A 72,089-nucleotide genomic window follows, 5' to 3' on the forward strand; every position below is an offset into this window, starting at 1 on the left:
CAAAACTGAAATTTATCAAAACACAAGAGATCTTCCATGTCTCAGGAATGGGTCTCTGGCCCTGCTGTCATCAGAACAAACGCTTCAATTGGAGAGCAAATTTCTTTTGCAGAAATAGTTGAGGAATGTGCATCAAGAAGAGCCAGAAAGGGTACATTTTAGATTTTGTTGAAGTGTTTTGAAGTAATGTAAATATTGTAATATAATGTAAATAATGTAATTTTGAAAAGAGAGTTAACACACAACACTCAGTTTTGTATTTGTTTGCATTTGTAATGTATAACAGTTTTAATAAAATGAGATAGGACCGCTACTGACTGAGGATTACTTTCATACTGGAGTATGGCTCTGTGGCTAGAAACACCATATCCAAATCAACTCATCCGCACTCCCATGGCGTTATATATTGACATTGGGAAAGTTTCCTTATACTGACAAAAAGGTGGTCTTCAATGTCGTACGTTGGCACATTGGCAGCGTGACACATTAAAAAAAAAAAAAAAGGGCTATGGGATGGCACTCCATTCGCTCCATGTTTACTAAAGTGTCAGAGTGCTGTTTAAAAGCGAGTAAGTACCATCACTAAGAAGTCATGTCATGAGAGCTTCAACATCTCTCCCTGCTATGCACATTCCCACATGTGCTGCCCCTGCTGCTTTATAGAAATAAAATGTTGTCCACACACAATGCATGATCCACACCACCCTGCCTGAAAACCATTCTTTCAGTCCATTGAAACACCTATGCGTAGCAGGGCTGCCTTTTTCGTCAGTATAGAACACAAAAGTACTTTCCCAATGTCAATATACATTATATTACACCATGGGGTGAGAATGGGTTGATCCAAGCCCAACCCCTGCAACTTCTATTGAGACCCTCCACACTGTAAACCCTCCACGCTGATCACATACATTGGAGACAACAGTACTTCTATTTATCACCTAAAATGAATGAGGGCCTTTACTCCTGTTCACCATTATATCCACTAGGGGGTGCAGCCCACAGTCAAAGAACAAACATGGCAACTGTGGAAGACCGCATTGCAGGAGGTGATGGACAGTGGGGCTGTTAAATATAAATAATTTTCCTGAGGCTGATGACCGGCATCTCCACCCACAATGAAGTCCACATGGATGACGCATAACATTCCATACTGACCCGCTTATAACAACATTTATGCAACATCAAGGAAGGTAAACTGAGCATCAGTCTTGTTACACACTTCTGTACCCACTGACTCTGGCCACGATGACAAGGCTACAAAAAGTCAACCTGTCATTTCCCATCCATATTTTCCATCCCCCGTATTTTCATACAGTATCTGATAACGTACTGGAGCCCATTTACTGCCAAAATGATACTTTACCCTTCCATGTGAAATTAACTAAGCTGAAAATATTGCAACTCATTGCTAAAGATAATAAACACATGTTTCTCAGAACTCACAAACCAGCCCAACATCAAAAAGACACAAGAAAAACAGCATAACGTTCTCTTCAGACCAGGCATCCCCAGACAGCAATACATGATCACAGGCCTAGAGAGGAACAAGAGCTACAAGAAGACACCATGAAACCAAATGGATCAACACTCTTGCATCTGGGACACTATGGATAAGTAAACTGGCATAGGAGCGCCCTTCAGGCCCTTTAGGCCCATGGTAGAGACAACAACCTTGAACACTGATGCTACTCTGAATTATTGTGGTTTCTTTATGTCCAGAATCAAAATTGAACCAGGCAGTGTTTCTGATGTGTGCAATCCCTCGCTTTGAAACAAAGGATTGTGTTGAGTGCAAAATCACAACACATTTGAAGAGACGGAGGAGGACGGGACCCGTGTGGTGCATTTATGCTGCAGTAGTTTTGAGATGTGCAATATAGAACAATACATCCTCATTCTGCAAGCCAAGCGTTTCATCTAAAAAGTCATTGACGGAGATTTATTTCTCTTCCTGACACATTTATGTTCGGCAGTTGTTCTACATTCTGTTCTACATTTTGCAACTTTTTGAGACTGGACAACACCAGAGCATTGAACAGTATGAGCTCGTACAAGATATTCACCAGCCACAAACTGCTTCGCCACATGAGAGAAGAGACAGCATCTTAGTTGTTTTTGGGCAACAAATATTTGTATCGCGAGTGAACTGTTATACTGTCATAACTGTGATGATTTTCCTCTTTTCACAGAGAGCGATTAAATGATCATAGTCGTTGACGTTGGTGAGTGTGATCTGCAGGGCAGTAGAAGTAGTTTGAGGCATGCTGGACTGAAAACAGACACCAACCATGTAAAGCAGCGTTTTGACGCTCTTCCTTCTGTCTCTTTGCCAAAATTTCTCGCTTCTTCTGTTTTCCATTTCTTTTCTTTTCACATCTGGCGAGGGAACATAAAGGGTTTTCTGTTTGAAGGCCAGTGATACTGTAGGTTACTGGATGTTCCTCCACCTGCAGGTTGCTTCAATCACACACACAATAAAAGGTATCTGGTATGTTAAAAGCACATTCCTGACGCTGGAGCAGCAGCTCCAAGTTTCCAAAGGCGCTGTTTCTGAGAGACAGCAGGAAAGGTGTGAGCAGGAAAAAATATGTGGCCTTTGACCTCAGAGGAAGTGATTTATCCTGGATATAAAGCATGGCCTGGGGTGCCTTGTCGGGATGTGGGGGTGGTGGTGGAGTAGTGGTCAGAGCCAGTACTGCAGGGTAGAACTTCTTATTTAAAACCTTCAGAAGAGATGGATGAAAACTATTAAAGGAGAGGTCTGCGAAAAACATAAATCCCCTTTGTTTTTGTGCACCGAAATTTGAATTATCTGTCAATGGTTTTTAGGGCTGCCAGTGGTTGCTGATGTGATCAGTCTGTTCTGATGCTCCGGGAACTTATTTTAATAGGAGCATCTCAGTTAGAACCTCCTTTGCCACTGCACCTGAAAGTCATGACCACAGAGAGTTGACTGATCCACTAATACCCAAACATCCATAAGCGCTACGCAGCTGCTATGCTAGATCTGTGTTGTTCACAAGCATCTCTCATTAACACGGCAATGCATAGGATCCAGGAAGGCTGAAGCAGATGACAGGCCAACTGACCCAGAAAATTAGTCTTTATTTCAACTGCACGTTTCAGAATGAAGCAATAGGGAAAGTTTGGGTATTTTCTGAATTGATGACAATAAAACGCTATTTTTCAGTTATGAGACGTAAATCTGCGACTGTCTTCACCCGGTCCACATCTTCATATGTCCGGCCGGAATACGCGACTTGAGAAAAACCCTCACCTTCATCTCCACCTCCATGATGTGCCATCCGTCTCTTTAGATGTTTGCACTTGAAAATCTGTTTGATCGTGTGAGAGTTCATCTTTAAAACAATTATCGTCATTATTATTCTAAGAATAATAACAACAAAGGTGTTAAGGTGATAAACACAATAAAATTAGTTGCAGACACTGACTCACTTCAAAACCTTAAAATTGAAAGTTACTTGAAGTAAATAAATAATTAAGTCCTGATATATTTTCCCATATTGCCCACCCCTTCCTGGAGTATTTTAAACAAGTCCGTTTTGTGCACATTTTTTTTGAGGAAATTGAGGGTCAACACTTCATCCAGACATGCTCAACAAGCAGTGTGACCATGTCGTGACAACCCCTAATACTGAGGTCAATAGAAAGTCCTGTCAACATGATGCCAGATGCCACAGTTGTGAGGGAGCGTGCCGTTGACATGCTCGGTGCTGGAATACCGCTTCACACAGTTGCTTCTAGGTGTCCACTGTTCAACGATTAGTCGTGTACAGACTCGTTTGCATGTGTTGGGAAGCTCAGCCGAGCCTACTACATGCACATTGTCCACCTGTTACCGCCTGCACCTGTGTGATCATGTGCCACCCTCCCCTCACAGAGTATTTTTTGCATTTTTTTTCCTTTTCTATTGGTCAGAATTTTATCACTTTGTTGCTGTGAATTATGAAAGACAAAGAATTTATTAATAATAATAATAAAATTAAAAGAGAAAAGCACATTGGCTTTATAATTTTGTTCAATATATTAGGTGAGCAATAAATCTGCACATACTGTACTGGATCTACTTTGCTCTTCATTGACTGTATTTGCTAGTGTTCTTGTCAATACTGTCGTCTCTGACATCTTGGGAAAAGTAGCATCGTGGGTAAACTTGTAAACGCTATATTTGTGCTTTTCTTCTGGTCAAATGGCTGCCAGAAGCCGAACTCTGGGCTGTCTCAGCTGAATTTCCACCATTACATCATGATGTGGAAACGGCGCTCAAGCAGAGTGGAGTGGATTTGAATGGAGTGGACTTTGTTTAAATCACAGAAAGTAATACATTCCCAGAGTTCACTCACTATAAGGTTTTTGTTTGTTTGTTCATAGGGTTTTTGTTTGTCTTTTTAAACATGTTTTGAACAGATGTGGGTGGAAAAAGTTCCCCATAACAATCTGGTTCACATTGAAAAGCAGAAACACCAGCATTTGTGGAAGTTTAGCGATGTTTCTTTCAACAATATCACCCAAAGGTTCAGACAGTTTGTCTTCGTCTCTGGTTCTGTCTTCATATTTGTGCGTCCTGCCCTTGGAACAGAAAAGGACGGACTCAGACAGCCTGGGAACAGCGGACGCCGAGGATCCGAGCAACACGACATCAAAGAGCATTTGCACAGCAGCTTACACACCCACACATGCACAGACGCGGCTCACATATTTGCGCTCTCTCTGTGTGAGCAGCCGCTCCGCTGTTTGACAAACAACAAACTTCAGACTTAAACTTGGGAGTCTTTTCCATCTCAGACTCTTATTGACTTGAAAAGACACTCAGAACCGCAGTCTGCCATTAATTACTCAACTACAACATGTCGAGGCTGATTCTGTGAGCTCTCTTCGCTTTCTCATTTGCTACATCTTCCTCAACTGTCTCTAGTTGGATACAGGGAAATGAAAATTCAGAGGCCCTGTAAATAGGAATTGGTCTTTACTGGACTATACTGTAATAAAATATACAGGCGAGGGAGGGGATTTATAGGGGTAGTGTGAGAATAAATAATAATAATAATAAATAACTTCAAACATCAAGCAGGAAACAGAATGCTACAGGTAGCATTGAAGCATGCTCACAGGGGCAAACCCCACTCAACATGTGAATTAAAACACCTTAAACACCTTTTCACACAGCAATTTTTCAAGGAGTTGTGGGGTCAACACGATTATCTAGAGCTGCATTTCCAGCAAAAGACTGTATTTGGTTGTAGGTGGTATTAAATATTCCAATAGTTGTGATTCACTGTGTAAGAGAAAGACCTTATTATTTTGGAAGGTGTTCATGATGGAACTGCCAGCAGAGTGGGTCTGTCTCTGACGTCTCTCACTAAGCCTAGTATACATTCACACGAGAGGGACGCGACTCAGCAGTCAAACACTAAAGAAATCATCAACTTTTTAGAAGAAAAGGAATATTTTATTCATCACCTGTGCTACGAACTGAGGTCTGTATTGGTCCATGTGAACCATTTAAATATCTATGTACATCTGCTCATTGTGCTGGAACAATAACAATATAAACAATGTAAACATGACATCTAAAATGATGGCTTCAGTGTAGCTCCTAAAATGTGTTCTTATTTACTTCATCAAGAGAAAATATACAAATCCTTAAAAGCAGGAACTATTCAATCAAAAGGACAAAGCATCCAATTCAATGCACGTGCTTCTACTGAATTCCTAATGCATCAACATACGACACTGAAGGCTGCTGAGCGTCAGTTATTACGCCATGGGAGTGAGGATGTCACTGCAGGCTGTCTTCTGTCATCAACAATGAAAGGCAGTGATTGGCAAGATTTTCATCTTCCTTTTGTTGGCGAACTTCAAAGCCAATCAGATGTCTCTGTCCACTCTGTCCCTCATGGCCTGGAAGCCAGGAGAGGTCAGGCCGGTGCAAAGGGTCAGACACATCCACAGCCTCTCACGGATTTCGACATTTTAATTCAGTGTCTGCAGTGATGTTGCAGCTGATCTGCGTTATTCTGGACAGCTCACTGCATTGTGCATTGTTCAGTGCTACGGCCACCTGTGTCCATATGAAACACGCTTACAAACACATGCTTGTTTTATTATGGCTTCCCATTCCACTCAAGTCACAGATGGACTGAAGGAGTCTCAGGGATCGGAAGAGCAGAGGCAAATGACCCGAACTAAATATGAGAATATGAACTAGATATGGGTCTTTTGGACATTCTCCATCTGGTGACAACAGAGACTTTTGGAATTTAAAAAAGAAAGAGAGAAAGAAAAAAAGAAAGATAGGAGAAACAATTATCCAACATTTATTTTCGCCACCTTCTGTTTGCTTTTATCTGAGTGAGGATGGTTGTCTGTGAAATTTATTGACACACCACTGCTAACAACAATATGTCTGGCACTGTTAATGTAACTCCTTTCAAGTAAGTGCGACAAAATGGCATGAATGATGCATTGGAGCAGTAGAAATTAACTCCTATATCCACAATCCGGGTCACCTCATTCTTCAGTCACCCAACACACCTACTGTAATCCTGGAAGCAGCTAAAACTGTGACTGTGTGAGGACCAGAAATCTCACAAGCAGAGGTCGGACAACTTTGGATAGGGAGAGATTATCGTGTGAACAGAAGAGAAGCATAGCATGTGTGGGAGACAGTTAATGGATATAAGATGTGTGAAGATCCTGAGGCAGACTGAAAGGTATTGAGCAGTCATACCGAGTACCTCTGGAATAACGCTTTCAGCCAAATATTAACAACAGTTGAATAGGAGTAAAGCAGTCTCTGTGACATCATCGAATAACCCAGATTAATGGAGGGTTTCATGTTAAAAGTGAAGGTGGAAAAAGACACTGATCACTCCATGACTCGTGGTCTCTCTTTTGTGTCAATGCCAGATTTTGGTGAGTACTCAGGTTCTGCCTGGATCCTTTTAGGCCAGAACAATTTTGATGCTCTATCATGAAGTTAACCCTTTTTTTCTATCTAAAAAAAAATCACATTTTTCCAAACAGTGCTTTTGTGTAACTTATGTTTGTGTGAAGTCCTTTATGTTGTGTCTGTTATTTCTCGTCAGTTTTGTGGATCAGTCATTTGTGAGTTACCATCATTGTTTTTTCTTTCTTTATGTGTTTGTTATAGTCTGATCTAATGTGTTTCATTCCGAAGACGACAAGTAAAGGATCCAGGAGTGTAATGACATAGTCAAAAAGATTTTTCACTCACATTCTCAAAGTGATCAGCATTTGTGCTCTTACTGTATCAAACACTTTGATGTACAGGACACTCACCGTGGTCTTCATAAACAGACAGTCTGTCTGGAAAAAGAGAATGCAGAAAAATGGAACATAAATTAAAAAACTGTTCTTCTCTTATAGATCAAGTTGAGATCAAAGAGTTGTTATATGTAAGTTTGATGAGGCATTGAAATAATCATTTTCCAGTACCACTTTCAAGTTGTCATGGACAAAATAGTGCCCACATTTTGCGACAATGGAGCATAAATCTTCAAGGTGCTCAAAGAATCCAGACTGGAGAATGGTCATCACGAACAATGACTTGATGTTACAGTAGCGCTGACTGAGGTGAAGAAGTGATGTGAGAGTTGCCTCAGACAATGTTATCTGGAACAGGAATGTCTACAGGTTTGTGGCCGATGAACTACCAACCTTTTTAAGTAGTGTTCAACAGTACTTCTCGTGGGTTCTTAAAACTGCCTATTTATAGTCAACAGTCAACGACAGGATTTATTTTCTTCATGTAAGGTTCATGATTCATGGTAGAGAGCATATTTTTACAGGCCTTCCTGGGCGAATGATAGTCGGCGCATCAGCACACCACTGTAATTTATAGAATGTAGCCAAGAAGAGCTGGTCAAGATCTAATATCATCACACCTATCGTACATCCCTAGCACCCCTCACATCTCATGAAACAATGTGGGCAACCTGGAAACAGGGTGGCTCTCTCTTTGCATATCAAACGCTTCCTGCTTTGTGTGTGTAAACTGGTTAATCACTTAATCACGCGTTTCAGGGGACAAGATGAAACAGGGCAGGACTGCTGGAGGAGAATAAGAAGGAGCAGAAATCGATGGATTTTTTTTTTCCCCCCTGAAGCTCTGCAGGGATTTGAGCTAAGTAATCTGAAGTGGCGCCCTGCTGAGTGAACCTGAACGCTTTGACTCCACATAAAACCTTTCAATCACAGTGCACCATGTTCTTGCTAAAAAGCTTCTTATGAGATCATTACTGGGATGAACAAACATCCACTAATGAAACCAGACTTCTCCTGTGTGGACGACTCTCTCAGCTCTCCAAAATCCATTTAAACAAGTGGCAGAAAACATCCCAAACACTTTCTTAATACTTTGAAGCATGAGCAAGCGAGCATGAGCCACAGAGCCTTACTGGTTGATCCTGCCAGCAGCTGTTCTTTAGATGCCCGAAAGCATGACCGCATCTTACTTCTCTTTGACCTTGACTAGACTCTCTGTGAAGAGCCTGAGATGATCAGCATCCATGTCTTCTGGCACTGAATGCGTCACCAAGTTCTTTTCTCTTGCCTGGAGTTCTAAGAGTGCGAGTCTCTCTTCAGTGTCACCTTCAGTTTTGTCAGTTGTTTTCACCGGAAAGTTGTTTGTGGCTCTCGTGTTACAGATGTATGGATGGTTTCTATCTACAAACGTGGATCAGAGTCCAGTGGCAGGAGATAGTGCTTCTTTTCTGGAATCATTTAGATGCGTCACGATTATCTCATCAGCCAGTTTCTTTTCTTCAGAGTTTTCAACAGCTGCTCCTGCTACAGTGTTTGGACACGCTTGTGCCAGATGTTCATTTTGAGTGTCTCATTCAGGAACTCTGCCTATGACTGTCCACTCTGGTGCCTTTATTACTGTATGATGGTGTTTCTTGTGTTCTTAGATTCGACAATATGACTCTCATATGGGACTCCAGGGGGCCTAGCACAATACAGAAAACTTGATCGGTGTCCATCAAACAGATCATGGCCCTGTTACAAATGAGCCTATGACAACTGTCTTATTGTGGCTGGAGATACTTCTGAGACTTCTATACAGGAAGCATTACACAGGCTACACACGAGACGTCCATGCAGTTACCAGTCCTTGTTTATTAATTTGTCCCACCAGCAACCACACAACACACAAAGGTTCCAACCCAGATATGTTAAATACCAGATCCCCTTTTCTGAGTAGATTAAACTTAATTCTTATACATTTTTTTCCATTCTCTGTTCTGTAATTTATTTTAAACTTTATTATGTTTCTAAGCAAAACTGTAAACAATCACCCTTAGCATACAAAATCTTTTAAGTATTTAGGACATTCTCTGACTCTGTTAGGGTAATATCTTTCAGGATCAAACTCTTTTGTGACATCATTCTGGGCAGCTGGAGCGACAGTCTCTGTCTCTGTCACCGAACTGGACTCAGGAACGATTGCCACCAAGTCTGGACCAACTGCCGTTTTTGAAGATGGGATGGGTTCTGCCGCAGTAGACCACAGGATGTCTCAACCATATATGAACTTGGTGTCTCACCTCTCTGGACCACTGTGCCTCTCTCTTCTTTGTCTTTCACCCACACATGACTCCCCTCACTCAAGTGTGCCATGTCATGTGCCCTGTGTCTGCGGTTACAGTTTTGCTGCTGTTTCTGTCTATAGCACTTTTCCATGACTTTCAGACGCTCAGAGTCCGCACAACTTGGTTTGAGTTGTGATAGAATCATGGGTACTAGTGTTCTTATCTCCCCATCAGCAGTTCTGCAGGACTATGTCTGTTTTGTACTGGAGTGCTTCAGTATGCCATGAGAGCAAGGAAAAGATCTGAAGACTTAGTCAAAAGATTCTTCACAGTTTTAACAGCTCGCTCTGCTGCACCGTTGCTTTGGGGAAACTGGGGAATTGATGTTATATGTTGAAAATCCCACTCTTGAGCGAACTCTGTGAAGCTCTCTGAAGCATATTGTGGATCATTGTCTGACCGTACAACTTCTGGAATTCCATGCTGGGCGAACACAGACTTCAAATGCTCAACCACAAGCTTCCGATGTGGTGTTTGTCAGTTTCGCCACTTCTATGACTCTGGAATAATGGTCCACGACGACCACATGCAGTTTCCCTTTGAACTGGAATAAGTCGGTTCCAACTATGGACCATGGTCGGGATGGAAATGGATCAATGTTTCTCTTGTAGGAACCCTTTCTTTACTCATGAGGTTAGTTTGTTTCTAACTCCAGGCCACCACACTGATTGTTTGGCTCATCCTCTGCATGTAGTTATTCCAAGATGACGATCGTGCAGTTTGGTCACAATGTCAGATCTTATTGACACAGGAATCACAATCCTGTTTCCAAGCAATAGAAGACCATTTTGAACTGTTAGCTCTCCTGAAAATTGAAGATAAGTTTGGAAACCTCTCTCCACTGAGAACTCATTTGGCCAGCCTTCTACACAGAACTTTAACAGTTGAATAACCATGTCTGCATCTTGCTGTTTCTGTATCTCAGCGAGTCTACTCTCAGTCGCCGGTAGGCTTGCCATGACGACAACAACATACAGGTTGACTTCCTCCTCTGACAGTCCACCTGTTGTTTCACTGAGAGGTGCTCTCGACAACACATCAGCACAATCAGAACAATGTTCTTGCCAGCAACATGTGAGATTGTGTTGGCAAATCTCATGAACCGTCTCAACTCTGCTTATGTTAGATGGTACCTTTATATTTCTGACAGCACTCAGTTTATCAGGGTCAGCACTGACTCCTGAAGCATCTACTATCTCTATTTTCCCCGTGGAAAACTCACACTTGTTGTTCAGAGTCCTCCTCCTGCAGAGGTAGTACTGTTTTCCTAAGTCTCTGTCCAAGAGTGCTTTCCACTGAACTCAGTGAGGTCCGTGCAGATTCTGACTCCATTTTCTCCTATACTCTTTAGGACAACCACCATAGGTTCACACCAGTCTGTGGGCTGCTCCACTTTTGACATGACACCTTGTTGTTCCATACGAATCGACTCTCTTTTCGCTTCCAAGTTCAGTGGAACACGCCTTGGAGTTGACAGTGAATGTGCTCCTTCTTTCAGTACAAAGTTGTATCCCTCCTCCAACTTCCCACAGTTCCCTAAACAAAAGTTTGGGGAACTGTTGTGTCACAGCCTCTAGTCAAGACTGATGCTATTCAGTCTAGCGACGAGCTCTAAATCCACTGCTGCCTGCCCACTTAGCAGTGGCATGGACAGTCCTTCCACCACAAAAATGTCCTGTTGCAAACTTTTCTGATTCTTACTTAGTGTTGCTCTAAATTCTCCTTTTGTCCACCAGTTCATAAACTGGGACAAAGATACTGCCCAAGCATTAAACATTTAGTTTGAAAATCCTGGGCTGTTAGTACACGTGTGTTTAACACATGTAGGACTGGACTTCAACTGGAGTAGGGTGAAACGATCAGCGGCAGCGACAGGCGTTGAGCAAGTGAATAGGCCTTACTTGTTTTACAGCTGCAGTCACTACCACAAGTGCAGTACAAAGTTTGACCACCTGTCTCTGTCCTGTTTGTCACACAGAGACACCCTCTTGTTTTCCTGAACCACATGCTCCCAACACCTCTCCACCATTGCCAGGCAGCATTGATGGTCAAGCACAGAGGGGAACTTTACACTTGGGGTCAGCATCTGTTTAGATCTTAACCTGCAAGCACGAATGCATATTCATTTCATAAACACATTATTTTTAGTGGTTATAAATTCAACTCTTTAGCCATACAAAGACCATTGCATTTTAAGGTGGCATATCATTTGATGTCTGTCTGGTGGAAAACAGACATCCACTACACTTGGAGGAGCGACTTTAATAAGGTAGGAAAATCCTGTTTCATCATAACATCAGAAAGTAAAGACAAAGAAGAGAAAATATTTCATAAGTAAGAAAGCAGAAGGACTGCAGCAAACTTTTGTAAAGTATTGTCTATCTGCCATAAAATACAACAATCAAATTAACATGTACTTACCGTTATAATAGGATCCCTAATTCAATGATGAAACCATACATTACAGAAGTAATATGTGCATTCTGTGAACACAGATGATCATTTTCATAGACACTGAAGATGTTTTGTTATCCGCATCCCCCCTAAAAAACTATTGTGTCACAGAAAAAAACATATTTATCTCACTTGTCGAATTCACATTGGATTAAACTGTATGACAGAAGGCTGCCACCAGTTATGAAATTATTGAAATTATGTTTAAGTAGTCATTGTAGAATTTATGTATTACATGATATACAGGGTGTCCCTTAAGTCACTGTCCCATTGCACAAATTGGCAATAGCAAATGAAAAGATAAATAATGAACAAGGTCTGTGATATCAATCTGGAATGACTTTAATGCTCTAGAGTCCAATAAATACTGAAAATTGTGGGTTGTGGTAAATTGCTTTTACCACAACCATGTTACATTACTGAACTAATCTGAACAACTTCAAGACACAGTTATTTTTAACTTTATGTTTTAGCTTTATCACTACAGAAGTCCCAATCAAAAGCTATGAAAAATACTGGGTTGGTGAAGAGTCTACATTGTTTAAATACATGTAATAATTTCTGAATGTTTCAGTGATGTCCTTTCTGATATATATAGTATGAATTGATGCTACTTTTAAGAACCAAAATTAATAGATGGCTCCTCGAGCACAAATCCAAAATCGCCTTCTTGAGTTTAACAATGAAGTACCAAATAATGAATGTTTTCCAATGCTTGCTGAGCTGCTTGCTCTCGCCATACGTTTGTCATATATCTATTGGAATATCAACAATAATCAACAGTGATTGAACAGAAGATCATAGAGTGAGCATTTTGTTTTGTGCACTAACATAATTTTCCTCTACAGAATGTAAAACAACCGATGACACTGGGAGGCTGTGTGATGTAAATAGGATCACATCATACTCGACATCATACTCTGCTGAGGAATGGCAATGAATGGCAATGAGGAAATTTTGGAAGATGGTGGTGTCCTCAATAACAACTGTGACAGGTCTGAAATTATGGAAAGAAATGGCAGGTTGTGGTTTCTCTGCCTACCTCAAAGTCAAAAGACATCCATGTTTGGCAGACCCTGCGAGTCATAATGGATGCTAGGATGGATGTACAGCCTGTACGACAAAATGAAGAAACTCAAGAATTTAGGATGTTACATGTCTCTTAAAAACAAGCGCCCTGGTGAGAGGAAACCAGCGCAAAATGTAAAAGAAAAACCACAAGAAGAGGAAGTGAATTATCTCCCTCACTGTTCATCAGGAGAAAGCAGTTAAGAACAAGAAATTGAAGACGTTGGCCCACAACAGACATGGCGTCGTCAGTCTCCAGTTAAGCATTGCAGAATATAAAGGAGACGTTTGAGGAGTCACCAGTGAAAAGTTACATTTCTCTGAAGCATAGTTTAACACTTCTGTGGAAATAATGTGCAATCTTGTAATTTTGACAATAACTTTTGCAGCGTTTTCCCTTCACGGTAAATGCTGAGTATAAGTGAATCACCACCATAAATCTTGAGGCCCATTGTGCACACTTTTTTTTCAATGATTTCCAAGTATGATTTCTATTGTTCTGCCTGTTGACCCTGGATTTGAGTTACATTTACTTTATTTATTTAAAGATTCAAATTATTCCATTCACCTCTAATTTAAAAAAAAAAAAAATATATATATATATATATATATATATATATATATATATATATATATATATATATAAGGTTTGAATCCAATGTAATATTTCTGAATGTAAGTATATTTCATTAATTAAATGAAGTTGTAAATAAGAGTGTTGTATTTATTGAGTGCAGTGTTCTGGCTTTGCAACCCACCACAAACCCGAAACGTCAAGCCATGACCCAAATGAATAAATACATTGAACTTTATTGAAAGAAGCTGATGCATATAAACTAACATGTTAACACATAACTAAATATTAGCGCAGACTCACCATTTGAGCTGAACCTAGCAGATAAGAATCACTCACTGTGCGGCACAGCATGCATAATACGATGTGTCAGAAGTTTACTGTATCTTCCTGCATGACAGCTAAATTTCAGCTAAATAACAGATGTAGACAAAAATGTCTGCTGTTGCACTTGAGGAAAGACACAAAGTCAAGTGCTTGAATACACAACACAATCCACACTAATGAGTTTGATTTCATTATGGAGCACATGCAAACACCACCACATTAAAATTAGAACATTTGAACAAAATTGTGTATTTAGTGTTTCTGAAATGTATTTCATTTTACTCACGCATGGTTATCAGGTAACAGAAACATACACAACAACGTCATGCACAAAAGAAAAGGAAAAAGCTCTGAGATAACTTCTGGAATAAAAATTTTAAAAAACTCTGCAAACTCTGTTGTTTTTGTGGCTGATTCTCTGAAGTGTATATTACTTGTTCTTAATATAGTGCAGAAATGTTTTCTCTGCTTCATCAGAAGTAGCAAATTCCCTCTCATCTCGTGCGTTCTCCTGCAAGCATTCATCCGTTTGAATATATAAACTGCTTTTTCTTTCTTTGAGTGCGTCACAGTTGTTGGCCTCCCCAAAATTCTGCTTAGTCTCTGCTGCCAGTTGACTGTGAACCCAAACCACACTGTGTATCCATTTTGTGTATCATATTTTGTTAAAACGCACTTTTTCCTGATGATATCTGGGAACAGCAATAACTGGCACTCGTTTGAAGCCAACTAAAAGCACTTTATAGCCCACAACAAATAACATGTTCTTTCACAACTTACAGAGCACTTTGTACTTCCCTTTCAAATTGGTTCGCTGCCGAAGTGTATATCCATCTGATCCATCTTTTGCCTCCTCCTATATATATATATATATATATATCAAAAATTATATATATATATATATATATATATATATATATATATATATATATATATATATATATATATATATATAGCCATGGCTTACAGATGGTATCAAGTGCTGCATGTTGTCATACTTTACACCTAGTTTGCGGCCACTTCACTTTCATTTGTGAACATCTGGGAAATGCAGGCTATGTTAGTCTGACAAATGACATCTGAAACTCCTACGTGTGTCCAACGGCTTAATGCAGTTTGACAATGCAGGCGATGGATTTGAGCAAAATGGTGAGCTGTTGGCAGGGTGGCTTTGTGTCACACATGGACAGATTGCGCCACATCATCTGGCAATGGTGCAAATACAGTACGTTAAAGACGATGGGCAGTCTAAGAGTCAACCCTTTTGGGTGCTGTGTACACTTGTCATTGATGGACTGCTGTTGCCTTGAAGTGTTAGTGATGTAGGTGAGGTAGTGAAAAATGGTCACTCGAAGCACTCATCCCTTGTCTGCTCACACATGGAGGAAATTCAGAGTGTTGCATTATTATAAAGTGAGGGGAGGGGAAAGGAGGAATCAGATTGTCTTCCCCATGTATGTAATACATGAGAAATACATTTGAACCTCAGTAATTGATTTTCACTTTCAAGGGATATTGAATCATTCTGAGATCCACGAGATCAGTGACATTAAGAATCAGGAGCTGGACGTCTACAGCAGTGCAGAAGAAAGATAAAAACCCACAATGTCCATCAGTCTGGCACCAGGGTCTGAACTGAGGGCAAGTGAAAAATAACACCATCACCAGCTGCTTCATCTCGACAAAGACGTTCAGTAAAGTGGACTTGAAGTATTTACTCTTTTTTTAAAGCAGACATGAAAGGCAGCATTGCTTAAGAGTGTTTATTATCACTTAGTTTCACAATAGGAGCTGAAATTCCCCCTGAGTATCAAAGTTGTGCTTGTGTTTGATGCTGGACACAAATGGCCTTGAAAGGGATCAGCTGCCACTGACTCATTAATGCGGCTGACATTTCAGCATGATGAAGAGTGAGCTCAGCTTCCTCACAGTAGCACACTTAGCTTCCAAGACTTCCCCAAACTCAGCTTTCTTTTATTTACAGAGAAAAACCATTCCAGCCACAGTGGCACACACAGATTTCTCTGGATGACTGAGTCTGTGGCTGTCACACTAAGTACCTCAGCATTGACACTTAGTCTTGGCCATGTCCCATGCGAAGTCCCTGGAGGGACTGGCAAAGCCTCACGTCTACAGCCGATTAGGGAGGGAGATTAAGGCCTGCCAGCAGCGAGCGGCAATGGTGGAGGTGTGGGTACTGGAAGAGATAGAATGAATAAAAGGAGTTCAAACCAAATCAGGCCTGCTGGGCTTATCCTCCATCAGCCGCACAGTGGTGGGAGCTTCTGAGTTGCACTGTTGAGTCACAAGCCAGCACCAAATCTGCTCAGGCTGCTCCCCCTTCACCTTTATCCCATGGCTCACCATTGGAGAGGAGGCTTTGATTCTATTGTCATGATGTCCTTTGAGCTTTTCAACAGTTATGCTCCTCTGTTTTTACTCTTTTTGTCAGGCCAACTGTCTGAGGGTGTCCGTTAGTCATCAACGGCCTTATGAACTTTTATATTTTGCAGGAGCGTGAGCGAAAAGATCAACAGAATGTGAGCGATACCAGAACACGACCCACACAGATCCATTCTGAGAAAGTTGTTGTTGAGTTGAGTGTATTTGTGTAGAAATAATAGTTCTTTGATAACTTAATAACTATTTGATACAGCCTTCTTATTCGGACATGCTTTCTTATCTACCTCTTGTTGAGGTTGTGAAGTCCAAAACTTGATCTCGGTTTAAGTCTAGTTTATATTCTGGACAAAGTCCATCACAGACACAATTGTGTCAACAGGTCCCGGGACATTTTCAAGTGTGCTTATCTCCAAAAAGACAAGCGAGTATATCTACAATGAAAATGAAATCATTATGCCCATTGAGCCCAAATGCAATACACATGAATAACCACAAATTAAATTCCCACTATGAATATGTGGCCTAATCCATGACTTCTGACCCCTGCTGCTTTCCAGTCAGCAGCCTGTGGATGACATAATCAGAAACTGTCCTGGAGTTTACTCTGAATTTCTCGCACAGAGGCTTGTTATTTAGATTCAATGGTCAATTCGGCACCTCTTCAATTTAGAATAGGGAAGATCATCCAGACAATATATCAGGCAGTGATGGGGGTCCATGAAAATTGCAGAAGAATAATAAACTATGTGTGACTTGAGCCACATTTTACTGTGAAAGAGCAACATAAACATGAGGTCATACCTCAGGGTCAGCATGACAGAGGCCTTCACTTCACCAACTAATGACGCCATCACAGGTATGAAGTAAGAGAACAATGGAAGAATAGTTGAAAATCCGTTTGTATTTGTTAAAAAAAAATGTACCAATTTACACCTGGCAATGTTAGGATGGTTAGTTGCACAAAATAATTGCAGAAAATTAATTTGTTTGAATGAATCCATGTAGGGAGCAGGTTGCTGGTCAATACAACAATTTATTGGTATAAAACAGTCCTACAAGGCCAGCAAACAGATTTTGAAAAGAATGTAAACATACCAAAAGGTAAACAATATAGCAACACACTCATATAGCGCTCTGTGGTAACATAATTAAACATGAAACGACATGTTGTTTGCTTCCTTCAACACAGTCATTTTAGCTGAATTTAAGTGCACAAAATCACTAAAGGAAAGAGTTTTCATCTCCCTTTATAAAGCAGACATCATGAAAGATTCCTATAACTGATTGTTAGCCAGGAGAACCATCTTGTCAATTTTATTTGGATTCTACTGCGTTAGTCATGTTTCGTTTCTCTTGTGCTTTTACTTTGTTGTTTCTTGTGTTCCTGTGTTGTTTCCTTCTCTCTCGTCAGCTTCGCAGCAGCGCAGCTGGATCCCATTGCACTGATCAGACTCCACTGATTTCTACACCTGGGTTCCAGTCTGCACTGCCAGATGGTTACTTCGCGTCCTCACATTAAACTCTCTCTCGACCCTCCGTTTTCTTGTGCTCCTGTTTTGTATTCTAAATTCCGTGCATGCTTGATTTTCTTTCTGCCGTTTCCTTAGTTGGTTCTCTTAGCTCCGTTTTCTGCTTTCTCGCTTCTCTCCATTAGACTCTGTGAGTGCGTTGTTGGACTCTTCCTTTCTTTTTCCTCTTGTCATAGTTATTTCCTTGTGCGTGTATGTGTGTGTGTAGAACCACCACAGAGCGCTTTTAGTTTATTTAGCTTAGTGAGTTAATTTCCGAGTGCGTTTGTGTTCTCCCCGTTAGTTAGGCTTGATTTATAAGTCGCCTCTCTAAGTTTTTCCGCTGCCCTTGAGTGTATTTCCCGTTCCATGTTCTGGTGTCAGCGCCCTTGGTTCTCCATCCTGTTCCAAGGAGAACGAAAGAAAATGAATGGGGCTCCAATTGCAGTGCATTTCCTTCCTATTACAGCATACTTTGTATTTCCATTACAAGATTACAGCCACACAAGTTACTAATTTCACCACCTGACTTTGGGTTTGGTTCTCTCTTCACAGACTCCCATTCCTAAGTGTTCTCCGCTCTCCAATGGATCAGCAACAACACAGACAAAGATCAAACTTTGCATTCTCCCGTTGGCAAGGTAGCTACCCGCTTATCTCGCTCTTCAAGAGGAAGAGCCATACACCCAGGACAGCACCAGTAAGTGCCTTAACCCTAGACACTCAGCGTCGTGAGCATTAAGGCATCTCACCTATTCACACGGTGAAAGCTGCAGAAGATTCCATGTCAACAAATGAACACCTCCAAAAAAGCAAATAAAAGCAGACAAAAACTCAGGCTGAGTGAAAAAGGAGGACGAGTAGCAGTAAACAGTGGGTTTTGGGAGAGATGGAGCCTACCTGGGCGGAGAGTTAACCATCCAATTCTCAGACACAAGGCAGACAAACTCTGCTTTAAGTTTCCTCTTTTTCCAGTTAAGCGTTATGAGGTTTTTTTTTACCAATACTGAGCACCTTTTTGCAAAGTGAGGACATTTAAAGTGAAATAACTTAAATAGAACTAGGCTATTATAATAACATATTAGCCAGATTAAGGATAGCCATTTCGTTTTGGATGGTTAAGTAAAGGATGAGAGGCTGGGGAAACCATTATGTCACTGATGATCAGTGTTCCTGGTTTCTCTTTACTGGTTTCTCATCTTGTCCTTCCTAGTCACTCCCAATGAAAACCTGATCGTCTTTAACTCTGCCACTTCTCACTCAGCTTCCTGTCTGTATCAGAGCTATTGTTTCTAACCTGTAGGCTGGTCTCTTCATCACAGATCACCGCAGACAACCCTCCTCACCTGGTCCAACCTGCCTGTACTTTCCTATTCACCTCATTCAATCTCCATCCATCAATCTCTATGACTGCTCTCTAAAACCTTTTTTCTAAAAACTTTTCACTTCTTCTGCTCGCTCACCTTCACCAGTCCTCCTGCCTCTCTCTCTTGTGTACACTCATTTATTGTTGTGCATCTTCCACAGCTTCTCCCCTCACCACGTCATTCCCGGTGTGATCTCAGGATCCTCTTGAAACCTTCCCTAGCTCCTGCTGCATACCTCACCACACTCTGTCCTCACAGCGGCCCTCGCACGGTTCTTCTATTAACCGCAATTCCTCTATAGAAACTATAAGAAGCTTCCTCTAGAACTACAAAGAACAGTGTAACTACTGACCTTCTCTGTGCCTTCTTATAATCATCCTCAGTGTAAACATCACACCTGTGCTGCTCTGTCATGAAATGTGACCTCACCCTCTAACAAAAATTCAGGAATACCTCAATGTCTTCCACCTCACCGTCACTCGTGTCTGCACTACTGCGATTGCTTTTTCCTATGACATTCAAGAGGCCAATGTTCTAGGCATGACCGAGGAAGACTTGGAAGGCCTCCCCTTTATTGCACACAAAGTTTACATCAGTTATAGAAAGGTGCTTCAACTGCACAATGTATTAACACACGTGCACACACCCGCACACACACACACGTTTGTATTGCTACCCCTGTGGGGACATTGTGAGGTTTCTCATTGCCATAATGCTTTCCCAGCCTCTCACCCTTAACCTAACCTTCCAAAACACTTGGCTAACCTTGTTATTTTGAAGTCTTCATCCTCAAATTGAGGTTTGGACCTGTGGGGCAAAAGGTCCCCACAAAGACAAATGGTACACACAAGCATAGTGTTTTGTCAAGAATTAGTTTCCATATGGCAGTATAAACAAGACCACACACGTTAGTCTTTCTATCGGAGTGAGGAGCGTCAGTGACACAGCGGCAAACGCACAACTTTATTTCTCCTCCCCTCACTGCAACCAGTGAATCCATACAGTATTCATCACCACCACCTACCCATAAACCATCTGGGTGACAGAACACACCCCTTAATGCCCACCACAACGTAACACTTTCCCCTGCCTCTCAACCTTGACTTAAGCAGCAAAGGCTTGAATCAGGTCAAGTGGACTAGTAATAGTCAAAGAAAACGTTTCGCCTCCTAGCCAGGAGGCTTTGTCAGTTCTAATGAGCTGGGTTGGAGTTCAGGCTTATTAATTATTAATGGGCCAGTTGAATGGGCAAAGCAGTTGATGGACGGGGTGGAGCCAAACCCAACTCATCAGAACTGACGCAGCCTCCTGGATACCGTTGTCTTTGACTATTACTAGTCTGCTTGACCTGATTCAAACCTTTGCTGCGTGATGACCCGGAAGACTGAGCACTCTCACGAACATGAACCTTTACTTAACCATCCAAAACAAATGGCTGACCTTAATCTTGCTAAAATTGTATTATAACAACCAACTTGTTCACTTTAAAATGAGGGTTGAAATAGTGAGGACCAGCCAAAATGTCCTCACTTTCCAAAAAGGTCCTCACAATTGGTGAAAAAAAAAAAAAGTCATTATGCTTAACTGGCACTAGAAGTAACTTAAACCAGAGTTTGTCACACCTCGAAGCTACTCAACACAAATACAAAGCTCGGTAATTGTACTGGAGTACCAGAATAATTTATATAAACATCGGCGCCTCACAACTTACCTGGTCAGAAATACTTCCACTCGTCCATATAATCACCATCATTGTCTCTCCATTAAATACCACACCTCTTGTCCCTGAAGCGGCGTGTAGCACTTCAGTAGCCTATAACTACGCCTATTCAAAAATGTGAGAAGAAAATGTGGCACAGTCCCGCACTGTTTCAGATGAATTTAAACTAGTCCTGTCATTTTAACGCGTTAATTCGATTAATTAATTATGTCGCAATTCGCATTAAAAAGTGTAACAATTATGAGTATCAACGGTGGCGAGCCAATGCTTGCATTGCATTTGAATTTTGGCCCGTTGAAGGACTCGTAGTCTTCTCGGCCCTGCTATGTCACCTGCGCCGGCAAATTAACAAGGCAGTGGGCAACAAAAACAGACATGGACAAGACTCAGGAGGAGGAGGCAAGTGCGTCTTCAGTGGGGCCACTGAATGGCAAGTTTATTTACAAAAAGAAGATGGGACGATAAAAACGCTGTGATTTGTAGTTTTTGCAAAAAGGAGTTCTTTTACCACCAGAGCAACTCCAGCCTGACATGCCATTTCCTTTGCCATTGCAAGTTCCTCCGTTGCGAGTGCGGCTACCAGGAGACCTTTAGCAGATATGACAGAAAAATGCGATTAATTTGATTAATTAATTACGAAATCCTGTAATTAATTCGTAATTAATTCGATTATTTTTTTTAATCGACTGACAGCACTAATTTAAACCAATAAAAACCATGTACATATTATGAGTCTGCACTCTTTTTGCTCTGTCAAGTTGTCAGCAAACATCCACGCACAAAAGCAAAGTTTGTTTCCAGTCTGTTGTTGCTGATCCACTGGAGAGCAGAGAGCACTCGGGAAACGGTAGTATGTGAATATGGAAGTCAAACCCACGCGGTGAAATCAGTAACTTGTGTGGCTGTAATGTTGTAACCGGGATAGGAGATGCACAAATACATTGCAGCACTACGATGTAATAGCATGAGAATGCAACGCAATTGGAGCTCCATTCGTTTTTTTCTGTTCTCGAAAAAAAATGCCCCCTTCAAGTTTAGAAACAAGTCAAAGTTGCACTTTTGAATATCTCATTCGCTCGGAGTGTGCTCAGGATAAGTGCATAGTTGCTTCAGCATCTTTAATTCATATATTGGAAACAATCCATTCAGTCTCCTCACCTGTGGCAGATCATCTACACATTCTAATCGTTCACAATCTAATGTCATCATATCGCTCAACTCTATCGCCAGAGTAAATATGTCAGACTGGATTTCCTACGGCACGCCTGAGGCTCTCACACTGCAGCCTAGTGGTTACTCTCGCCTTGCAGCAAGAAGGTTACGGGTTCAATGCCCGGGTGGGACCACCTTTCTGCATGGAGTTTGCATGTTCTCCCCATGTGTCTGCGTGGGTGTTCTGCGCTTTCCTCCCAAAGACAAAATTGCACCTAGGTGTGCATGTGTGTGTGTGCCCTGCGATGGACTGGCAACCTGTCCAGGGTGTGTTCCTGCCTCATGCTCAATGACCGCAACCCTGAACAGGACCAAGTGGTGGTTATTTGATGATGTATGTATGATGGGATAAGTTAGATAAGACAAGATTCCCTTACTAATCCGAGATGGGGATATTCCAAATTAACTGTAACAAAAACATGAAGATCACAATAGCAGAGAAGTACAAACAGAATATCAAGAGGAACACACTTTATGAATTCAGTTTTTAGAGCTACTTGGTCACCATAGATTTAATAGTGCTTTTTCTGTCGTGGTGTCTGGCAGCAGCAAGCAGGACAGAACTGACTTTTTCCCGATTCAAACCTCTTATATGGTTTACTGTGTTGCACAAGTCTGCAAATGATCATTCAAGTTCATTATTGGTTCTTGAGAACAATTTATCAGATATCAAACATATCAATCACTATACATGTTTGTCATTTTTTTATATATATATGATATATCATCATGCATAAAAGGTTTATCTGAATACATGATAAAGATGTAATCTGAAATAATGTGTTCAGTGTAGCTCGCTGGTTCGGTATAGTGCACAAAAGGGCACGTTATTTTCCAGTACACTGTGTGCCCGCGATTAGAATTTTGCTTGTCACGATAAATTTGATAAAGACATGGCACACTTGTTGCTTTGGACTTCCATACTTGAATATGATGAGACTATGACCGCGCGTCGCACTCGCCAGCTCTGCATTGTCTGATAGCTGACACCAGCGTGTGATAGTTGTGGAGAGTTTGGTGGACTTTAGTTCATGATCGTAGCTTTAAACTTATTTTTAATACAGGAAATTTTGATAATGACATTCATCGACTCTGAGTCTCTGGACCGGTCCTAAATACGTTTTCTGTCGCGCTCGTCTACCTTGGTTCATATCAACACGTGCAGTGTCTCCCACTGCGCTGGTGCCTTGGTGAAACTTAGTTGGATATTCAATGGGTATCCGCTCAAGTATTGGCGGCCGCGTCCTCTTCTGCATGCTTTCCTGATTACAGACACACTCACAGGCAGAACTAACAATATTATGTTATTATTATTATATGAACATCAAATCGTCAAACATGCCAATGAAATTAAAAAAAAACATTTTTGAAGAGAGAAGGACTGACATTTTGTATGATGATTTCAAGAATAGAATATGACTAAATTTATTCACATTATTTTTTAATATTTCTTCAATAGCATCTAGGAAATGTGTCCAGATGAGTCCATAGTTAAAGTAAATTGTTAAGAGACATGAGGACAGCAGACAGACGGCTCAATTTAATCCCTAAATCCAACTGGAAGAGTCGTCAGTCAGGTACAAGCGGGTTGTACAAGAGATGAAATTGAAACATTGAATTTCTTATCAACACTCTTAGTTAACTATTATATTGAAACGTAAACAAATAATGATGTTGAAGACACACTCCACTAATACGTTTCATCATAAAACGGTTTTAAGAGAGATTAGTGTGATATAATGTGATAGAATACAAATTATTATCGATATAGTCAAAATGAAAACCTAATTTATCATCTTTTTTTTTTTCACCAAATCGCCCATCCCTACTTCTACTTCCAGCCGGGGTCAGGGAGGGCGACCAGGCCAGAATTAAACACCTGGAGTCAAGGTGGCCACGGATGCAGGACTCCACACACTGCCACTCCACCCCATTCATACAGTGGTATGGCCTGCCTCAGGTTTCCGGGCTGCCATGGGATAAGCAGACTTAAGGCTGGCGAAGCACAGGTGCACTCTCCCACTTTCATTGGAGACGGAACACCTGCTGGGCGACGAGTGCATTGATCTTTACGAGCCTTGGGAGAGGGCCTGCAGGCGAAAACCATGAAGCTTTCCCTTTGAGGGAAGGCCACATTTAGCTGTGCATGGGGCACCATCTCTCCCATTATAAATGAAATACATAACGTACAATGTATGCATAATCCTGCACAATAGGAAAAATCAATCTGATTCTTTTTTTGTAATTGTACTGGTATACAGCTCCATCATATTCAGGTGAAAATAATTCTACCATCCTAAGCCTATGACCTAGTAAAGAACGACAAGCTCATGAAGGAAATTTCAAGTTCATCAAACTTTCCACAAACAGTCTCCATAATTCCTCCAATGCTCTCAATTTGATCAATTTACAGTTTTGTGTTTGTGTGTTAATGTATGAAAATGGAACAGAAAAATGTTATCTTGTGGGATTAGCACTTTTAAACCAGCTCTACCATCTAGTGGAGACGTGACAAAATGGTAGCCATGGTTCTTTTTATGTAGCGTATGTAACTGAAGTCCATCATTTAAAGTTGGCTCATGAAGCTCTAATAATGCCGATAAGGTTAACAATGCCAAGGATCCTAATCTCACCTCTCTTCACTGAGAACAGAACACAGACCAGGCCCTCCTTCCTCAGAACTACTGAATGGATTTTGACTTCGTAGGGTAGCTGAGTCCTCTTTGGAAAGTGTTCTCTGTTATGGCATGAGGAAAGAGCAGTGAGCGCACGCTAGGAATAAAGCCAAAACAGGATTGTTTGGAATCAGGAACACGTTCCAAGGCTTCCCTAAAAAGAGCCATTGCAAAATCTGGAATGAAACCAGCTAATAAAGCACCAGGCTGCAATAAATAATGCAACCAGAGGAAACAACATGAAAGGTCTTTTCATCTCCATTTATAGAAAGAGAAAAGAATGCAATAAAAATGTGTGTGCTCTCCCAGTTATCACTATTATTTGAAACAGCACTCACACATACATAGGTTTGTGCATGTAAGTGTGATCTCCAGCAGATTTCTGTTGGCCATATTCACAAATGTGTGTGTTCTAGAAAGTGCTGTATAAAAATGAAACTTGCATGGACCTGAAGGGCCGAGCACAGTCAATGCTTTCATCGACCGCCTAAAAATAGAGTCAGTAGTAATTAGAATGTCCCGTGCTCTTGGTTGTGTTGACCCTTCCAGCATGGTGCTGCACCTCCTGATGGTCCCTGACATCATCCGACCAACCACTAGAACACAGAATGCTATGTGAATTGCTGACTACTGTCGACTGTAGTCATAATAACTAAACAACCAAACACTTTGGTGTCCATTAATAGCTTTGAATTCACGGTTTTGATGTGGAAGTGAAGTAAGTGCTAAATATTTTTCATGGCTTACACCACACGCGCTCGTGCGTGCGTGCGTAACCAGACAACATTGCTGTCGAGCACTGACATCATGTGGCGGCTTATTCTCATTACATGTGCATTGATGTTCAATGATTCAAATGTAGGTTTTTTTTTTCCTTTGGACTCCGGAATCACATCATATTTTGTGTTCGTCTGTATCTATATTTGTAGGCATTTGTGAAACTTGCCAGCCAAATAAACGCAGGTTTTTGTTCCAGCCAACTGCCTTTTCACCAGTCAGGTGTTTGAAGGCTCAGTTGACTGTAATTCTGGTGCCGCAATTCTTGACAAAACTGTATGACATTGTGGGGACGTTTGGTTGTCCCCACGAGGTTAAGCCTCAATTTGAGGATGAAGACTTCAAAATAACTAGGTCATTATAGTTAGGAGTCCTGGCTAAAGTTAGCCATTTTTTATGTTTTGTTTGGTCAGGTTTATGGTCAATCAGAAACCTCACAATGTCCCCACGAGTATAGAAATAAATGTGTGTGTTTATACATTGTGTAGTTGATGCACCTTTCTCTAACTAATACAAGTTTTGTGTGCAATGAAGGGGAGGCCTTCCAAGTCTATTGCCTAGAACATTGGCCTCTTGAATGTCATTGAAAAAAGCAATCGCAGATTACAAAAGGTCCCCACAAAGACGTTAGGTCCCCAGAAGGGGACCTAGCACGTTTGTATTGCTATTGTGAGGTTTCTCGTTGCCATAACCCTTTCCCCAGCCTCTCCCCCTAAACCTACCCATCCAAAACACATGGCTCAGCTGAACCAGGACTCTGAACCAAACTTAAACGTAATTATAATGACACGTCCATTTTGAAGTCTTCATCCTCAAATTGAGGCTTGACAAAGTGAGGACCGGTCGAAATGTCCTCACTTAGCAAAAATGTCCTCATTCTGTTGATTAAAGTACAAGAGTACTAGAAGTACAAGAACACACACAGAGAGAGACAGACACACACTGTAACTATTTCTTTACAGAAGAAATGATCCAGAGATTGGCAACTGGCAACCTCTGGATCACATCCAGATCACACAGGCTCCTCAGCCGGGCATAGAGCAAACACGGCTGAGCACATTCGCACACACACTGACAGTAGATTCCCGACTTTAGGTCACAAAAGCACGGTATGTATGTAGGCGCATGTGGCACCCTAGCCTCCCTGATGCAGCTCCCTTCAGCGATGATTCACTAGACAGATCAGTCACGATGTAAAGAGTTTGAAGAGCTCTTTAAAACAAACTGAAAGTTGACACTGAAGCTTCGATACGGGCTTCAAACTTCTTCTAGAGGATTACTCTTCTGAATATGGTGGTGAAAGATTCATAGCCTTTTTTCCACTGTGGTTTCAAGGAGTTTGAAGCATTGTAGAACCTACATACACTCTTCCATCCAGACGGGTGTTCCAGAGTTAGGAGGAAGAGAAGACCAACGCAAAGGCTGTCATGCAGAGGATGTGAGACTGACTGCTGATGTCTAGGCATCCATTATTATGGGTGGTTTTCTAGCAGTGACCTGCCATTATGTGGATGACTCTGTGAAGCCGGCCACAGTGCTTTTGGGGGTGTTGCCTTTCCCTGAAGCTCAAACTGCTCTTAACATCACTGCTGCAATGAGGTCTCTCATGGAAGAATGGGACATTGGAGGCAAAGTGATCTTGACTGAAACCGATGCAGGAGCTAATATCCTCTTTCAGGAGTTCCAATCTCAGACATGCACTTTGCTTTGCTCATACATTAAATTCAGTGGTGAAGAAGTCACTTGATGTAACTCCTGGATTTTTTTAAACAAGCACAACAGCGAAGGTTAAGCTCATAGACAGAGCAGATGAGGTGTCCTGGGATAAAGCTCACTCAGGAAGATGGACAGCGGGCTGGAACAGCACCTTCATCATGTTGCAGCACCTATTTAAGTCATAGGGTCAAAGGTTATTCCAATGACAAAAATGCAGGGTTTTATATATGGAAAACACAATAAAATAATAACAAATAAGCCACAAGACTAGTCCACTACTGGGACAGAACTTGTTGTTAGTCATGCATAAAAAGGTCTGACACAGAGCTAAAGAGCACTGACACTATCAACAGTGCTTTTGGATTTTGGATTCTACAACCAAGTGCAAGCACAGGCGTCAAACAACTGACAGCATAAAGCTTTACAACTGATGAGATACACACCACCTGATGCACTTACAGAAGAACAGCCCTCCAGCTCCTCAGCTCCACATGTAATTTTAAAATGGAATCGATGTAGTACTGGACAAAATAAGTGTGGTGAAGAGCGAGGGAACGGCCAGGAATCTCTTTTGGTGACAGCACTGATGCAACGATAGCTGGCATTAAACTTCCAAGTGCCATTCTTCTTCCTCACCAAGACGACAGCAGCTGCTCATGACTCCTCATCTCTGCCAGCAAAGATGTCACTGGAGACTATTTTTTCGGCAGAGGGTGTAGTTGTGGGCCCAGTTGTTGGTGCCGAGCTGCAGGTATCAAGTTGTGTGGTATGAGACCTTGGTGCTGGCAGAGCTGCTGCTGTTCTTGACTGTGGCTGTCTTGTGTCTTGAGTTAACTCCTCTAAAGTGCCATGCTATTGTACTTGGGCAGTTTGATGGTCAACCAGGCTACCACCAAATGTTGCATATTGCTGGCTGGAGTCGACATCAAAGACTCTTCGCCACAATGCCCCTACATACAGGTGCCATCTAGATGAACCAGCATCTCATCCCTGGTGCACCCATCCAGTACATGCGTGTGTTCCCCTCCACCTTCTTGGAGGAGGCCATCAGCAGGTTGCCAGGCTTCCCCAGTCCACTTTGGCGATAGGGGGCGCTATTGATGCAGGGAATTTAAGATCTGCTCAATTCTGTAGACTACCACTGAATTATTCTGTTGGACTTATAATAAAATGGACTTTGTCATTGTCAAATTTGATTGACATTTCATGCAAATGTATCAGTTGTCCATATTGACAAATTATCATTAAAAAGGAATTATTCACATTAATATATCATCAGATCTAGGTTGTATCTGCCACGTGTCTGAAGTTGAACACATTTGTTCTGCAGTTTACAATAAATGTTGGATAAAAACAATAAGCTTTTATTTCATGCCATTTTGTCTTATTCATTATTGCGTATCACTGAAATTTGGCAAGCGCGTCCACTGCATTTCACAGAAACCAGAGCGGGAAAAGTCACTTGATATTCTCTCCCATAAAACGTTTGTTTGTCCACAACTGCAACGATTCATGAGTAAACAACTAGGATTCACTAACATTTCGGTGTTGCATCGGTAGACAGCATATATTGTATACTAATGTTTTACCGACTTGTGTCATACATGCCTTTGGTCGGAGGATCTAATTAATCTAAATAAAGTATGTTAATGCAAAGGCAGTTGCAACTGTAGCGCGTGCAAAAAAGTTGCAATACAGAAGTAAATACATTGTAATTGCAATATAAGACCACGTAGGGGCGACATCGACACTGTTGTCGTGTATATGTGCACGTTGTTTGTGCGTATGCACGAGACACGGGAGGGGCCGAGGATGTTGAGACGAGCAGTGTGCGCGCTCCCGGCCACTCACCTGCTCTGGGACGTCAGCCTCGTCTCTGGAAAGGGTTCGCGTCGCACTGATGCTCATGCTCGCGCAGGTGTGATGGATGAGTGACAGCTTCCGCGCTTCTTTTTGTTTTTTCTTTTTTCTTTTTCATTTTGTTTCGTTATTTCTTTCTTATACGCTGTTTGTAAGTTGGTGGCAGGACAGTGTGGATGTCCCGCCCCGCGCTCAGAAGCGGATTAAGAGGATAGAAGACACCCGTTAGTCGGTAAGGTGTTCAAACCTCCTTACTCCAGATTAATATGCATTGCTGTCAAGCACATACACTCGACCTCAAACCAGAGAGCTGTTGTCGACGCCTGCCGTGTTCGGATTGTATTTGCAAACTAACGTTCAGAACAAATGCCATTCACAATAAGGTAATAATTCTGTCTCGGGATTGTGCCAAATCTGCGGCAATGTGCGACTGAATTATATTTCTGGTGACTCACTGAGTCTTAACCAGTCGTTACCTTGAAAGGTATAAGTTTAAGGCAGGGTGTGCAGACTTGAGGGCTGTGTGACAGATGGACAGCAAGGCGTAGGGCCGTGAGCGTCTCTCACCCGAGCAGACGGGGACCAACTAATTCAGGCAGTCCCCGACTCTTCAAAATAATGTTCAAGTATTCATGAAGACAGCGACAAGCAGTCTTCAAAACCAAAATGTGTTATGTAATGCATGACTGCAAGGAGACACAAGTACATGTTTGAAAACACACGCATCCACATGCTACACAATGTTGTTGCATGCTTTTCCAACACAATTGTGCTCTGAATATTTGCTGCATCACGTCCCAGCCTCGGGTTTCTGACCCTGTCTGACATGTTGTAGAGTGGAAGTGTACAATGCAGGCGTGGGTCGTGGCTGCTTGTTCCGTGTGACATATGTGGGACGTGACAAAAGCACTGAATAGAAACAGAAGAAGATTATGAGGCTCATGGCGCTCAGAAGACCCTCCCTGACTTTACTAATTTATGATGTTATTTTTAGGCATGGCTACATTTTTGATGCTTTGTATTTGTCAAGTTTAATACTGGATGAAAACTTGGGTGTGCCATTCTACCACTGTACAGACATTTTGGCCATACACATCCAACAATACACACACCGTCAGCCAGCCACATGATGTGCACTGCTTGATCTTACATCAATAAAGATTGTTATATAACCTGGCTTCATACATTACACACGACAGTAAACAGACTCCTCTCTTTTGGACAAATTACTAAGCAATGCAAAAGTAGCCCAACAAAGTGGCTCCGTATTGAAGCATTTGTCACTCTGGTTAAAACAACTTTGTTCGCACTTCTGCTGAGTAAGGCACATCAGAGCCTTTGGATCAGATTGTATTAGCTGACAGATCGCTGACTCAGAGTCTACCTTTCCTTTGCTGCACTCCACTGTATAAAACCATGAGACGTTTAGATATATCTCCAACTTTGGAATATTGATAGAATAGTTTCACGTACTATTGGCATTATGGCCATCCTTTCTTATTGTGTATAACGCAGCCTCTGTATGCAGATGTGTTCCGTTAGCTACATTTACTGACTGCTTTTTCTTCATATTGAGGTGTAAAACCTTCCCTGTCTCCGCACTGGACCGTGGTAGAGTGTCACAGGGGAGGTGCTCGCTCTCCACACCTCCGAGGCTGGAGCACACACTCCAGGATTTGATGTCCTGTTGTCGGCTGGAGCTTGGGCAGGGATGAGGCGAGTCTCGGACAGAGCGTTACTTGGTTTATTACTTTGTCACAGCCAAACTGCAAAGAACCGCACATTCAGAGCTGGACACGCACCGGGCACCTCTTCACTTCTGGAGAGACGTCACTCACTCGGCAACCCCTCCCACATGCAGCGGCCACACATATAGACGAACAGCGCACCTGCAGCAGACACTCTACATTCACTCCTACAAAAGACTATTTTAAGGCTTGGAATGCATTATTTCTATTTCCATTAATTGTAATAGGAAATATCGATTCAGATTTCGAACAAATCGCTTCTCGAACGGCCTTCTGGAATGGATTGTGGTCGAGAACCGAGGTACCACTGTATCTATGCTAAACAAGCATACAGTTGTATCAGCTGTGTATATGTTTTCTAAACTTTCACACATTACGACTGGGATCGGTAAGTCGAATGCCATTCTAAATAGCCAACGTGAGGGTTATAGGTACAAGTAGTGGTAGATGTGTGAGAGTGAGATGCTGGGATACTGTGCTGCCATAACTGTCTTACATGTTGCCGGACTGCTACATGCTGCAGTGCCAGACATTTAATTAAAAAAAAAACTAAGCATCTGCTGGCATCTGCTGGCTGTGGTCATCAGTATGGGTGGACGTAAGTCGAGCTGGTCGTAAGTCGGATGTTACTTGTAAAGGCTGGCCTCTTGACTTAATGAATTTTGTTTCCTGTTAAACTATTTTGCTCGTAATCGGCAAGCGCTGTGTGTCGTGCAGCCAACTGCCACACTCCCTGACACTGGAGCCTGGGGAGGGAGCTTCACACCAAAAGACATGCCAAAATACTCCTCTGGTTAACAAGGTGTGAGATAGTTTTTACAAACGATTGTTTAAAGTTTGGAAGTTATCTGCGTTTTCCTCCTGTCATGCCATCAATCACAGCGCACTTCCATGCCGCAAGATGTGAATAGCCGCAAGATTACGCAGGAAAACAAAGCTACGGCTAAGTGTTGAAAAACAGAGAGAAGCTGAGAAAAAATGTCATCATATTCGGTGAAATTCCCATGCGGAAACACTCTTTCCATGCAAACTCGTGTGATGACACTATGAGCAACGCACTGTACAGGCACATTTAGGGCATCCTGCTGTGAATACAGGGGTGCGTCCATTTTTTCATGTTTTCACCAACCATGATCGGTGGCCGATCGATCTGAGCATCCCTAACTGTAAGTAATTTATATATCAATAGTTTAGTAATGATTTTTATTTATAGTACCTATAATGCATTTTGAACTGCTGTGTGTATGTTTCATTCATTGATTGTTTGATGAGTGCACACTGTGTGAATGGCCTTCTGTTTCTGCACAGTTGGCATGGGCTTAGCACAAACAATTTACCAATATTTGCATTAGTTCATCTCACATAAAGTCAGACTGCCCATGAGCCCTATCATGCAACATAACATGTTTTTTTAAGTGTATGGGATGTCAATAATTACCAGTGAATGATGGCGAACAGACGACAATATTATGATTTAAAACTCTTCTATCTTGATTTAAAACATCAAGATACCGCCAACATTAGTGTGCCTGGTCACGTTCATTAATCTAGAAACAGAAACTATCGCTCCAAGTGTGAACACTTTCACAATGTAGCTTCTATTGACAATTTCTTTGAGAAATATAAAAGTCTTCATTTACCCCCTTTTATTTTTTTATGTGCTGACCTTTGTGTTGCTCTCTGCTGACATACCGGGTCAAGAAACAGCCTCATCTTTTTTTCCAAGTTTCATACTTTATTCATGAAGTAGTGCAACAGTGGCTCAAGTTGGAGCGGGCCATCCATCGATCTGGCTTCATTGCTGTTGTGTCCTTATGCAAAAGACACCTTATTGAACTTGCCTCGAATGAATGTGCTTGAAAGATCATAGTGGTGGTAAGTGGGGGTCCGGGACAGCTGGGGCTACGGACGCAGTTATCACCATCAATGTGAATGTGGCATGAATGAATCGTCTTGTAACCAGCCCTTTCGACTGTTGTGAAAAAAGTAGTTCTAACGGCCTTCACTATTGGTTAATCTACTTCGAGGCACTGGCCTCGGCCTGAGACTTCGATTGATTGGCTCTCCGCCCAGGAAGGCACCTCCCACCACATATAAGACTCCCTACTCCCGCCACTCTGCCCCTTTTTCCACTCAGTCTTTCAACGCCATCGGTTGAACATGGAACTAGAGTACTAGAGTACTCCAGCGGGGCCTAGCCAGAGCAGGTACCCCATGGACGAAATGCCTCAATTGTTCGCAGAGACAGTAGGAGTGCCTCTCCCTGTTCAGCAGGAACCGGAGGACTTCTCAGAGTCCCTGTACACTAGGGCCTCAAAGAAGTCGACCAGACCCTCAGCCTCGGTCCAGAAGAACAGTCTTTGGGCCCACTCTGAAAAAGACCTTCGGGTGCCCTTGACCATCAAGGCGCCGTCTAGAGGCTACGCTTTGTACTCCACAGTGGAAGGCGTGGACGCCACCAGGGGGCTGCCACCCCTGGGGGACACGCTTGGATTTTGTCTGGTTCCTACCTCCTCGCTCTGGACCAGAGCGAAACAACGGCTCCCAAAGGAAAAGGGCCATACCACGGTAGTCTTCCTGACTTGGCTTACTCCCTGACGAACAACATGGCCTTTCTGGCCGCTGCTATGGATCACTCAAAAAGGACAGGCTGGAAGGTGAGGAGCTCCATCGGGTCCAAGTGACAGCGACAGCATTTCAGAAGATGGCGCTGGCCACATTCGTGGATGGTGCGCGCGTCTGCGCCTCGTCCCAGATGGCCGCTCGCAACCTGTGGCTCGCCAAGACAGAACTTAAGGAACGTCATCGGCGCCCCCATCACCAATGACACGCTCTTCGGACCCAACGTCTCAGACTACATGGAAAAGCTTGCGACCCAGAAGTCCTCCGCAAAGCTCTCCAAACACTTCCCAGTCGTCGTCGTCCTCTCGCTCCAGAGAGTGCATGGAACGCCGTGATGTCTGGGGGGAGCCGCCTTGCCTCCGCGAACCTGACCAGCCTTCCACCTTCTCTGCATCACGTGATGGTCAGGTCGGACAATTCCATGACGGCCAGGGGGGAGTAAGAGCTCCTTCTCTGAGTGTCACCTCGCATATTGACTTCGGCGTCCTCTCAAGAGCACGTCATGTTCCAGGAGTGCTAAACGTGGACGCGGACAGAATGTGTCCGGAAAACGTGTTGGTGGTCTGTACTCACTTCGGGGTCCCAGTAGCGGACCTATTTGCGTCAAAGGAGAACACCAACGCTCCGCTGTGGTTCTCTTTGAGAGCGTTAGACAACCCCACTCTCGGGGTGGATGCTGTAGCCCACGCAACATGGCCGCGTGGAATACTGTATGCATTTCCTCCGTTGAGACTGATGATGCCATTCCTTCTACGAGTAAGGACGCAAAAGCTAACGATAATCACAGTGGCCCCCGACAGTCCCAAGACCAGATGGTTTCCGGATCTGGTCAGCATGGCGATGGGTCCCCCTTGGCCGATTCTGGACTCTCACAGGGCTCTGGTACAGGGTCAGTTTCGATCCCGTCCAGTACTGGGCCACCCCCTCAAGGTCTGGTTGCTGAAAGGGTGAGACTGCTGGACATGGGACTGTCGGACGCAGTCATTCATATGGCGCAGAGCGTTCGTGCCCCAGCAACTCATAAACTCTACACCTCCAAATGGAGTGCTTTTTCTAGCTGGTACACAGCGGGGCAGCGTACAGCTGCTCTGTTGCCAAGGTCCTGTCCTTCCTGCAGGAGCTTCTGGACAGGGGCCGGGCGGCCTCCACATTGAATGTGTTTGTTGCCGCCATTTCGGCTGGACACCAAGGCTTTGGCCGGGTCTCTGTAAGGAGCCATCCGGTTAAAAAATGATTCCTCCTTGGTGCTCGACGCAGCCACTTCATTGTCTCGGAAGACGGCTCTTCTTCTGGCCTTACCTTCCGCTAAGAGAGCGAGTGATTTGACAGCTTTGTCAGTGAACTCAAAGTGCATGTCGTTTGGTGAAGGACTTCTGTGACCCTTCATCCAAACCCTATTTTCAGACAGAAGGTCATTACTGCCTCTTATCGTTCGCAGGTCCTGATGCTGAGGGTGTTTTATTCCAAACCTCATCAGACTGATCACGAAGCTAGGATGCATTGATCATTATTGCACGATGTACCAAAGCACTTTCTTCGTTGGTGGGATCCTCACTGACATTGGCAATAAAGTTCATGTCACACTGAAGGAAAAGAGAAACAGAGAAATAACCTCCATGCTTTCCTGTGGTCCACTCATGATCAACCAGCTAATTGACTATAAGCATTGCAAAAGTTGTGCTCTGCCAGAAGATTGATGTCCACATGCATGACTCTGTGTCAAATGATTCTGTGAAGCCCATGTTTTGGTTCATTTCAACATGTTTCTATGCACACACACACACACACACACACACAGACCAATTTCTATCCTCCTACAAAGCTAGTGTTTTGTCAGAATTGTCCTCACAAAGTTGGGTAAACAAGTTCCACAGGCCCACACACTTCAAGTCTCATCTGAGTTCAGTGCAATTGTCTGTCACCCATCGTCCACTCTATTTTCTCTACGTCAAAACAAACATACAAGGTCCGACATGTTCAACTAAGAGTTTGTCTAGAACCTGCAACTCATCGTTTTCCTCCTCAGTTGTTGTGACTCCCCATTAAATCCAGTTGACGTACGCCCGCATGGACACTGAGCCTATGCTCAAATGGTGAATGGTCTCAATAGTTCTTTTCACTACAGTGTCGCCATTGGTGGTAGCTGAAGGTTAGTCCCGCCCCTGGACTCGTGGCGCCTGTGGCAGTCCATGGAGTAGGCAGGGCTGTCCCACTGAATGTCAGAAGGGCCATATATATGGGTGTAGGAGTTTGTTGCAACAGACAAGTCTTGACAGCAATCTTCAGACACCTGATGGATACAACTGTGTGCTCCTGATCAACCTGCATCAGTTTGAGATCATCTTCTTCCTTTATTCTGTCATACATTCTTCAGTAAAAATACAGTTTGACTGATCAGAAGCAATCTTGCTGCAGTGTCTCCACATACAAGATGTCCTTTTGTCACCTGAAGTTGCTTTCCTTTTGCATGCGAAAAGCACATATGTGTCAGATTTCAGTGTCACAGAGCTAGTATTCATCTGTGTTAACCTCAAGACTGGGCGGCCAGATCTATTCCGCCAAGTCATTTTATGTGGCCCATAAGAACTTCAAGTACATGTAGTTCAAAATTCTTTGTGATGAAATGACGCACAAAGTTTTGCCATTTACAGGGCCGTTTTCTGACATTAGAGATTATAAATAAGGAATCGTGAAACTTGCAAAATACTATTGCAGTTGAAGAGCATTCAATGAAAGAAGGGAAGGTGGCTGGACATTTGAGAATACATTGAGCCTAAGTCAGTGCTGAACAACAGTAAAACAAAAAATGAAATCAGATGTGTCACAGGCTCTTACTTTCTGCATTAAGATGAACATCAAAATTTAGTTCGGCCCACAACTTGCTCAAGAACGGGAAACTAGATGGAAAAATGATCATACTCATCAAGCAATATTATGAAAATAGAACAGATGATACACTCATCAGATCTCTCACAAGGTACAGAAAGTGTCCTCCACATTGTGTGTTGATGCATTTGGCTTTCAATAGAATCACGAGTTTGCCCTCCCATGGCATTTCCTGACAAAGACGGCTGGTGTTAGGATCTACGGCTGTCATCATTATGTTGCTTGTGATGCTACATGTGACCATGAGCTTGACGAGGATAGGAACTGTACGGGATGACGCTAAATGTCTTGACCCTTGTCCCAACTGTACAGTGAAGCTTCCCACAGCACCAAGAAGGGGAAACTTTTGATCCAACTGAAAATGTGATTCACTCATCACAGAAAAGAACAGAGATTATTGACACATTATCTGGCTTCTTTTCCAGTGCACTAGAAACAATTTTATGTTTAGATTTTTCCAGTCCAAGCTAAATGTTAAACCAGGCACAAATCTCTTTAAGATACATGTGTTAACATCACAAGGGCTTTTTTGCAGCCTCATAGTTGTCTCCCTCTCTTTCTCTGTCATCCTTCATGCTTCGTTCTGCCTGTAAGTTGCTGGTAGAGTGAAGCAGCTGCATTATCTAGATACATTATTCATGTCTGCAGCACTTTGCCTAACACACAAACTCCAATACTCCCACATTATAAAAACATACATACAGTAGGTTCACAAAATCAAATACCTTGTTGAACGGAGCCACTCAGATGGTCACAGAAGCATGTGCTTGTACGACTGGTGAACGGGGAGGTAATCGCTTGCAGATGGATTGGAAAAGGGAGCCCGGCTGAGTCGGTTGTGCCGCTGAATTTGGGGACAAAGGAGACTGGTGGTAGGGCTGTCATGTGCCACTCACTCAGTCTTTTAGAGTGAAACCTAGAAGAGCAACTGCAGAGGTTTTTTCAGAAGTGAGGGTCAAGGGAGACATAAAAGACAAATGCGACTGAACAATCATTTTAGCGGAAGGTGGAGGTGACAGGAGGGATTTCAAGAAGTTGCCCGCTTCTTCTTTCCCAGGGCTTTGTAAGGGGACCATTAATTATGGATGCTGTTTAGAGCATAGCTGGGGCGAGTGGGACTCCACAAACAGCGCTCTCGACTGAGGACAAACCCCTCCTACTTTGCTGGAACCCGGCCTTTTCTTTTTCTCTGATCATTGTACGTCCCTCCATTGTTTTGAATGGCAGCTAGCTGCTTCCTACAACATGCCCTTGGTCTTAATCCTGACTGATTAGTTCTGTGTCATATTTTCAACAGGACATGAAGACGTGCCAACTTGATCCTTGCTGGTTGAACGTTGGACGAGATGGAAGCAGAAAGAGGCTGTAGTCAGTGCCTCCATGGAGCCCTGACGCACGGGGCCAGCAGCAGGTTTGTACTGTCTGAGAGAGTGAGTGTCATTGATTTTCCAACAGCAAAGTGAACCAATGGTAGACAGTGCGATTGAACATGCAGGAGATTTCCAGACCAGCAAGATTAAGGTGGAGCTCAGTCTAATCTGGCTCAACTGATGCACACACGCTCTCACAGCCTGCAGACACACGCGCACATAGTAATCCCATTTTCCTTCTCTGTCTGTCTGTGTTTGTGTGCATTAGGCACATTATGCAAACATTTGTGTTAGATTGGAACCCATCCATGCTGTTGTTTCTGCCGAGAAGCTGGGAGAGATTTCAATGCTTTCATGACTGGTTTTGCATTTACTTCTTATATTAAAACAGTTCACAAACTTTTGTATGGCATGTCATAACTCCAGGTACTGGCAGCTCATAAAGCCACCAAATATCTACTAAAACTCCAACTTTTACCATGTGGTTCCTTACTTTTGTTCACTACCGATTAACAGGTTTCTTCTTTTAGGATAAGAATGTTTGACTCACACCTTTTAGCATGACCTATAGGGTAGAAGGATCGTAATACAGGTAGCATTATATATAATACATAATACATAATAACAGGTAGCAGGTAGCTCCTGTGACCCCAAAAAAAGCATCCTATTACATTCTCTCGCTGAAGTATTGAACTTTTTTAACACTTGTTTCAAACGGTCTACTGTCGATCTGTTCCAACTGTCTCTTTCTAGTCACAAACCTGTTGATTTTGCGCTTGATACACTAGCTTTAGGAGCAAAGTGAACTGATACATGGTGCAGAATTGGTGTACCCCTGCAGAGATTGACCTATTTCATTGGTGAAATGTATCTCTTCTGTTCAGATGTTTTGAACCCTATAACATAGCGATAAATGTATCTGCATGGACTGTATTGGGCTCTGTGAGTGTGCCGAACATGCTGCAATGAGTGGAGTGAAATTGAGGGACAGGATGCTGTTGACCAGTGAGAGCGTCTACATTGTCTGCTCAGAGACAATTGTTTGGAGAATCGTGACAGCTGTGAGATGCAGGTTGAGTCTGACAAAGATGGACATATTTAGCCATGAGAACTTGACTGGTTATTATTGTGAAGTTGTTAACATAGTACCATACATGAGGGGGCAGTACAGTTATTCAAAAATACATCTGCGATGACCATTTTGTTGGTAAATGACAAATCTGATTTTAGGAAGAACTGTATTAATGTGATTGATGATTCTGGTGATTCTATGAGGGAACATTTCTGGCACACGGAGCACAGGAGTTGGTCTGTGAGTAGTCCTATGCTGAGGAAGAAGAATACTGTGCACAGATTTCCCCTCTTCCCCCAGTTATCCTCTCCAATGATGTCAGTTTGTGGCCCAGTGGGCTTGTCAGATAGCAAGACTTATGTTCACATATATATCATCTATGTACTTGGGTCGGTGCAGTGCTAAATCAAATACAAAATATCTCCTGACCTTTCATTTATACAATAGTTTATGAGTTTATGGGATTGATGCCAGCATCAAATCAGTTATAGTACTGCCTGCCTGTGGGTTTGATGGATAGATGTGCCACACAGTTAGGAGGTAAGGAAATGCAGTCATGCAAAAGTGTAGCTGTACTGCGCACAGGGACACAATGCAGGCACTAGGAAATACTATATGGTCTGGTCTTGTGCACTTTGATGAACTGATGTGATCAATATAAATTCACTTTCAGATATATATATATATATATATATATATATACATATATATATATATATATATATATAGCTCAGTGGACACGTTTGAGATGCTGACGGCTAGCAACGTATATATATATATATATATATATATATATATATATATATACACGTTGCTAGCTGCAATTCAGTTGGTATTTTCTTGGACGGAGGAGTATTCCCCATCTACCGCCATCGTGGCTGGCTGGCTGGCTGGCTCGCTGTCTGTGCCTGCAAGTCTGCAGGAGGGACTGCAGTATCACAAGTAGTGAGATTTTTAACTTTTGTCAATTTCAAATGGTGATGTAACGTTAGTAAGGGTAATAACATTACTCGTGTATTAATATGTATAGCATCGTATTTGAAAAAAAAACAGCTCTGTATTTGTCATGGGGTTGGCTGATCATGATGACATAGTAACTGTCCATATCGGTGCCATTAAATCACCAGTTGATCAGACGGCCCGTCTGATCGACTGGTGCTGCCCTATTCAATATGTAGAGATTTGGAGGGACTAGTGTGCAGTAGCTGTACTTCAAGAAAAGCATCAGAGAAGCACTGCGTCGACTGTGCTCAAGGTATATATATTAAGTTGGCATGATGGGCTATCAAGGCTGCTAGAAAATGGCGGCAAATGTAACGGTGAGGGAAGCTCTCTTAATAATAATAATAATAATACTGGTTAAATGATCTGCTGAAGTTCATACTTTTGAAATATTGCCATTAAATTCACATATCTTGCTGCATGCATTATAATTAAAAGAAATGTCGGCATGGATTAAAAAGTAAATAACAAGGATTAAGAGTAAATATTTGGTTAAACATATAGGTTGTCAAGAGAAAATCTTTCCTTTTTGGAGTTCTAAACAATTTGCTGCATGTGTGAGTCCATGTACAATTTTGTGAATTGTCATCAGTTTGTTGGTGGATCGCTCGGTTAGTCCACTCCAGACTGTGTAACTTGAGAAGAGACTTCCTGTAAGCAAAGAGAAAGAGCATGAATGGCATGTGCTACATGAGAAGCCGATAGGATGGCATCAAAAAGGAAAAGCAGGGGAGAGGTCCTCGCAAACAGATGGAAGGGTAATGGGCTCATGACGTCAATTAGATCCCTGAGGAGATATTGCTGCCTGACTGTCACTCAGCACTTTCATCACCATGTCCTGCGGTTAGACAATTTCTTCTTCACTTGTCTCACTACTTGTTTACCCATTTCAGTGATTTCAATTGTTGGATGGTGACATCAGCAGCAGCGGTCTTCACTGTAAGGAATGTTTTACTGCACAATGCTTGCTCTTGTACAGCTCAGTGAACACGTTTGAGATGCTGACGGCTCACATCATACTGTGCTCCCTGATAATGCAGAGGACTCAAAGTTTTGTATCGGATTCTGTACATCCTTGTGATCTTCCAATTTGTTGCTGTAAAACGTCTTTAATTTGTGAAGAAGGTCAGCGTGTGCTTTTATTTAGCAGTGGTCGCGGTACAGTATCCAGTGTCCCTTGGATATATGTATATATATGTATCATGTTTAACTTCGTCATCCTCATCTATGAACGCCAGCACCCAGAATGGTGCTGTCATGAGGTCATGGTTCAAACCTGTGGTCTTCTTACTGCTTCACATCCCTGAAAAGTCTCATTTATCCTCCAGTGAAAAATAGGTTTCATCCCCTCCCACCAAATGTCGGAGTATTGCCATGCCTGCATCTTCAATCTGGTTTGTTGGGATATGACCCGGACCTAATGGAAATGACTAATTTGGGTTTGTATTTCACCCTGGATGAACAAGTTAACTTAATTCTAAGTATTGTGTTACTGAATGGCTCTTTAACTCGTTCTTTTACGAAATTAAAGTGTCCAAATTCGGATTATTTCAGCATAGATGTTTGTTTGTCATGCCAACGCACAGAATTGTTTTGTTGACTATTTCTTTGTTTGAATTATCCTCCCGTCCCGTTCAAGACTCATCCGGCTCTGTTCAGACACAATTCATTTGACTATAACATTCAAGCTTCCGGACCATCAAATAACTATATCTTATCTTATAATCTTTCGAACTAATATAATCTGGATTCCAGGATCCCATGGTAGTTTTCACTTCACTCAAGTCCTGAGTCTGACCTTAATCAGAGCTACAAGCATAACGGTCGTAGTTGGTATTTCTGGAGTTGATGAAATTTTGGGGAGATGCAGTCATATCAGTGATCATTTTGGCTGCCACACGGTAGTAATTGGAGAGTCAGCAGTTTGGGTCAATATGTCGAGTGACCATAGTCTTTCGTCTTTAAAGCACTGCACTTGTTTCCGACTTGTTTAGGCGTGTTCATTATGCCTCAAAGTTAGGTGTGGTGTGTTTCATGGGTCCAGAGCTAGTATGAACCTTCAGCGTGCAGGAGCTTCATTTTGGCGTGTATTGAAACATTCATTGTAAACTATCAATTAATTGACAGTAATGTATCATTATGCTTCTGCATCCTGAAATCATTTCTTTCAAACTAAGGCAAGGACTGGGTTTTAAATCCTCAACCACCGCCTCACCGGCAAACAATCTGGCCTGACCCATGGCAGGGTATAGTGCTGTCAATACTGCTATCAATTACCCAACACTCCATCTGCAGCTGGACTCAGCTGGGAATGCGCCATAAAACAACTGTCCATTCAGGGAAATCATCTGTAACTCCAACCATCTGAGTTTTTCTACGATTCATGGGAATGAGGTTGGTTGATTTTTCTAAGAGAATGCGGTGTATTAAGCCTTGCGCCACAGCAGGTTTTTTTCTCTTAAGAAGAGAAAGGAGACCACATGGGATTTACGTACAATTAAAAGACACATAAAAGCGGCACTTGTGTGTGGTAGCAGATCTGGAATTGATTTTGGTGTTGATGTTGATGATGCAAACCACCATTCTCGTATTCATCTCTAAGTGCTTTTGGCAGAATGAAGCAAAACAAGTGATGTCATCGTGGGCACAGCCATGTCAGCATGATAAGTGTTGGTTTTTTTTGGCAGGTAAATGGAGCAGGACCGTAGCCGCTCCCCGTCCCGCCGGACTAGCAGGGTTGAGCAGGTGGTGGGGCGATGGTTGCGACGGTCCAGAGACTTGGGCAGCAGGTCCCACTCTCTAAGTCGGTAATTTTGTTTCTGTTTTATTCAGTACACACACGCATTATGCACCGATTCTTTGCGGGGACCTCTCATTGACATAATGCTTTCCCCAGCCTCTCACCCTAAACCTAACCATCAAAACAAATAGCTGACCTAAAGCAGGACAAACATGCGTCCAATTACAATAAACTCCTCTTAGTGACATTCTCACCCTTTAAACCTTGTCAGGACAGGCCAAAATGTCCTCACAAAGCAAAATGTCCTCACAAAACGGTGTTTTATCAACATTTGGTAGGTACTCAAGTCTGGCAAAACATGCCTGCGCAAAGATACACACACACACACGTTTTACATGGTATTACGTTTTTGAAAAATGTTCTTGATCTGCAGGGACCGAGTGGAGAACAAGACTGGGGAGCGTGGCAGTTCCGATCAGAGGAACTACCCCTTCCGTTTCAGTGTTCAGATCCAGCGGGATTCAAATCTCAGCTCTCATGGACTCACCTTGTCAACCGAAACACCCATATTAGTGCAAGATGTCATTCCAGGTACTCCAGGTGTTTTGTCTTGATCGTGTGAGTATGTGATCAGACAGGCGTGCTGTATACACAATTGGTACAGTATTAAAGTTGCTGTACAGAAAGAAGAGCCATGGAGGGAGAACACAGACCTGAGGAGACCCGATGTTGAGGGTCCGAGTGTCCGAGATAGTCGTCCCCAGCCGCACACGCTGACTTCAGGAAGTCCATAATCCACCTGTTGGCTTCAAGCAGAGCTGGAAGAATTGTGTTAAAAGCAGAGCTGAAGTCCACAAACAGAATCCTGGCATAGGTTCCTGGGGAGTCCAGCTCCTCCAGAATGAAATGAAGGGCCTGCTTTACTGCATGAAGTCACAGTGTCTGTGTACTCATCCAGATTATTGGTGGCAGTGATTTATTTGGCGCTGGTTGTGACCCATCTTTATATAAAACAAGGACATTTTATATTATCTTTATATCACTCCCACATGTCATGCCAGTGTGCCTAAATAAACGAACAAAATTTAAAAAAACAGTGCAGCTCAACATGGATCCATTCTCTCAGGTAGCGACACCACCTGTGAAAGAGGTTAAGAAGATCGGATGCTGACAGATTGGGAACCAATCCAGGAAGGGCTTGGCCCAAGAGTCCTCAACTGGCCCGTCTGTCATGGATGTTAGGCCAGAGAATAGTCGAAGTGCGGACCTTATATAGTTGGCTTCACCTCAAGACATAGTCCAGGTTCTAGTGTCGATTGAGGGCTTGGACTTTTTTTCTGTTACCCGAGGTGACAGGTGCAACCTGTTGGGATGGATGGGTGTGCTTACAGCCCCAAACTTTAAGTTTGACTACCCTCAGTCATAGGATTAAGGGCCGGGTCTACAGTATATTGCTCACTTGAGACCCAGAAAAGTAAACTGGCTGTGTTTGTCTGATTTTGCACCTTCCGACTAAGGACTCTAAATCTGCTCTCAAAACGGTTGGGCCAAGAAAAATAATTCTGATGTTTCTTTCTGGATTTTCCTCTTATGAAGAGCACACTTCCATGTAGTGTGTTTGTATCTTCATATGTGGGGTCTCCGACAAGAAAGTCACATTTGATTTTGAAACTCATCATGTGTCTGGGCCCTTCCAGTTCAGAGTGCCTTCCCTTTATGGAGTCACTGGAATGGTGGCTACAGTATGCGTTGACATGCAGATCGGTTTTGCACAAGCAGGCCAAATATTGATGACTGCAAATGACTTCTGTTATACATTAGAAAAAAACATTTGCATATGTTTAAGAAGTGAATGTTGTGAAACAATTTAGGATTGCAAAACAATCATAATATTCTGATTCGCCGTGTGATGCATGAAGAATAAAGCCAAAAATAAACCATCAAGTTGACAACTCCACTCACATTCTGTGTCCAGGTGGTCCTGCAGATGGCCGACTCGTCCCTGGCGACCAGCTTGTGAAAATCAATAACGTTGCTGTCGATGATCTGACCCCGGAGCAGGCTGCTGAAATCATCAGGTCTTCGCACAGAACTGCACTTGCTCATGCAACCCAATTGAATGTGAACAGATCCTTTACTGTTTATCAGTCATGGTTCATTAATTACTGTCTAACTATTCTAGGGAGTGTCAGGATACCTTGACAATGACTGTTCTCAGAACAATGATGGTGAGTGTTTTTCATATGCATGCAGGCTGCATGCACAGACACACACACACACAGACACACACACAGTAGGCAGAGAAGATGGAATGGTTGTGTGTGATCGCCTGTATGTGCCTCATTCCTTATAGTGTTTCAAGGTTTGGATGTTGCCTCATGAACATAAATTCGCTTGTCAATGTCCTGGGTCAATGCTAACAACGCTCATGTCACCAAGGTCACTTGCAAAAGCCACAACCAACCTCACACATTGACAGGTCGTCCATTTAACTGTGCAATCACAACCCCCAATAATCCCAGTGAGTGTGTCAACATGCCTGTTTTCTCTGAAGAGTCGGAGGAGAGGCTTGATAAATGACTACAGCTCAGTAATGTTCTGCTGCAGCTCTGCTGTCAGATTCACAGGTCTCAGTGTCTAATGGACTTAACTGCGGAGACAAGAAAACATACACACAAACGGCATTAACGGCATAATGGAAAACCCAGTATGAATAAAAATCAACACTCTTAGCCCACAAAGCTTTGACATCAGAGGAGGCTGGGCTTGGCGGCCACTGTGTCCGAAACCGGGATGAACTTTGTTTGGGTGTGAATGTGTGCGCTGCAAGTAACTGGCACCTCTCTGGGTGGTCCCCTGCAAATGTGTTGGGTGATATGTACATGAGTACATACTGAGTTTGCATTTGTTTTCAGGGTCCAAAGTCCTCATTCATCACACCAGAGAAGAGAGCAAAACTCAAATCCAACCCAGTAAAAGTTCGCTTTGCAGAAGAAGTGGAGGTCAATGGACACTCTCAGGTGAGAGTGAGTCTTTGCATGATGGACCTAACACCGTCTTCTTTCTCCCATATTACAATAAACAACAGAAATCCATGGCAGAGGTTCCTAATTGTAGATTAAGTTTATTTTAGCAGCAAATTCAATTTTCACGTCTCAGACTATCATTTAAAAACTGCATTAAAGTGACTATAGTTGAACTACATAAAAAGTAAAACCCTAGTTGAAACCCAGATCGGATCTGAAATTCTTTTTTGTTTACATGTCAAAACGAGAACATGAAATGTGCCTTGCGTTTGGTAAGAGTTGCAGTGTGCAATGTTGCAGGCAGGATGAAGAAATCAACAGAACCTTGAGCATCCATTAGTGTTAGCAGATCGATACTCCCTTCATCCTGCCCACTGTCTGCTGTTGGACTCTAAACTTGTGATTCATTATAAAAAGAGGACAGTAGCCTTAATTGTTGCACTCCCATTGTTAACTCGTAACTCATGTCTTTGGGTTTTTTTTTATTAATGTTGTACCTTACTTTACCTTACCTTACCTTACCTTATTTTACTTTACCTTACCTTACCTTACTTTACCTTACCTTACCTTACTTTACCTTACCTTACCTTACCTTACCTTACCTTACTTAACCTTACCTTACCTTACCTTACCCTACCTTACCTTACCTTACCTTACCTTACCTTACTTAACCTTACCTTACCTTGCCTTACCTTACCTTACCTTACCTTACCTTACCTTACCTTACCTTACCTTACCTTACCTTACCTTACCTTACCTTACCTTACTTTACCTTACCTTACCTTACCTTACCTTACCTTACCTTACTTAACCTTACCTTACCTTACCTTACCCTACCTTACCTTACCTTACCTTACCTTACCTTACCTTACCTTACCTTACCTTCTTCTGTGGTTTTTAGGGGAACTCGCTGTTGTTCCTGCCCAATGTTTTGAAGGTTTACCTGGAGAACGGACAGACCAAGGCCTTTAAGTTTGAACCCAGCACCACAGCTAAGGTGAAACTGAGTCATAGAGTTTCTTATTCGCAAGAAATTGGACATAAAAATCTGATCCATTTTCACTTGCAATATTTACTGTTTAGTGAAGGTCATTCTCTAGTTACCTGATATGGTCGGCTGAGATAATGTTTTTATGCCCCAGGATATTGTGATGACACTGAAGGAAAAGCTTTCCCTGAGCCATATAGAGCATTTCTCTCTGGTGCTGGAGCAGCAGAACAGTGTCTCCAAACTACTGCTTCTGCACGAGGAAGAAAGAATACAGCAGGTACACGCATTCTACATAAACACCGCAGCACCCCTCTTGCACTAAATATCCTGACAGCAAGGCAATTCATCATTTGAAAGCGCTGACCAGCATTGAAACACTCTGCACTTGAGCTCCCTCTACAGCCTTGAATATTGCAGGATGAGGATATCTCTGTTGGAGGCTGTCAGCTCTCATCTTTATCCCACAGAGAGGGATGCACATTGTAGGACATATTTAGGTTTATCTACAGTATGACGTCCCACAACTAGTACCTATGATAAAGAAAAGTATTGCATTCTTCTTGTTTGCTTATTTGCAGGGTGTTTTATTAAAACCTTCCATGATTACACATCTGTCATCTTTGCCTATTAAGTTGGAGTAACACAACCGCTGGAGCAACCGTTTAAATCCTCCATCTGTTGCTGTGTCCAGGTGGTGCAAAAAAAAGAGGCGCACGATTACAGATGCCTGTTTCGCGTTTGTTTTCTTCCTGTAAATGCACAGAGTTTGCTACGAGAGGATCCAACCGCATTTGAGTACCTTTACTTGCAGGTATATGTTTGATTTTTTTTGTCTTCCAAATTCAGTTGACAACCAGATGGAATATGTAATGATATTCTAATTTGAGGATCAGTCATGGAGCATTAACCAGACAGGAATGAAGAAGTTGTCTCATCTACTGGAAATTGAAATGCACATTGTTTGTTTCAGGGGGTGAACGATGTGCTCCAGGAACGTTTCGCTGTAGAAATGAGGTGCAACACAGCCTTGCGTCTTGCAGCCCTGCATATGCAGGAGAGACTTTCCAGCTGTGGACAATCGCCAAAGACAAACCTGAAGATCATCACGTGAGAACTATAGCGCTGTAGTGCTCTAAATTAAGGGTCAACTTTTTTGTTGCATCGCGCTTTTCAGTGTTTACTCAGCACCTGAATCACACTGAGGCTACATTTACTTGGGGTGAAAGAAAATATCGCCACACTACTATATCAGCATTTTTAAGTGCAACATTTTCTCCAAATATTTGTGTTTTTCAGTTGTGCTAAGACTTACCGTTCATTCTTCAGTGTTAGCCAGGACAGAGAGTAAATCTCAGGGGATAAGAACTGCAACCGCAGCAAACAAATGGTAGCAAAGACTTTGACATGAGACATGTTGTTTATTTGAGTCAGTAATCTCAATGTAGCATTACAGCTAATGGCTTGTGTGAAATGAGTGGATGCTACTCAGACAACTGTGTCGATGTTTCCTCCCAAACAAGGTTATTATAGAAAACTAACAAAAAAAAACACAATTGTAAATAATTTTCATAAATTGAAAAAAAATAAAGACGAACTTTTAGTTTTTTTATGCACAACTTGTAAACACAGATTGACATTATATTTAAGATTAGTTTTACACACTAATACCTGAAGTTGAATTTCTCACTCAGGCACACATTAGCTGGCTCTCCTTTCCAGTTTTTTGCAAAACAAAAGAGTTTTCTTAGACAAAATTAGGTGCAGTGACAAGAGTCGGCATTGAGGTATCGTGACAATGGTGACAGCACCAACTGGGTATTTTGACTGCATGTGCTACATAATGCTGCTCTCTCAAGAGCTGTGCTGATTTGTAATTGGGATTTTTAAAATCATTTATTTATTTATCTATTGTTTTTTTATTTTGCACATTTTCAAGGGTCTGGAAAACCCAGTTATTGACACTCATCCATAGCTGAAATCTGTCCACCATCTGAGTCATGTCACCCTGCAGTGCCAGGTTTTTTGTTGTTGGGTCTCCGTATAAATTTGCAATGATGACATGCCTGTCTTTTTTTTTAGGAAGACGTGGGGCATAGAGAATTTTGTTTCACCTACTCTGCTGAGGAACATGAGAGAGAAGGACCTAAGAAAGGCCATTGGCTATCACATGAAGAAAAGCGTTTCACAGAATGATCCCAAGCAGAAAAGTGTGTCTGTCAATCAGGCACGGATCAACTACCTGGAGGAGCTCAGTGATCTGAAGTCATTTGGGGGAAAGTCATTCAGTGCCACCATGATGGTACTGAATATTGCACTCTCTGAAGACATAAGGAAAAACAAACCTGACTGATATTCTGATCCTCCCTGTCTGTCCCACCTTGCAGCTGCAGGACAGGGAGTCCATGGTGAGCCTGTTGGTGGGGGCACGCTATGGTGTTAGTCAGGTGGTCAACCATAAGCTGAGTATCCTGTCCAACCTCACCGAGTTTACGAGCATCACACGAATTGAGCTGCTTCCTGAGACTGAGAAGGTCAGCCTGGTCAAAATCTACCTGCAGGACATCAAGGTGGGCAAGGAGGCCAGGATTTTTCATCCTCGTAATGATGACAGCATGACTTCCTTTCCCCGATGTTCATGTGGTTTCTCCTCTCTTAGCCCATTACATTACTGTTGGAATCAGCGGCTGCCAAGGACATGTCCTGTTTGATCGCAGGTTACTGCAGAGTCTTTGTTGACCCCAACCTGAACGTCTTTCCGTGGCCAGATATGTCACAGAAACATAAAGTTTCAGCTGAGGAAGGTATTTGGAACCATATCAGTTGATGACATTTTTCTCATGGATGTCTGAATCAGTGTTTGATTTCTGTCACCCAGGTTATGTTTCGAGGTGTGGTAGTGAGTCAGACAGCTCCGCAGACCTGGACATGGACTCGTTGATCACTGCCGTGTCCCGTGATGATCGGCCATATACGCGCACCAGGTCTTCTTCAGACCCAGACAGAAGACAGAGGAAAGACAGAGACAGAAAAGGAAGCAGAATTATCAAGGAAATGGCAACAAAAACAAGAGCTGAGGCGCGAGAGAATGAAGACAAAGATGTTGACACGGAAAAGGAAACCTTGAAGGATGAAAACTTTAAACAAGGTATAAATAACACAGCGCAGCACAAGGATGAGACGGTTAGAAATGAGAACAGGGTGCAAATGCAAGACACGGCAACTGACAGTGGCTCACAGTGTTTGACTAAGCGGCCCACACGAGATGCAGAAAGGAAAGTTTCAAGCCACAGACGAGTGGCAGAAGACCAGCCGTCAGAAAATTCAGACTCCTGTCAAACCGACTCTCATTTCCTTAACAGTCAGTCCAGTGACTCTCTTGATGCCCTGGAGGAAGACGACTTGCTTTCATGCTCCTCATCATCAATCCATCAAAAAACTACAAAAAGTCAATCCAGTATGCTTCAGATCCATCCTTTCTCTCACACACATTCGGAAACGCATCTCCTCAGTCCTCCACCTGCTCATTCACATCCTCTTCTCCGCCTTACAGAGGACAACAGTGAAGCTGAAAGTCACAGACGCTTGGGCGACGAAGCCGTTCCGCAACTCTCAAAAGCCTTTCCTAGTCCAACCAGCAGACAGTGTTTAGGTCTTTCCTGCTCTGAGGACAACACACTGTGTTTTGCTGAGCTGTCCCGCCTTATCGACTTCTTGCCCAGCCCTCCAGAAGCGAGTGAAGATGACGAGGAGGAGGATAATAATGAGGAAGAGCTGAAGAGAAGAAGGGAAATGATGCAGGTTGAGATGGACCATGCTTTGAGAAGAGCAAGTGAGAGTGGTGTGATCCCCAGGAAAGGGAGTTCCAAAGGACAGCTGACATCTCCATCTCATCCATCACCAAACATGGAGTTTGTTTTCAACTTTAATCAAGGCGATGCGCGATGCTATTACAACCTGTGCTCCAACATCACCCCCGACAGTGCACGCAGCCTTAACAGTCACCTCCAAGAAGAGGAGTTGGAGAGCGACACAAACATTGCTGTGGAAGCAATTCCCATCCTGCAGCCACCTCCTGGTTTCGGAGACAGCAGCTCGGATGAGGAATTCTTTGATGCAAATGATCGTTTCACCTCACAGGAAGACCAGACATCAGAGGACGTGCTTCGAGGTGATTTCCTGGAAATTCTTTTCAAAATAGAATGCAGTACTGTGTAAAGCCCGATGCAGTAACAATACTGCCATCTTGTGGGAGTGCAGTGCATGTGCTGCCTTATAAAAGAAGGTTTTTGTACACTACAAACCATGTTGTGTACCTCATTCACCTTGTGCAGCCTGGGTGGTTTCTACTGTTCTCTGCTGTCTCTTGTTGTATGCAGCATTTAAACATGTCTTTTTGTCCTCCCTTGCAGGCTTTTCAAAAGACATGAAACAGGACTTTCTGAGCACATTGAGCCTAAATGACATCAGCGTCACTGTTGTGGATGAAGAAAGAGATGCCAACGCAGATAAGGATGGAACACACGACTATGCGCCTGTAGATGGTAAAGAAACGTTGTTCCAGTTGAGAAAGAGATCCCGTAAGCGCCGCTCCTTCATGGAAACAGCTTACACCTCTACAGTGTCATATCCAGACCCGAGTTTAAAGACACTGTCGTGCATACTTCCTAACAACGGCATTGATTGCGGGAATGATCTCCAGGTGACTTCAGAACCTGAGCCATCGGCGCAAACCCGCAGTCTAAGTGTTACTGTGTCCTCACTGATATACTCTGAAGGTGAGCCCTCACAACTTGAATCCAAACCAATTTCCTCTATATCAGGGTGTGGCTCTCAAAAACATAACCCTCAGGGGCCCAACAAAAACAGGAAGCAAGATATGGAAATGGAACCTGAATCTCTGGAGTCCAAGTCAGTCACAGAGCACCTCGAAGCCGGCCCTCCTTCCATCAACATAGTTCGCTGCCGTGTAGATCCTGATGGCAAGGAAAGCGCTGACCGTCAGGGAGATGGAAAAGAGGAAGGGGAGGGCCAGAGGGCGATCGACGAAGAGGAGAAGACCAGATTGACAGAAAATGGAATATTTGCTTCTCATTTCTTTCTGGACTTAAACAGCGAGGGAGGAAAAAAGCATGACACGTGTCACGAGAGTGGGACTTCTGACCAACTGGTTTCAACAAGATCAGTGCTTGGGACTGGATGGCACATCAGCTCAAATGCTCTGTCTACACCGTCTACGACTGTCACGGACAGACAACCAGTAGGGTACGTGACTGCAGCAGGACCAGACTTGATCTCAAAGGAACACAAACTTGAAGTCCACTCAGTGCCTCCCTCTGTCTCACCACCACCACCACCTCCCGCCCCACTGTCACCTTTGCTTCCTGCAGCACCGCAGCAAACGTTCCAAAATGTGAGTTCAGCAAACAGGAACAAAACCATGGTCGCCGTAACGACCTCATTTGAGAAGAAGCTGTTGGTCAAACAAAACCTCCCAATCAGAAACTTTTTGGACAGTGTTAGTGAAGATGAAGAATTATGTGACATCGATCTTGAGCTGAATGCTTGTGACGAAATTACTGATAGCAGCAACTCGGACAACGTTTTCGATGATGACGATTTTACTTGTCAAGATGTTGCTGGAGAAGAGTTGGCTTCTGTTGTTGATATGTCGATCATTTCTGCAGCCAAAGGGAAAAATGAGCAAATGAGAACCGAAGCTTTCAGAAGAGGAAATCCAGATCCGCACACCGACATTACAAACTCCGGTGCTGCATCTTCAGTCATTGCTCCTTCATTTAATTTGGATGTTAGATTAAAAAGTAGCCTGCCATGCAACAATTTTCCCCCCAAACTGTCTTCTCCAACTCGTCTTCTTGTCCAGTCATGTTCCCCTACTATCATGGGCCGCTTGTCAGCATCAACACTTCATGAGAAGATAATAAATTTACCACTTTATTTTTCTCGTTCTCAAGAGTCCCTGAACCAGGCAGGCTTGGAAAATACTAAGGAACAATGTCTGGGTGAGGTCAAAGATGAAAAAGAAATAACAATCAAACTAACAGATGTCCATGATGTCACACAGACAATCGATCTGAGAATTGATGCAGAGCCAATGGAGTCAGATGACTCTGATGCAACAGTAACTGGCTCAGACATAGATGCTGAGATAGCAGCTAAAGCTGCTGACAGGTTCTGCGCCAGTCAAGAATCTGAGAAGATGTTGGTAGATGTAGACAGCCACCCAGTGCAGGCTGAACCAAAATCACACCAAAGAACTGAAGCTGGACCCAACAAAAATATACCTGGTCCAATAACAAGGCCGCCAACCTCAATAGCAAGCACCTTCCGAAAAGATAGCCCAGATCTGGACACTCCGGGGCCAATAAAAGATGCTCCAGAATCACTGATGCCAACTGTCAATCCTTTTGAACATTTACAAGATTTTACTGCTCAGTCGCCCTGTAAGCCCTCTCCTGTTGTGGTGACCACACAGAATCTGAATGGGCCGGGCTTGCTCTTTCACAGTCACTCAGAGAAGTGTGGCAGGACCAGTAGTGATAGACCACTGATGGGTTTTTGTAGCGCCGCAGAGCTGGACACAGACGCTCCACTGACTGTTTCTTCAAGCTGCAGCAGCATGGTAACATTATGTGAAGACTCACCCAAAACTGAGGGGCTGGCATCTCCGTCTATGAAGCCAGAGTCATTCTCTTCAGCACTGGCATCTGGATGTGAGTCTGTTGCAGATGGGGTGCAGATGCCACTGGATGCTTGCGGTTGTCCAGCTGTCTATGCAAACTGTTTCAGCAGCGAGGCCAGCTTTGATGAAGAGCTGACAGTGTATGAGTTCTCATGCCGCAGCAGAGGCGTGACTCCTGCACCAGGAGCCATTCTTCCTCTCACCACATCATCTCTTACTCCATCTTTTCTCACCACCTCTACCGCCCACTCCCCTCCGTGTCCGCCCTCCCTCATCTTCTCCCCCTCTACGTCAGAACTCAGCCCACTTCTCTCTCCACTCTCTCATGCCTCGGACTGTTACCTGCCTCAGACGCAGAAGGAGCCCATCAGTCGGCTGGGGCAGCAGCGCTACCCGGACTGTCCTGCTGGTTTCAAAGTGCTCAGAGTAGATGTTGATCAGCTACTTTCCATTCTGGAAAGTCATCTAGGTGAACGTTCTGAAGGATGTTACGGAGGCCGCCACCCCAGGGACACCTGTCCAGCCCACTTTACAGAGAACAAGCGGTTGCTCCAAATGGAGGCGCGTAAACTGATGTCAAGCTGTCAGGACGTAGTGGGGGCCGGCCAGAGTCCAGAAAGCATACTGGAGTCGCTGGCTGACAGTTTCCGCACCCTTGTTGATTTGTCAGGAATATGTCTTTGGTTTTCTGGTTGTGACCGGTGTGACAGAAGGAACGCTGAAGCAGTGTCTGGTCTGACAGATGTTACCCGATCATTCAGGGATTTCTGTCTAGCAGCGGAGAGGGTAAGCAACAAGCGGAGCTGCCAGGACCTGAGCACCAAGCTGCTCGCCAAACAGTGCACTGCACTCACTGCCTCAGTCTTCTGCCTCACTCAGCTCTTCCGCACTTTAACAGCACTTTGAGTGGACAGTCAACCACCTGTCCTCGAAACAGTGAAGTGACACTGGCTCTTTTTCTACCTTTACAAATGCTGAGGTGAATTAGTCTTTGAAGCACACCGAACTCCATAATGGCCGACGTTAACGCTGAGCGTCAAGTGTCTGGTGGTTGTGAGCATGATACTGCCGGTGGAGATTGTGCTGTGGTGTGAGCTGCAAAAACGACCTATTTTCATTCCAGTAGCAAGGAATCGATGTATCTGAATGTATTCTCTTTATCGATTTCATAAACTGCAGTGTTTCCACTCAAGTAAAGAATGTAAAGCCCCCCAAAAGATGATATTTAATCATTTATAGCACATAAAAGGAACTGTTCTTCAAAGGTGGTTCACTGATGGCGTGTGTTGACAATTGCCTGACAGTCAGAGAATGTTTCTTTGAACGTCAGTGTTTACAAAACCAAATATAAGAGTGGTGGGAAGTATCAACTCAAATTACATAACTCAAGCTGTCTTTAGCATTTTCTATCTCCCTCTTGTAGCAGAATGCTTACGTATGCGCATATAAGACTTTATATAAAGGCCAGTAACAGTTCCGGTGACAAGATGTTCTTTGCACAATCTTAATCTTTATTGCACAGATGTTTGGTATGGATTCATGAAAAGTGAAATAGCAGCCCATATTATCGTCTCATAGAATTCTCCACGTCCAGGTGTCGGCTGCATGGATTTGTGACTTGATGTCTTATAACTTCACAGCTGGTTGATGGCTCAGCTGCGCATCTGAAGACAATGAGGCAGTCTCTCTCTCTCCTACACCAAGTGCATTTTAACTACAGATTTACTAACATGACTCGTGTTGTCAAGCAGCTCCGCCTGTTTGAGTTTGCAGTTCATCGTGGACATCACTGGCTGAAAGTCATCTCAAAGCGTTATTGTGCATATTTGTTAGTAGCATTTATACCTGGAACGTTACTTCAGTTTTTTCACTTTAGATCTGCATGGCCACTGAAGACATGACAAGATATAGTTTCACTGGGAATACAGTGCAGTATGTGACCGCATCTTGACTTATATCTGGATCTTTGCTGAAACACATTTGTATTCATCAACGTCTTGGTTCTCGCAGAATTTAAATCCAGGTGATTTATTTTGCAAGTGTATCATTTTTGCTAACTGAAATTGTCTTGTCCAAGCTGCTATGAGAAAGCGTGGTCACTCAGCATGCTGTTTAGATGCCAGAGCCCCATGGTTCAACCAATCAGGGATTCGATCAGTGTATGATTGAATGGTGATGTCTGCTCTTGCAAATGCTGAATCCCACCATTAAAGGTCGTGTCCTGGTGTCTTTTTTCAGACGTGTCTTCTCTGCTTATTACTAACGCACTCGTCACTTCACTCCATCAGGCTTGTCAAAGTGACTCACTAAAACTGATGCTGTTTGCATGTTTGCAAATCCCAGGATGGTAGGGGAAGGTACCGCCTTCCTTGCGTCTGATTGACTGCAATGACTTTCCTCCCTTAACCAATTTAACATTGCGTGACTTTGCTGAAGAATCGATTACTTGTCTTAAGACGTTTACCTCTGCTCGGCAACTTACCTCAGTTGAAACGTGAGATGACGCTTTCATGGCCAAATGAAATGGCCAACTATTCTAGGAAGGCGCCGCCTTCTCCTACCATCCTGGGATTCACAAACGTGCATCCCCTGTGGACAGCAGGATCAACACAGAAAACCTGAAGTTTAGGTTTCAGAACAGGAGTTCAACTTTAGTTCAATGAACCTAGTGACAAAAGCTACTGTACACTGTGAGGGTACGACATGATTAATGGAACACACGATTCCTCAGTGGAGAGGGGAACGTTAATGAATGCAGAAAGAGTATACAAAAGTCAGAGTCAAGTGAAAGTTCATTGGAGAAAAAGAAGACATTTATTATCTATTGGAGACGCAATTTAAACTTACTGTAGTGTGTGAGGTGCAGTAGTGTAGATAATGCTTGAACACGAACAGAGAGCTGGAAGCAGCTCAAGCGAACTCTGCCAACTTGATTCGTCATCCCACATCATCATCCTGCGCAGATCCATCACAGTGTAAAACAAGAACATTGAACATTTTAAACTAACAGATGTCCATGATGTCACATTCTTGTGGGACCTCCCTCACATGCCGAAATGCAACTGTCAACTGTTCAATAAGAGAGTCAGCAAACTCTTTACCAGCCTCATACACACCATTCTGCACCCCCTGACACACAACTAAGTTTACAGCTGTTCAAACCTCCCTACCACGTGTCAGGGAGAAATGTGTGTGCCCCGTGCTGGAGTGGACACTTACGTTAACGGCAAAAGTGACTAGTGCCAAAAATGAGTGCCGTTCTCCTTCACACGACAGCAGCATCTTTGGCAGTTGAACAATGAAAGTCTGATGAAACCTCTCTGCCATGTCATCTGATTTTGAGTTATATGTTATGTTATATATATGTTATATATTATGTTATATATATGTTATATGTTATAGCTCAGCTATCATCACCTTAAGGATGAGTATTTGAGTCGCCTGCTCAACTTTAGTGAGCTGAACAACTGTGATCTACAAATATCCACACAACGCACCGGGGAAATTCCTGCCATAACCTCCGTTTCAGTGGTCTTCTAGCCAAGCTAGAATCTGCTATATATCCAGATCCTTTTCCTGTTGATCTTGGATACCAGAGCAATCGCATGACAACCCCCATTATATAAGCTGATCAGAACATGCAGTAGACGCAGGAACCATTGGGGCGTTGCCATCCAAACTCCCCTCACTGGACGCTGCAGGAATCCCTGTAGTACATACAACACTGGGATCCTCACTGGAAACAGTCTAATTGCTTATACCCACATGTGTAAGAATCCACTTCTGAATATTTTGACCCTCCTCTATTGTTGTCACTTCATGAATGCGCAGTAGTGGATCCCTGTTAGTGTGCGGTGTACCACTTTTGTACACAATCACCCAGTCATACTGGTCAAGGTCCAGAGCCTAACAACTACGTCCGGCCTGTTTTGGAATCCAGAAAGGCTTCAGCTACCAGTCTGGAAATGTTGGCAGCGTAAGCTTCCACACGCACGTCTGGAAGTTCGGGAGGATCTGTTCGCAACCAAACACTTCCATTAACTTTGTTGGTTCAAAATCAAGAAGAAGAAGATTGGCCCAACGCATCAGTTTACCAACTACTGCTCCAAAACCCCAGTCTGAGCACTACCGTGGCTTCATACTGCCAAATCCAGGTGCTGAACAGCTTCTGCCCGTCACCAAAGAATAGCAGAGGAAGCTCGATTTTAATGTCACTCACTTCGTTCCCACGCATGGTGCTGTATTTGCAGTCTTCATTCATGTCGGGTTTGAATCAGCTCATTTGTTGGCATAGTGCTTGCCGGTTGGATTCACCAGAAAAATTCACTGCTGCTCAGCAAGCAAAATAATCCACGCAAGGGCACTTGATGAGATTCCACCGCTGCCACCAATGTCGCATGTGTGGTGCAGTAGCGGATGTAATACTTCAACAAGAGCAAAAAACTCAGGCATGCGCTCGAACCAGCTCCAGCAAACTGCGCCAATGATGTTAGTCCTCCTATGTCTTTGGACTGCGCCCGTCCACCAGACTGTAAGACTTGAACATAGCACAATTTAATTCTGACTTTAGACTGACTAATGACGAAATCTTAAACTACTGAGAGATTTGCAGTCATTGAACAGCATTCATCGTAGGAGCTGTGTGATTGGACTTTAACACAATCAATAGTATTGTTTCTCTGGCAACCACAAAGGCTTTGAAGAAAACTGTCATTCACCAATAAATGTAAACAGAGGCATAAACAAACTGGATGATTCATCACCCATTCAGTGTCCACATGGACCAAGTACGAGGTCTTCAACTGTATCCACTAGCAGACCAACACAGTATCCAATGTATCCAACGTACCCACAGTATCCAGCGCCTGCAACACTGACTTTCCATTTGCACATTGTAGCCCTTACTTCACGCCGCCCAGTCTTTCAGCGAGTTTAATCACTGACAGCTCTTGTTAACTTGTGCTTCCAAACAAAGGATCCTTCACACACTCTTCGACAACAAACCTTTGACCCGCAGTTTACTTGCCGGCAGCATGTCTGGAGATGTCTGGTACTTCAGGCCTTAATGAGATATATGATGAGATATAAAAATAGTCAACTCATTTCTACAGCACCCTCCAAAACTCTGTTCATTAAGTGCTTTTTGAGGTAGAAACAAAAAGGCTGTCCAGGTCCTGGGCCCATTCATGTGGCGTAAGGACATACACTTTGCTCAGAGTTACAGTCTGAATGTGTTAAAATTCAGCACGACAGTCAGTGGGTTGCAATGCATGCTGTGAACGCCTTCCTGACATTGAATCCATTCAGAATATCCAGACAGGCACAACGTGGTGCGCTGTGCATTGTACACCATGCTTCGCGCAGTTTGGCTCCAACGTTATCACGGATGCGGCCACCCAAATCACGAGGGAGCAGCAAGAGGCTGCGGAGCCAGGCGCCTACAGACAGGTGTGGATGTCCTCACTGGCCGACCTTCATTTCCGCCTGAGCCTCAGGACTCCAGATCTCCCACAGTGTCCAATTACCTTGTCTTGTCATCACCCAGGCACCACCACCCGAAGCGGCCGCCTGGTCATGCGAGCGCTCGCAGATCGGGCTGCGCCCTCATGGTCCTGGTGAGACTCAGCCATTGACCTGTGACACTTCATGTATGCTGTGTATTTATTACCTTGAAATGTCCCAGACATCAATTCAAATAGCACTGCTGACCAACTGTGTTTTTATCAACCACGTGAATTTTCAAACGCACAAGAGCACATACCCATCGTCTTACCTTTTTAAATCAAATAATATATCCACATGCAAATGACTATGTGATTTTTATTATTAGTATGATTATTTATTTTTGGCAAAATACCTTGTGAATGGATTTTCTATAAGTTATTGTTAAGGTCTTCAATAGAGTACTGGTCACAGCCAGAAGTGTAATTTTTCTAACTGACTCAGTGAGTTTTTGGTGGCCTGCGCTAAGGTAGGTAAATAAGATGTGTGTTTAATATAAGACATGTATTTAACATCATGTGAACATATGCAGTGGACTGACTATATCAGTTTCTAGAGGCATGTAGAGCTGCGGGCCACCTCAGCACAGTATGTATTGCCAGTGAAAAGAAACAACACGATCAAATGTGAAAAATAAATCAACGCCCTCAAACATTAACACACTGTGTTGAAGTTTAACACAATTATTCAGTTAAAGTGGTGACACTAAGTCCACTCACAAGAGTTAAAATAACTTCATGGATTTGCTGTGTATTGGCAGTAGTTGGGCAGACGAAGGCCAACCAGTTAGAAAGGTTCCGATTAAACAGTAACTGTATCATTGGTTAATGCCTTCCCTAAGCATGTGATTGGTCAGCGCCTGGTGAATGACACCCCAACACGTGTTTCTGTGTGCAACAGCAGCACATGATTCAGCAAAGTCAAATTGATATCATTTATAGAGTCAACCATCTATACAGTACTACACACCCTTTGTCCTCAGCACCATACCAAGACTCATAACTTCGGACTCATTTTTCTTCACTGAGCAGATTGAAATGATATGCCTGACATCAAATTAGGAGGTGGCTTAAGCATCTTGTCATGTCCTGGTCACAGGATAGAATATCACTCAACTGAGCTGGTGCACCTCAGTATCCCCAAAGACCAGCTGAGCGGTGAAAAGGAAGTTCACCTTCCGTCCGCTGATGGCCGAGTTGCAATCTGCCATCAGTGTGTTCACTTGCTCAGTTAGATAGTAAATGTTATTACTAAGAAATCTAATTTGTGAAATTAGAAAAAAGTTCTATATTTGAACAATAAACTTTTACTGAGGCAAAGTTCAGTCTCAAAGTAGTTACGGCAGGGACAAGAGTTGTCAGTGGGGTGACGCAACAGTTATTGATTGAACTGGTTAGAGAGCTCCCTCAGTAGACTTTCACCACACAGCTTCTACACAGGGGACAAGGCTTCAGCCTGAAGACTAGAACGCTCATATAAGCTTGCTCAACGCACAAACATGTTGTAACACAGTCATACAGTTAGACTTGAAACAACGACAACATGAAAATATGAATATAAGATGTGTTAAATACTGATATTATGAGGATCTCTCACCCTAAATTGTTGCACAGTCTTTGTGGTTGCATTTGCACTCATATTGATCTCACTACAAATTGCAGTCTTTTTCTTTTGCTCGGTAGCAACTGTATATTTTTTACCTTCAAAAAGGAGTTTTTTTAAATGAAATCTCTTTGCCATTGTCATTGATTCATCTCAAGATTCACAACAGTAATCCTGTTTTCCATTCCATTCCATGGATGGAGACCAACACCATTAGCTGTCTCTTAAATGCGGCTTAAAGCAGGTGTTCTCATTTAGTCTGGAGTTCAGAAAATAAACATGCCGATCAAAGCAGCAAAGAAAGCAAGCTATGAGTGTGTTTGCTTTGTTAATGGAGATATACATGTGATGAGAACCATTGTATTACCTTAGTTTAGGGCCAGTTAATGGATTATTTACCTCATTGATGCCTAACTAGTATTTCTATTTTACAACTTTTGTTAGTAGTGGCTGGAGTAGACAAGCAATGCTGCTGTCATTTAAGCTAGTTAACATTACAAAATGTTAATTTTTCTTGGTGTAATGTAGGCGTTTTATCAGCCTTAACAGCCTATACAACGTGGTTGTGTTTGACAATGGTATAAGATGTCGCCTCCCATAGCCGCGGGGTTATCTAAGGATAGTCTTAGCTGGTGTTTAACTTTCAACAAGATGGGGTATGAGGTGACTGCCGAAACAATTTTAAAAATGTGGACCTCATGGACCCGTCAACGATAGCTGCATTTGTGGCTCATGATTAAACCAGCAGGGTTAACAGTGCAAATATTTTTGAAAAATTAAAAATAAAATAATGTGTTTCATTTCAGGACAACAGAGGCAGCAACGAGCAGGTAGTTTTAAAGAGCTAGCAGGCTTGATAAAATCTGATTACATTGTTCAGGATTAGAAGAAAATTCAAACGCATTTTATGAACCATGCAACGTTATCCTCCGGGAGTATGTAGGCGTGATCTTAGCACTCTGCAGACAATAAACGTGTCAAGACAATGAGCACAGATCAATGAAGGAACTTGAGGTTTTGGTGCGAATTAGTGAATTTCTCTTTAACTTAAAGTTGCTCACATCATCTGAACTGTGAAATCATCACACTGTGACGCCCCGACACCCTACATTTTAAACAAGTATATTAAAATAATGACACATAATCGTGTATTAACGTGTATTAACCCTGTGAAGCAACGACAGTTAGCTCTGTACTGACTGTCTGCTCGAGGGTGTGTGGCGTCACAGACACAGGAACACCAGTTCATCATTCTACTATTGTGTCATCCAAAAGATGTGTCCTCTTTGCAAACAAAACAAAGCAACACTGGCGTGGTGACTGTGACTGTTGGGGTCAGCCGGAGGTGGTGACGCGCAAGCACAGCAGAGAGTTGGTGTTGGACCCCAGTGAGGAACCAATTAGACGAACAGAAATGAATGATTCCAGAGACTCATTTCTCACTCTGAATAACAACCAGTTCTTGATGCCCATCCTGCAGCCCATGTGCGTTTACACAAACAGCAACATGATACATTCAAGCACAGACTTTGGTGTAGACTCATTTTTGTTTTCGACATCTGTCACATAATGACTTGTATGTGAATGTGTGTTGACATCAGAGGATTTTGAGACTGATATGCAGGAAGCTGAGTGAACTGAACGACCTTTGTCGGGATGCCTCATTGTAGGCCTGATATTACATGGTGTCAGAAGACAAAGTAAAGAAGGACTATAACTGGAGAACCTGGATTAAACACTTCGATCTGTTCTGTACAGCCAGTGAGATCGCCAGAAAGCCATAGAAGGTGCAGTGTGAGACTTTTTTACATGTTGCGGGAGAGGAAGCCATGAAGGTATGGGACACTTTTGAATTTTCAGACAAAGGTTGATTACTGTGAGCCAAGGAATAACTTGTCATACATCAGGCATATGTTTTTGACAAGGTCACAGAAACCACCTGAGAAAATTGATGCATGTGCCACAGAGTTGAAAAAGACTTCAGTCAGTTGAACGATTCTTTCATCAGGGACAGAGTTGTGTGTGGAATATCATCAAATAACATCATAGATGATATGTTGGTCTGGGGAGAAACAAAAGACGAGCATGACAGACTTAAACAGCTGCTAAACAGGGCCAAAGAATACAAATTAAAACTGAGAAAGACAAAGACATTTAAAGACAAATGCATCATCAGAACAACAGAAATCAAATACACTGACCACAGCCTTGGTGCTGATGGTTGTGAGCCAAATGAAGAGAAGGTGAGAAATGAAGGAGTTAGAAGTGAGCATCGTCACATGTCAGCTCCCTGTCTCAAGTTAAAAGCAGAAGACCCTGAACAAAAACGCAAGTCACACAACAAAAGCTCCACACCATCAGAAGCTCCACACCAAGCATATTGGACATTCCAAGATGAAGTCACTCACACAGATGGATTAATGTTCAAAGGAGCAAAACCTATTGTCCCCAATCAGCTGAGACAAGAAATGCTGAGAAAGATACATGGGAATAGTGAAGTGCAAAGAAAGGGCCAGAGATGAGTTGTTTTGGCGAAGCATGCAAAGAGGTTTGAAAATGCACTACCTACCTGTAATGAAACAAGAAACAGGAACTCAAGAGAGCCACAGACTTCACATCTTCTACCACACAGACCATGGGAAAAAGTAGGAACAGATCTTTTCCACAATGAAGGTTCTGAATTTCTACTGTGCGTTGATTATGTTTCAAAGTTCCCTGAAGTCATGAAGTCAACTAACACAACGACTCTAAGTGTTATTGTAGCCTTGAAGTCATTATTTGCCAGACACTGTATCCCAGACTGTGTAGCTTCAGATAATGGACCACAATATTCAAGTGCTGAGTTCAAGTGCTTTTGAGAAAAATGGGAATTTAGGCATGTTACTTCCAGCCCTGGATATCCTCAATAAAATGGTCAAGCAGAAAGAATGATGCAGACCATCCAGAACTTGTTGAAAAAAAATCAAAGATTGAGACCTGTATACTGCTTTATTGGAGTTCTGAAACACACCTCTGGGAGGAATTGGACTGTCTCCAGCACTTTTGATGGGAGGAAGGCTGAGATGAAAGCATCCAGCATCAGCGCAACTTCTCTCAGTAGAAGGAACTGAGGAGGTTCGGAAGAAGTTCGCAAAAAAATGTACTTTGACAGACAAACAAAGACACTACTAATACTACACGATGGAGAAACAGGAATTTCTGAGAACATCAGAGAGTTTTTCCAAAAGAGCTTGACCATGATATTGGTGTGAGTTTACAGAACAGTGATCAGTCACTAAGTACAAAGTACACAGAATAAACCAGTGAAAACCGTCTAGTCCCTGATGCAAACAGATGTGCTAGATCAGGAGGGCAAGACGAACAGATAGGGTAAGGAGAGTTCTTTAAGTTGGAAGAGTTCATTGAGTGAAGACTAAGAAAACAATAATAATAACTGAGTATGTTATTCACAACAACTTTTTGAAGATGTTGTGTCCTGAACAGCCTTCGCCCTGCCTCATTGGAAGCCTGATATTACAACAACATAAACTATGCGTTGCAGTTACAGTTTTCTCACTGGGATTAAGTTTGTCCTGGTTAGGGATAGCCATTTGTTTTGGATGGTCAAATTTAGGGTGAGAGGCTTGGGAAACCTCCATAAATCCTCACAAGGATAGAAAGAGGAATCTGTCTTTGTATTTGGAAGTGAGCACTCACTGCGTGAGAGATGTACCCAACATCTTGCAGAGTGTAATCTGCTCCGCGTGTGTCTAACAAAAGGGAGGACTGGACCCTCCCTCAGCGGCTGACCAATGGTTGCACCTCCCCCAAACTAGTACACATGTTCACCCAAAACGCCGAAGCAGTGAACACATCGGAAGACAAATGCAGGCACATGAACTCCGGCAGACTAAGAGCGAAGTAATGGGTGACAATGTGAGGCCGGTGCTGAATGGACAGGAGAAGGCTACGGACGTAGAGACGTGCGAAGCCTCTGCGCCAAAGTCCGGGTCAGGATGCGCTTCTACGCTGAGCAGAATGGTGCTCTGGATCCCAGTGCAGTACCGGGATGAACTGTGGCAACTTTTCAGATTAGCGGGCCCGGTGGTAAGCTCTCGGCCTTTACATCTGAAGCTGTACTCAAGTGTTGCGGGGGACGGTGGTGACATGACTGAGTTTATGATCGACTTTATGTAATAAACTCGAGCATCGCGTTTATATAGTAAACGCGATGCTCCGCAGTCCATGCGTTCTAGTTACCATGTGATCAAAACAATATACGTTGACAAATGAGATGTATAAAAAGTAATTTCGGTCAAAAAAATATCTGCAAATCATTCGTTTTATTTTTAGTTGTTGTTCCATGGTGTCCATACGAACTCCCGTCACAAAACTCAACCAAAACACTGGATCTGTTGTTAATAAGTGGAGTCGACTATTGAAGAAACTTTTCTTTAATCATGAAAGTACGGGCTGTTGGTTAGGTAGGAATTTTCACTGACAGTCAGTGACAACTTTGATGTATTTGTCTGAAAGCCTATTCTAGCCTAGTCACGCATTATCTCGGACAGAATAGTAAAATCCACAGGTACAGGAGAAGAGACCCCAGTCACTGATGTGTTTGAGTGTTTCAATATGACGCCTTCAATGTCTTTCAATGCTGACGTCTGAAATGCCATTATTCATCTCAAACTTAACATCAAATCTCAAGGAAGATAAGGATTCTATGCAGATGTGATTATGTAATAAATGTACCTTTGGTGTTTTGGAAATAACTGACACAGTCCAACTCGTGAAGTTGAATTTCAACTGACTCCTTCCTCGGAACTATCATCATCGACTTGTGTGAAAGCGACATCATTTTTATTAAATAAGATCTCAACAATGAAAAACCCAAATGTTTGCTTTATTAGTTCTAGCCGTGCTTCTCTTCAGACTAGTATTGAGGTGCGTTGATCTTAAGCCTCTGAGTCCGGCACATCACTTCATTGTATTGATTTTTGAGACAGACTGCTGCAGCTGTCTCAGGTGCACCAATGCAGCGGGGACACTGTCTCTCTGAACGCACACTCTGTGTGAAGCACGGCTCTCAGTACGCAACGCTTGGTGCAAATCGTTCTCACTACAGTGCTACGGAAGTCAAAGCAGTGTAAATGCTTGTTTTGACGATACTGGAGAATAAAAACTTAGTTATTGAAATCTCAGGCGGTCATTTGCCAAATGATCTTTTAGAAACTTCATTTCCCAAAAAGAGGAAAATTTTCGTGAAACCCACTGTGACGTAACAGCTGCCCCTCATCATCTCACCAAAATTTCAGTCGGGGTCAAACTTCCTAAAGCAATTACATCAAAACTGAGCATCATCATGATGAGTTACTTCATGAGGAATGAATCAAAATTTGAAACATATCCATGACACAGGAAAGTTGGATTTGGCCATTATTTGCTCCAGATTATTCAGGTCTATATTTGACTCGTGGTTAGGAGTTGAAGAGTGTCTTCAAAATTCTGTTACTTATAATTGTGTATGAATCTTCTTTATTTGGGGAAGTAGGTTTAACATGAGACATTTTAAGGAAAATATCAATTTATGTATAAATTAATAGACATTCAAGTGAGTTGAGTATCCATAATTGACACCTCAATATGATTCGATCAATTTGCTCCGTACTGCGGAGTTAAGCCATGCCCACGGTAACGCAGGCGCACTTTTAAAGGGCCCCTGTTTTGTACACCCTATTTTAAGAGCGCTAGGAAGAATAAATGCAACCTAACATGGAATTTTCTTTTAAAAGTACATATTTTCACATACCAACTCTATTTACTCCAAAACTTTAAGACAACAAATGTTGCTAAGACCTGGCTGTGTGAGGAATGAAGGATCTTCAGAAAGTTGTAACTATGTTAGGCATCATGTTAGTTGCTTAGCTTTTGTTTAAATGCGGGGTGAGGCTTGTCTTGTTTTGCAACTGTGGCGTGTGAGAAGTACGTTTGTTCTTCAAGCTATAGCCAGGCTGTACTTGAGCTCTACCTATGCTGGTAATATTTCACAGCAGACAGTTTGGATGTAAAACATAACATTTCACCTAGCAAGTGGAGCGTTTCATAAACTTCACCCTAATATAACTTGGTAAATTCCGACATTTTGAATTTCCTGTTGATGCTAAGCTTCTTTACAGGTATGTGAGATTTTAATTCTGAAGGAAAAAAAAAACACAATTGGGCCTCTTTAAAAACTGACCCAAAGTCAGCCATGATACAAGACATCTTGATACTGGAAATAAAACTATGTATGTTCGGTGTTGTAAAGTTTCAAGTACGGTCGTTCCTTTGTAGTGTATGATCTTATGTGTGTCTTCTTCTCAGGTGATTTCCCAGCTGATGATGGTCATGATCGGTTTCATCAGCATGGTGTTCTGTGGCCATCTGGGAAAAACAGAACTTGCTGGAGTCTCGTTGTCAATAGCGGTGAGTTGGTGCACGCAGTACTGTCCACCACATCAAGACTCATGGAGAGTTGTGTGTCCTGCAGGTGCTCAACGTCACTGGCATATCGATCGGCACCGGCTTGTCGCTGACCTGCGACACCCTCATATCTCAGGTAATCTTTAACAAAGACTTTTTCCTTGTCAGACAGAACCACATGAACTGGGCTTCCAGCCGGTCTTCGTACACACCACAATGTGCTTTTGTATTGAGTTAGTTTTCTTTGACCACCTGCCGATGTTTTGAGCTGGTTGTCTTTCTTGTAGACGTATGGGAGCGGAAACCTGAAGCGGGTGGGAGTCATCCTCCAGAGGGGGATTTTGATTCTGTTGCTGGCTTGTTTCCCCTGCTGGGCCATCCTCATCAACACGGAGGCCCTGCTGCTGGCGGTCCGGCAAAGTCCCGAGGTGGCCAGGTCAGTGTCTTGTCTTGTGTTTTCATTCCAGTTGAACCCAGCGGGCAGCCGGGAGTCTTCCACAGTAGATGAAAACATTCATGACCTTCTGACGGAGAACAGTGCCAATGTTTCCTTTATAATTATAAAACATATTTGAATGAATCACTATACATTCGGTTTCGTTATCTGCGTTGGAAAATCTCATATTTACGTTCTTTCATTGAATGAATGCAAACAATTTCTGATGTACGGAGCAACAGAAGCGACGTGTAATTTTGGCATTGCATGTGTGTAACTGACAAAACTGTGCAAACAAAGAGTGATCTTTGTGAACAGAAGGGGGAATGAGCCAGAAACTGGCTGTTTCATTGAAGAAATATAACCAGCTGCACTCCAATGGTGGCACTGTGTTCAAAAAGCTGAATTTCTTGAACACAAATGCACTTACTAAATTAAGGTTTTAACTGTTAAGGGAAATCAAAATCCAAACCTCCTAGGTCCTGTGCGAAGAAGTGATAGTCCCCTAATCCTAAATAGACCACCTTGAAGAAGCAACCCCTGCAAGGTGTGGACTTGCTACTGTGTTCTGGATAATTGTCCTGCTGCAGATCCCAGGTTCAGTTTAAGGGGATAAAGAGGTGTCTGGATGTTCCCCTTCAGGATTCTTTTGGTTGAAGCAGAATTCATGGTTCTATTTATTGCCGCCAGTCTTCCTGGTCCTAAAGCAGTGCCAGACCATCACACTACCACCAGCATGTGTTGTTGTTAAGTGATGGGTCCCGGTGGACACTGATGCGCCTGCGCACGTGCCGAGCTCACAGATCAATCCCCATGTTGGCGCGTGTACTGCTTTCAGACAGTCACGTGACTATGTCGACTCAGCAAAAATGCGCCTTACTGTCTTTATAAGGAAGTGCATCTGTCAACAGGATGCAGGTGCTGAAACTATATAATCTCATGGTTCCTTGTGAATGTCTTGTGGATTATGGAGCAGCGCCAGGCAAAATGCAAGTTGTCTGCCATGTGGGACCATTTTTCATCTTCTATTGTATTTATATCAATCTTTACCCACTTTGTTTCAGATTTTCCTCTTGTTCCATTCTAATTCAAATTAATTTCAACTCTTAGTTCACTACTTTTGCAAGAAATGCAACAGACTTAAAGTAGAACATTTCAAAACATTGGAAAAACATATTTTTTTAACTGAAATTTGAAAAAACTAAAAGTCCACAAGCATCCTCATTCACATCGTCTTCACTTTTGTCACGTTATGATACATGTTCACATTATTTAAAGAAATGGAATAATACAATATGAATGTAATGACTTAAATGATATTATAGTGTTATGCCAGGTCATCAAATAGGTGTCAATTCAGTCAGTCAAGTTGGTTGCCTGCAGAGACATTTTATGTCCAGCAGGTGTCAGTGACACAGCATCAACAAAGTGAGCCATTGTGTCCAAACGCTTAATGATGCCGCATGGGATGATTTTGGTCGGCCTCTCCTTTTCTAGCTTTTGAGGATCTTTTGTCCTCCTTCACGTTGTAGTGATTTCTTCTGTGAGGACATGTGCGACAGTAATCAGGCCTGGTTGTGGCTGGAGGACTTAAACACAGGTGAGATGAACCACACTTAAAGTCATTCTATCATGGAGAGTTGTGCCTTCTTCTTACCCACACATGGAGGTTTGGATTTTGTTTTTGCTCAATTATAAAAAAACATTTAAAAACTGCACTTTGGTTTGCTTGTTATCTTCGTCGCTGCCCCATCTCCAGCCTTGTGACGAACAAACATTCACACAATAATAATAGTAATAATAAAGACAAAAAATACATCGGTAATGTGCAGAATGGAGCTAGTGCGGAATGGTAACTGCTGCCAATGAAAATATCTGAAAGTGTGACAAACATAATAAAACCAAAAAGGGGAGCAGGAGAGTTTCTGTTTTTAATCAACAAGTTTGCACAAAGGACAGATACAAAGAGAGAGTTTGACATTTGCGTGCCTCGTGCCATCTGTTTGAAGTGACACTTCCATGTGGCCGTTGATGTTCATCTTCTGTCTCTCTCCTCAGTATCTCACAGCTCTATGTCAAGATCTTCATGCCCGCTCTGCCTGTAAGTTGAACTCTGATGTTCGCCGTCATATCAAGTCCTCACCAGTTTGTTTTGAATTCATTCGCTAGGCAGCATTCATGTACCAGCTCCAGGGGCGGTATCTGCAAAACCAGGTACATTCACTTGTCTCATCTTTGACATTTAACTCATCCGTACATTTTCCCTGCTTTTCGTCTCTTCACTATTTCTCATGATCCTTCCCATCTTCATGTTTCCTCAGGGAATCATTTGGCCTCAGGTGATAACTGGAGCCATCGGAAACATTTTAAACACCCTCATCAACTACGTCTTCCTCTTTCTGCTGGACCTCGGTGTGGCGTAAGTGTCCATTCTTATTCTAGTCTCAGTAGTTTAGCAATGTGCATGGACGGCGTAAATGACTGCATGCACGTTCCGTGTCTGCTCACATTATGTCGATGATGTCTTGATGTTGCTCCTGTGCTTTTTCTTTACCCTCCCTGAAAGTGGGTCTGCAGCTGCTAACGCCATCTCTCAGTATCTCCTGGCTACAGTTCTGTTCATCTACATCAGCTGGAGGGGTCTCCACAAGGCCACATGGGGAGGTGAGTGACGTTATGTTTGGGGTTGGTCAGTTCACTGTTGGACAGTTGACTAGCGTCACTAGAGTCACTATAGCACTCTATGATGAGGTACATGAGCGAACAAGCACACATTTGTTCAGAGATACCTCTGCCATCATGACATTTTGTGTGAATTGTGGAACAGAACAAAGTTACAAAACACTGCTTGGACAGTCAGGTCTTGTAGAAAGCTGGAACGTGCCTGTGCATGTTGCGCATGTTCAATGTTTTGGGTTGATTGAATCTATCACTTTGATTTGAAAAACAAGTTTATGCACTCATTTAGATTCAGAATCGGAAAACTTTATTAATCCCAAGGGAAATTGTGTAAAGCACAGGAGTGTGAGAAAAAAGCTAAATTAAACTAAAGTTAAGATGAGCACTGTTACAGGCTGCTGTGCGCCACGGCGCATGCGCACTATTATTTTAACTACTATTATTAATTATTACTATTTTTTCTATTAACTACTATTTATTTCAACGCTTGCACATTACAAGTAAATCTTAATGATTTGAAAGGCAGCCACTGGCTTCATTTCTATAATCGCCTGACAGCAGTGCACGTCAGAATCCCAGCAGGGAGTTGTGTTTTTGCCCTGAGTCAGTACAGTTCTTACATCATGTAAGTTGTTTTATTGATTTGTTGGATTTGTTTTTATAGTCATGTGAAATGAGAGAACAGTGATTCAGTGATCAAGTCATTTTCCCCAGTTTTTGCTGGCTTTTATCCAAGATGGTCACTTCCAAGTTTGTTGTTTTCATTGTCATCATTGTTACCAGGATCTCCACAATATCCCACAAACAGTTGCAAAAGAATGGTCATGGAGGAGGTCATGTTGCCCTGAACTCACCCATTAGATTAGATTGCCAGTCCCACTGTGGGTCTAATAAAGGCTCCACTAAGCATCAGAATAAAAAAAAAGTGAAGTCACAAGCTATCAAACAACACAAGACAAATAAATAAATACACTTCATATATACCCATGTATCACGATGAAATAAATATATATAAAATATACTAAGTTATAAATGAATAGATAATACATAGATGATATTACATTATATTTAAAGAAATATATCCTGTATATTGCATTAATGATAATAAATAAAGAGATACAGATTTGAAGTTGCTTCAATGTATAATGTGTTGGGTTTTTTTTTTAAAACTTAGTATAATTGACAATCTACAATTCTTGCTACTTCATAGCGTTTTTGTTTCCAAAACAATAACAGACTACTTTCCTGTATACATAAAACAGCACAATAGAAGAATAATAAAAACGAACCAAAGAATGAAAAAGTAACTTAACTTCAAACAGAATTGTTTGATGAATTATTATTATATGTAACGTCCATCGGTTTCATTAAGTTTGTCTTGTTTGTCTGAAGCCTCAAAAAGAGTCCATTCTCTCCATGTGTCAATGAAGTTAAAGTACAAAGGTCTTCCTTTCCGTGATGTAGATTTCCGTCCAATATTTATCCTGCCCTGCCACTCTATAGTATTTGATGTGGTTATTTATATGCTGACCTGTGAACCCCCAGGCTGGTCCCTGGACTGTCTGCAGGAATGGGGTCCCTTCATCCAGCTGGCCATCCCCAGTATGCTGATGCTGTGCCTGGAATGGTGGCTCTTTGAGGTGGGCAGCTTCTTGGCCGGCATCATTGGTGAGGTGGAGTTGGGAGCCCAGTCTGTGGTGTACGAGCTCGCCGTCGTTGCTTACATGGTAACTGTCATTGGAACGATAGACCAATCTGATAGATTAGCTCTTTACTGTGCGTCTCTGTGCAGGCACCACTTGGATTCGCGGCTGCTGCTAGTGTCAGAGTTGGAAATGCTCTTGGTGCAGGAAATATAGAACAAGCCAAACTTTCCTCCAAAGTTCCCATCGTCTGTACTTGTGAGTGCAACTATCTAACCTGATCTTTTTAGTGTGCTTGTTGGTACATCAGAAAATGTTGTGTGGCAG

At 42.7% G+C, this 72,089-nt stretch overlaps 2 protein-coding genes across 3 annotated transcripts in view; both read left to right on the forward strand.

Annotated features, from left to right (window-relative positions):
- The first annotated feature begins 29,285 nt into the window (after positions 1-29,285).
- On the forward strand, positions 29,286-55,674 carry LOC128754762 (FERM and PDZ domain-containing protein 1-like). Of its 2 annotated transcripts, none has more exons than XM_053857612.1 (16): positions 29,286-29,531; positions 37,853-37,966; positions 42,687-42,806; positions 43,173-43,330; positions 44,715-44,817; positions 44,922-44,967; positions 45,655-45,759; positions 46,667-46,762; positions 46,908-47,033; positions 47,448-47,567; positions 47,727-47,863; positions 48,836-49,055; positions 49,141-49,323; positions 49,413-49,557; positions 49,632-50,924; positions 51,166-55,674. In XM_053857612.1, exons 3-16 carry the CDS (start codon positions 42,691-42,693, stop codon positions 54,360-54,362), a joined length of 6,045 nt encoding a protein of 2,014 aa, XP_053713587.1. In that variant the 5' UTR covers positions 29,286-29,531; positions 37,853-37,966; positions 42,687-42,690; the 3' UTR covers positions 54,363-55,674. The 2 variants fall into 2 exon arrangements, with proteins under 2 accessions (XP_053713587.1, XP_053713588.1); XM_053857613.1 differs by lacking the exon at positions 29,286-29,531 and adding an exon at positions 29,539-29,682.
- An 8,841-nt stretch (positions 55,675-64,515) lies between these two features.
- LOC128754114 (multidrug and toxin extrusion protein 1-like) overlaps positions 64,516-72,089 on the forward strand; it is an 11,771-nt gene continuing 4,197 nt past the window's right edge. Inside the window, exons 1-10 of the mRNA XM_053856480.1 lie at positions 64,516-64,646; positions 66,906-67,007; positions 67,072-67,140; positions 67,292-67,440; positions 69,499-69,541; positions 69,610-69,654; positions 69,762-69,859; positions 70,007-70,104; positions 71,665-71,846; positions 71,912-72,020. Coding sequence (XP_053712455.1) covers positions 64,578-64,646; positions 66,906-67,007; positions 67,072-67,140; positions 67,292-67,440; positions 69,499-69,541; positions 69,610-69,654; positions 69,762-69,859; positions 70,007-70,104; positions 71,665-71,846; positions 71,912-72,020 — 964 coding nt within the window. The 5' untranslated portion in view covers positions 64,516-64,577. The remainder of the gene's footprint in view (positions 64,647-66,905; positions 67,008-67,071; positions 67,141-67,291; positions 67,441-69,498; positions 69,542-69,609; positions 69,655-69,761; positions 69,860-70,006; positions 70,105-71,664; positions 71,847-71,911; positions 72,021-72,089) is intronic.

This window comes from Synchiropus splendidus, chromosome 2 (genome assembly GCF_027744825.2).
Source record: "Synchiropus splendidus isolate RoL2022-P1 chromosome 2, RoL_Sspl_1.0, whole genome shotgun sequence".
Lineage (NCBI taxonomy): Eukaryota > Metazoa > Chordata > Actinopteri > Syngnathiformes > Callionymidae > Synchiropus > Synchiropus splendidus.

Excerpts from the sequence above, each read along its gene's own strand:
- LOC128754762 (XM_053857612.1), top strand. The coding sequence starts at position 42,691 with ATGGAGCAGGACCGTAGCCGCTCCCCGTCCCGCCGGACTAGCAGGGTT. Across the intron at positions 43,331-44,714 it reads AGTGCAAGATGTCATTCCAG|GTGGTCCTGCAGATGGCCGA; the intron begins GTACTCCAGGTG and ends TTCTGTGTCCAG. Across the intron at positions 47,864-48,835 it reads ACAAACCTGAAGATCATCAC|GAAGACGTGGGGCATAGAGA; the intron begins GTGAGAACTATA and ends CTTTTTTTTTAG.